Below are 66,419 nucleotides of genomic sequence, written 5' to 3' on the forward strand. Positions count from 1 at the left end.
TAGCAGTAGGTACCTACCTATCTATCAGATAAATAAAGAAAAGTCCGTTTGTAATGTAATCCCAAGAGTTTTTAATCAAATTTTGTCGAGTGTCCAATGACAGTTTAAACTTTCCTCCCGGACAAAACTTGACCTTCTATGATTGGATTTTGATTGGCGGTCAAGCTTTAGATCCTGGCTACACAGAAGTTGCAGCGGTGGGATCGAGAGGTGGGAATAATCATCATCATCATCATCATCTCAGCCATAGAACGTCCACTGCTGAACATAGGCCTCCCCCAATGCTTTCCATGTTACCCGGTTGGTAGCGACGACATCATAAAGGTAGCAGGAAAGCGCTGGACTCAGGGAATAGTCCCGTTATGAAAATTCTTTGGTAAGTAGGGCCCAAAAGATAAGGAGACATGTAAAGTGCCCCATAAGGGCTACCTTTTCTTTTTTTATTGTTCACTATATTTTGACGTTCATAAGTGCCACTTGTGGTCTAAACTGAATAAATATTTTTGATTTTCATTTTGATATTATCTTCTGTCTTTCACTTCTTGTAAGCACCAGTCAAACGTTGTGTCAAAGTGGTGGTAGAACAAGATGTACCTACTAGGGCTTGCAATATCGGATAGTTTTCAACTCCGGAACTGATTTCCGATATTGGGCACTCAACTCCGGAATTCCGGTTCTAGTTCCGGAGTTGGTTAAAAAATGAAAGCGCCTCCCGACAAACACGTACACGTATGTGGCCTCCACTTTAGAACCTTGCCCCATCGGCCGTCAGTTCTACGTAGGTACTATGTGCCCTGCCCATCGCCACTTTAGCTTGGTAATCCGACGATCACTAAATGTCAGGCAACTTTAGTTCGTTTATGAATCTCCTCATTTCTGGTTCGATCTCGAAAAGAAACACCGAGCATAGCACTCTCCATACCATGGTGTGCAACTTTGAGCTTATTATAAGGCTTTATAGTAAGAGGCCACGTTTCCGAACCGTGTGTCATCACTACTGGTAACACACACTGATTGTAGACTTTCGTCTTTAGGCACTGAAATGTTTTGGTCGAAAATATGTTATGTAGTTTCCCGAACGCTGCCCATGCAGAGGAATCGCAGAGGAATCGCCCTCGTGTTCAGCCAGGCTCAAAGACCTTCTCATAGTCTAAGAACGCCAAGCATATAGGCAAGTTAGACTCTTCGGTCTTCTGTATAACCTGCCGTAGCGTATAGATGCGGTATATGGTAGTGTAAACGTTTCGATAACTGGCTTCCTCGAGAGACTATAAGTCATCGAACCTACGCGCGAGACTATTCGTGATGGCTCTCAAAAACAGCTTGTAGACATGACTCAGAGTCAGAACCCAGATGGGTCTGTAATTCTTTTTTGCGGCTCACTCACTACGTTCAGCCATTTGCAAATCTAATAAGATGACAATGTTACTGTTCTAAAAAAACTTAGCAAGGGATGTCAATATCAAAGATAGTTTTTTACCGAGTTACTTACGCATATTTAAAGTGGCGCACGTGGTTGTGACACAAAAACTGCTCACACAATGTTTGGTGTTCAAAATCAAAAATGGTAATTATTATTGATATTAATTTTTAACAGTCTGACATAACATGTATTAATCTTGCATTTAATTACTGTAATATTTATCAAAATAACATAATATCTCTTCAGAAAAAAATATTGTATGTCCAAATCCGGGAATCTCACACTACACGGTCCGTGACATTTTGGACTTGTAACTTTTTTTAAATATTCTTCTAATAGTTTTATGATAAAAATGATATTGGGCCTAGTTAATAGAGGTATTTTACTAAGTAAATTAATATACAGTGCACTGATTTTTTTTAAAAACATATGCTATTCTTACATCTCACACAAAAATGCGTAAGAATAAGAATGGCCCATAAGTTACGAGTATAATCATACTAGTATCGTAAGTCATAGTCATCACCTACGCTAGACTTTTAGTTAAGGCAGCATGGTCTAAATTCTAAATGCATTGCACAAGTCGCGCCTTTCGAGCTAGTACCGGAGCACCTACTTTCACTATTTTGCATAGTTCTCTATGTAGAGATTACTGGACTAAACACCAATTAAGTACGACAAAGTATACTCGTATATCCTACTTCTTAAAAGCACCTGTGGCAGCTGTGAAAAGCGTAAAGTTTCCTGTGACATTTTTCACAATTTCAGATTTTAATTTAGGTATGGGTCCATTACATGAGGCTACATACATGTAGGTAGGTGTACCAAAGATCTGGTATAGGTCGCGGAAGTAGGTACTTGGATGCGCCTAGCACCACTTCACTTAATTTCTAATGCCGTCTTCAACACCCTAAACCTAACACTACACACAGTGTCGTGGTGGAAACCCTTGGGAGAGGCCTTTGTCCAGCAATGGACGTCATTTGGCTGAAACGAACGAACGAAAATGTATAATTCAGCGCTCTTTCTGTTATTTTACAATTTGCCAAATACAAATTCCACATATTAAGTTAATCCTAAAATCTAAAACAATGATGAAAAGTTGAATTACAACAACGCATTTCAAACAGGTTACGTTATCCTTATGGTATGTTATACTTTTGTTATTTTGTAGTACCTATCCACTTGCTTGGTTTTCCCCCTTGTCAGTGAGTTTATCTGGCCATTTGTAAAAAGCCATTAGGTACTACCTACCTCTCCTTTAAATCAATGTTTACGCTTTTCAATAACTTATCACTCTTGATAAAATTAGTTTGGGTTTTCACGTTTTTCAGAAAAATGCTTTATGATAATTTAATACTTACATAGGTACATTACATGCTGACAACGCCACTCTTGTAGCAGAGTTTTGGGCTGACACTATGTAGGTTTGTTGTCGACACGATAAGAAGAAGAAGAAGACCCGTACTTACTTTTAAATATGTACATACATACTACGAGCAAATTATAGTATTTTATACATATTATAGATACTTATTTTCTTCTTGTAGTGTCAGCCCAAAGCTCCGCTACAAGAGTGGCGTTGTCAGTAGCATTAATTAATTTTGTTTATAGCTTTATTGCACACAAGAAAATTACAGTACAAAAGGCGAACTTAATGCCGTATTTATGGCACTCTCTACCAGTTAACCATTGTTATAACTCCAATTTCGGTTTCGCCAATACAATAAAACTGTTGGCTAACAAATACTGTCCTAATTAATTTTGCAATGGTGTGGAGAGAAAGGTTCCTGTTAATCAAACTCAAAAATAATTGCGTTTGTGATTACAGAACGTTCTTGCAACATAAAATAATATTGTCAATCATTTTAAGGTCTACCTAGAGCACAATTTCTCGTTCGCACTTTAAAATCAGCTGAAGATTAAGTATGGCTCGGTTGCACCAGCTTAATTTTCAAACAACATACAAAAACACCGGTTATCGTTAAAGGTACGGTCAAAATTAGGAGTTTGTCAAAGTTAAAGTAATTTGGTGCTACCCAGCCCTAGTTTTTTGCTCAATGACATCGTTAAAGACATACACCAGCATCTTTTGAATCAGCAAAAAATGTCTTACAAGGAAACAGGAAACAGGTATGGCGTCGTTTGCCTCATTTTTTGCCTATTCATCTGAACATGTCATCGCCAGAATTACAACCTATTACAGGTCTACCGCTTAATTCAGCCAGTGCCTGAGGTGTTGGTAAAATTCATAAAATTCATTTATTTTTGCAAATAGGCTTTTAAAAAGCGCTTTTACACGTCCCAATATTAACCCTGCCACTGCTTCGGGACAATAAATGGGCCAGTGCTGAGAAGAAGCAGCGCAAGAAATTCAGTCACTATTGTAATTTCGAACTCCTCCTATGTTCTTCTGATTAATTTCGTTGCGGGTCCAATGACAGTTTAACTTTCCCCCGGGACAAACTTGATCTTCATTGGTTGGGTTTTTGTGGCGGTCAAGCTGTAGATCCGGGCTGCACAGGAGTTGCAGTGGTGGGAACGAGAGGTGGGAATAGTCATGAAGTGCCAGAGGTGTGGGAGCGGCACGGGAGGGGAGATTTTGACAGGTTATGACGTGACAGGAAGGCGCTGGACGAAGGACCAACCGCGCAACATGGAAAGCATTGGGGAGGCCTATGTTCAGCAGTGGACGTCCTATGGCTGAGATGATGATGATGATGACGTTTTGATTTGACGTCCCGTGCCCCTCCCATACCTCAGACATTGACTGACGCTTATGCGTTAGATCTATTTATTACACATGTCTGAATCAAAACGCTACAAACATAATGACCTGAATTACTTTGATTGTTGGTTTAGACTGTGGTTAGAAACTCGAGTTATTTTAAACGAAGTGGTTATTTTAAACTTTGCCATTGTTAAAGTTCATATATACGAAAATCTTTTGCAACAATTTTTTAGTCTGTCTGTAGATATTGCATGCCTGAGTCTAAGTGCAGTTTTAGGCTATTAAAATAATTTTAAAATTAATTTTGATGAATTTTGGTGAAGAGCATATTCTTCTTCTATCAAATATTAATCTTCTTGTCTATGGCGGCTTTTGTCCAGAAATGGACTGCCATTAGCTGAAATAATAATGATGAGTTTAACACGTTGAGTGCGAAACCAGGTCTATAGACCTTGTGTACGTCTCGCTTACCGTGCGGCTAAGAAAATTATAGTCTTCCTTGTCGTGCGAAAGGCATAACTTCAATTGGGTCCGGTGTAGGAAAGTGATGAATATATATCTATGATGTATTCTTAAAATAGAATCCAATGATGTACCTACCTTAATACCAGGTTTTTAGACCTGGTACCGCACGGAAGTAATAAAATGTCTTCACAATGCGAAACCAGGTCGAAGCACCTTGTACCCTGCGCACCTGGTACCGCACCTCACGCTAGCTTCGTGCAGCCAGTGTTGCCTCGCATTCGTAAGAAACGCACATGTCGACATGGCGTCAAGAGAAACAAACAAAATCAAAACTGCAAATTGATTATAATTTAATTTGCTACACGATTTATTGCTAATTTAAATAATGTTTTTCGTGACAAACATTTGAAGTTGTAACTAAATGTTATTAAATAATATGTTTTCTTTAAATATAGCTTATTTAAGTATTTATGCACGTATGTCTTATTTGTAAAATATTTAGACTAAATTATTAAAACATCTTTGTTTGTTACTTTTTTTAAGGACTCAATGTTATTTTCTGCCAGTCAACTATTGATTGAGCGGTCACTTCCAGAAAACTCACTTGTTGTTTCATGCAACTGCATCAATAATAATAAAAATAATTTACATACCAATGGGCGTCGGACTCACTTCTGATATGTTAGATTCGTACACATACTCACTCACAAATTGGATATTAAATACAAATAGTCTGAAACCAACTTATTCACCAATACCATAATTTGCTAAATCAAGCCATCAATCATAGGTACACAACACACTTTCGAAAGCTCTCGGCTTTACTCGCTCGCGGCCCACGTTCGAATGCCACAAGGAATATCTTTTTGTTATCCCGTACGACTCCCCGCGTTCCTCAGGTGTAATTTGATAGCCAAATCAGCGTTAATCCTTTCGTTGCTAACAAGTGTGATGCTTTTATGATGGTCTAAGTACCTACTACTTATATATTTTTGTTGCCAAATAATCACTTATTAGTACAATATCTGTCGTACCTAGAGTACTAATAAGGAAGAAAGAAACATTAATTTACTTCTAATTGGCACTCTCAATATGCGTGTTAAAATAGTGATGAAATTCGTAGATTACTTTCATAGTCTTAAAACCAGTTTATTCTATCTAATATCACTAACAATCAACGTAAGTAATTAATTAATTGTTAATAAACACGCTGAAAAAAATATACAAGCCAATTTAATACGACAATGTCTAAAGGCTGATTTACACGTGTAACTAAATTTTAACTTAATTTTAAGTGTATGTAAAAACGTATTTATGTAGTCAACAAGCTCTTGTTTATTATGAAACTGCTAGTCAAAACGTGTCAAGTTAGTGACAAGCCCACCAACTTACCCAAAAAATTCAGTTATAATTTAATTAAATAAAATAAAATTTGACTAAACATAATATTAAAAATGATTACTAGAGGTAAGAAAAATTCATTTAAACTAAAATAGTATTCTCGGCATTCGGCTTATCTCTCCTCATAACAGCTTGTCTTTCGACAAAGGCCTCCTCTAAGGATAAAATTTCCATTTGTTTCTGTCCTTTGCTGTAGGTACGTAACCATTCTGGCCCAGCTACTTGCTTCAAATCGTCTTCCCATCGCTTTGGTTGTCTTCCTCTACTTCTTCTGATTTCTTTAGGGTACCATTCCGTAATTATTTAAAAAGTTAAATTTAAATACTACGTATAAATCAGCCTTTAGGTTCATAGATTAGTTCCGTCATCTTACTATGCCCTTGTGATAAAACAGTGTAGTGTCACATTAATTGGGATCAGAAATCAGTTCCGTAAACCATAAGGAAGGACAGTCGACGCCTAAACAATCGAACACAGGAACAAGAAAGAAATTCTATAGGAGAGGTCAGTAAATTACAATGTTCCGGTAATGTCAGGAGTTTTTATCAGAACTTGATTGATTCAGCGGGGATTTAATGATGTAGAATAGTAGTATGACTTTGACTTTGCTATGTGACTCTCCCACATGATTTAGTAAACGCCGCTTTTCAATGATCAGAGTGTGTGCCAGAGCCTTTAGTACATTTCTACAGTAAATTCCATTCATCATCATCATCATCATTTCAGCCATAGGACGTCCACTGCTGAACATAGGCCTCCCAATCCTGTTGATCGATTGGTAGCGGCCTGCGTCCAGCGCTTCCCTGCTACCTAACGATTAAATTCCATTCAACATTGTATTATAGGAAGTCCTAAGTGACCTATGTGATTTGTTACACTTACAAAGACCACGATTGTGTCCTAGTTAGGCTTAGATCTGATCTATCATATATCTCTAAAGGTTTGTATCTGCTTTAAAGCTGTATTAAATCCTTGTGTACCTACTTCCTATTTCCTTCAGATGATTGAGAGATTGTTTGCAACGTCCTTACTCTTAACGTACTGTGTCTGTAAAAGCGACACATTAATCAACTACATACTCAATTAATTACATACACACCATTGTATGTAGTAAGTACAATTAATTATACGTATACTTATACCTACATCCTACATTAATAATTATATCGAACTTAATAACTTCACTCACGGCTTTTTCCGCGTAGAGTTCGGAAAAATCAAAACACGTCCCGAAATCATAATGGGATAGTAAAATTAATACATTAGTATAATATGTAGAATAGAGTATGATGCAAGAGTGCCAAAACTAAATGAAACCTGTTTTGAGACAAATAAATACTTTCTATTCTATTCTTCTATTCTAAAACTTTTTAGTTGAACCAGTTTAGATTTAGGAAGAAACATGGCCTTTGAAAAATGTAGGAAGGAGTAATAGTTATGATTGATGTCGTAATCGCTTCGCCGTAGCACCGTAGCAATAAATACAATATTATGTTCCTGGTTTTATCTCGGAAATCATGGTCTTGGTCAAATCGGAATCAATCAAAAGGTCACTCATGAACCCGTTTGTAGAGACAGTACCGTCAAACTAAGATGTATCATGAAATCCTAAATAACATTCCATCTTTTCTATTCCAGGTCGAAACACATCCAACACCTGCTCCACGCCGACGCCAGTGGCCAACCACGACACAGCCTACCGCCCGCCATCCAGTGGACGCAACCAGAAGACCTACCCCAAATCGGCTCTAAAACACTCCTACATCCCCAAAATGGAGCCCTTCCCGGTTTCACCCCCCACCATAACGCTACAGAACGTCGAAATCCCCGTGCCTATGGCTCCAACAAAACTCAACGATGTCTATGCTTCTCCAAAAAGTCCCCGGCTACCACTTGTCTGTGGGCCCAATTTCAACGTAGCGCCGCGCGGTTGGGGCGAAATGAAGGAGTACTACAGACCAGTGACACTAGATGGTGTTGGCAACTCGCCGCTCCCGTACACAGATTATTAAACTATTTTAGGTAGAGTTAGTTGGTGCTCGGTGGTTTCAGGCATGTAAGAAAAAGAATCTAAAAGAAAAACTTTTTTAGGGTGTGTCTACACCGGGCGCATAAGCTCGTGAGGCACACTTGACATCTCAGGTGTAGGGTAAGTAGGATGTCGTCTTTTTGCATGACGAGGACGACATAAGTTGAAGATATAAGTAGTAATGTAGAGTTTTGACGAAATTCGATATTGGCTCTACCAAACTCCATTGAGCTAAGAGCGTGTCTAATAAATGTAACAACCACCACCAATATTGATGATGAATGATGATACAGGAGCCATTTTAATGAAAGCCTGAGCCCTTTTACTTTTAGCTAAGAGTCAAGTTTTGACTCTTCAGCAGTTACAGCTGAAAAGATGATGATGATGATAGAGCCTGAACAACACTTATTAAAAATGTCGACAAAACAGCCGGGCACTATTTTACACATTAAGGTCAATATTAAGATAATTAATTAAGTTTTTATACAGAGCTTAATAATGTGGAGTATATTAGTCAGTAAGAATTATTAATATTACATCATCTGTTGAAATTATTAATTAAAACGCACAAAAAAAGTTTATACGGTAGGTAAAGTTGTTCTAATCTTTTGGTGGAGATATTTTATAACGTTTCAGTAGAGAGTTATAGATGACAACGTCCAATCTAATGTTTTATTCCTATAGATTTTAAAGGCCTATGGTGTCCCACTGCTGGGCACAGAAACCGGGTCATCCAACCATCTATTGACCAACCTCCGTGTGGCCTTCCAAATATGACGCCACCTCTTTCTAGCTTAATAAAAATTATAAAAAACTAAGAACTAAAAAATACTTTATTTGTATTAAATATGCTAAGTAAAAGGTACGCTGTATACTTTACTGGAAGTGTATAAACTAGTCATATTTATTTTTAGTTTAATTTAAAGAAATATTTAAATTATTTATCAATTGAATTAATAATTGTTTTTGTTTCGTTTAAAATAATGTAGAATAACTTTGTTGCAAATAGTTACCATAGGAAAACTTTAATAATAAAAATGTGTATTTAATTTTGATAAGAACTTATCGTAAGACGTAGTTTTTTTATTAAATTCTAACTCTACGAGAAAAAAAACAGCCAGTTGAGAGAGACAACATAAAAATAAATATTTTAGTGAATATTAATTTTACATTAAAAATACATGTTTAACGGTAATGCCATTTATAAACTGATAGGTTCATTAAAAGTTATAAATTGCTTTTGGTGAATGAAAGGGAATAATTTTAATTGAATTATTTAATAAAATCTGTGTTTTCTACTGATTATAAAAAACTAAAGAAAATGTTTCCTAAAAAACTTAGTGAAAGGATAGTTCTCTTATTTATTCGATGTGATCTTGATATTTTGTACGTGGGATGAAATAAACAATGTGAAAATGATTTTTTTGTGTTTAATTTGTAGCGGGTATTAAATGTAATATTAATAATACTCGTAGGGAACCTAGGTATGGGCTATCAATGATAAAAATCCGAAGCGATTACAGAAAAACTGTCAAGATTTGATTCTTTGTCTGGATGGAGAGGCTGTAGAGTTTCAGGATGTGTTTCAAGTATCGATGTCCCGTCTCCCTGTATTACGGAAATTAAAACATTCGCGAGCGCAGCCGCGGCAAAAAGCTAGTCATAAGTTAACATGATCTTGAAGCATGCAATTGATATTATTATTTAATAAGCGAGAATAGATAATATTGGGTATGTTTGATCAATTTGAAATGAGACAATGAGGTAGAATCAACATAACGCTGTAATTACATCACTGAAATTAGGATTCAGTCGGAGAATTTTATTGTAAAACTTAAATGATTCGTTTACTTTATTTCAGAGTCTACCAACTTATTTCAATTTGAATATTGGTAAAGGTTAATCCAATAGGTAAAGTTTTTTTTGTGATTTTAATGTTTCACTAACAGACCCGAATTTTTCGACACCAGGGATGCCTTTTCTCTGAAATTAAAAATTGATTGTATTATCAGACGATAGCGAATCTCTTTTTTTTTCATACCTAGGTAGGTAGATCCTAGACGAAATTCTAACGGTTCCCGGCACAATCTGAATTTCAACCACGTGCCTACAATATTAAGTACGGAACACACCATAGCAACACTGACTCACTATGTGCTCACTACTTCCTAGTTATGCTTGCTTGGACCACATGAGCACATGTTGCCGACCCCAGTGTGCCCTCAGCTGAGCGTCGATTCGCACGCCGCATGCGGAAAAAAACAACGCGTTCGAATTTCAAAATTCAATTTTTGAATTGGAATTTAATTTTATCTGTGGTTTTATGAATAAAAATAAAAAAGTTTACTTTTTTCTGCATTTCTGGCAGTTTTAAAAAGCTTTCATTACAATTAAAAGAAAACAAGTGAGTGTGAGATTGAAGTTATCAAGGAGGAACAATGCGTTTGGTTTTTTATTCGCCGTAAAAAATATCGCCGAGCCAATTTATTGCACGTGAAAGCGGTGAGTGTGGATTTTGATTACTTTTGTAAATCTTTTTAGTTAAGTTATTTATTTCTTCGTTTCTATTTCTGTAATTATTTTAAGACGAGCAAATCAACTGTCTGTGATGAAATGATTTCTTGTTGGAGATGGTTTACGAGTAATTTCAACTTTAAAAATAACTGTGAAAATAATGTAAACAACTGCGTTAAGAATCACGTATCTAGGCTACGTGGAACGTGTTTGTGTCGTCTATTTTTTTATCAAAAACAAAACTCCTAAGATTATCTACTCTTGTTTAATATAAAAAGCATCTTTATTAAATTATAGCTTAATAACCAGTAATCATCATCAGAAATTCTGAAAATATTAAAGTGTGAAAAAGTATGGCAATGAAAAAAGTACAAAAATACATAACTACCTTTTCAAATTCGGGGTCTTCCGAGCATCGAGTGTCGAGGTAGGGAAGGGAAAAACCTGATTTAGGTATTAAACCTATCAACGTATTGGACCATACACGAATTTATTTACAAAACATACAAATGTAACATGGCACAGTGATAAGAATTCGCTTTGCACAATTTAACTTACGTCATCGCAACTATGTTGATATATTATTTATACTAAATAATGGAAATCAGAACATGTTACACACGTCACGTCTAATCTTTTTCCTGTGATGCAAAATTCGGCACGTGTGCGGATGGTCCGCGTAATAGGAACATGTATGAAATAATGAAATGCGGGCAACAGATCCGCACGCGTGACGAAATCCGCAATACGGGAAAAAGGCACGAATGTCAGTCAGTTGGAATCTCGAGTTGTTGGAGCTCAAAGGTTCAGGAAGTAGCGTAAATATAGGATGGAAGGGCCAGGGGTGGCAAAATGCCACGGGCCCCGTACTGGAGGGGGTCCCGTCTTAAGTCCCTATTAATTGCCCCTGAAAAACAACCAAGGGCCCCATGCACAGAATTTGCCACGGGCCTCGGATCATCGGATGGTATAGTTACTCTACTGGGCTCAGGGTTCGAATTCCAGATTGGTTAAAAAAATGAGCTCAGCATCCAGATGGTTTGAATCAATTTTTAGTGCAGAAATAACTAGGATTCCACTTCCAGCTAAGCTAAATAATAATAATAAAATAAATATGTTACTTGAGTTACACAGGAGTGGATTCATCTCAATAGTCCAGCGGAACGGGTATTGAACTGGTGACCCTTGAATCGGTAGTCCGACACTGGCACCATTGGACTATTGTCACCTTTGTGGGTTATGTTACATGTCCAAGGTCTTTCTGAGACAGAGATAATAAACATTGTTAAATTAACAGTACCCTGATAATCTTGGAGTGTATAAATTTCTGTCCACGGCTTTAACCGTGTAGATTTCAGTTTAAAACATCGTTTGGTTCGATACCGATGTAATAAGCTATAACATTGTAAGTTGTCATCCAAATCCGTTCAGTAGTTTTTACATGAAGGAAGAAAAAACAAACATCCATCCAAACTTTCGCGTTTATACTTTATTAGCACAATATTAGTGTATGATGTAGAGACGCGGCTGTAGTTTCGGTAGAGACCGATAATAGACTCGCAATCAGTCAGTCTGTGTGTCCAGCTGCTAACTGATATAACTCTAGACTACATTGAAACTATCTAGTTACATTTAAGTTTAATCTGATATATGATATTTGTAGCGACTAAGTATTATTCGATTATTACACGATGCAAGCGCGTAAATACATAGTAAATTGTGCCAGGTCTGTCACTGATACTATGTAATTTAGCTAATGTAGGTTTAGTTACGTCTATGGAATAAAACATTATTGAAAATTCGTAAAAATAATATGTAGACTTTTATAGAGCACTTTTACACGTCTCTACATAGTAGGTACATTAGATACTAACTACTGCTCCGGGACAATACTATGGGCTAGTGTTGAGATTATGTACCTAGTGTTTGTGAGTATTGTTATTAGATGTCTTAATAAACTGGAAGTATAAAAACCCAACACATTCTATATTAGTTGATCTAACATGCAATGGGACGAACCCATAAACTTTTTATTGCAGTAGATGCCTCTGATTGTCTGATTGAAACAACACGGTAATTTACTATGCCTGTATGTATGTACCTACGTACATTACAATCAATTGACTCCATAAGGAAAATCTTTATTGCTCTGCCAATTCAGAACATATCCATAAAAAATGCCAAGTGCGAGTGTTGTGACTTACTTAGTGTGAGAAACAAAGAGAGAAATAAAAGTTACAAATGTAGAATAAGAAATTAGAGAAGACAACTGTCTATCTGTTATGGTTCATGAAATAATCTGCTAACAGCTGAAACATATAGAGTAAAATACGGGTCAACTAATCAAATTACTTTTAAGTAATTGGGCCCAATTTACCAAAATAACCTTCTTACATAGACTGATAACATTCCCAAAGCAATTTAACTGACGTGGTTTGTTCAATCAGTTAAGTAAGCGGTTAGGTATTGCGATAGCTTCCGACCCTCGAATTGATCACACATGCAATATAGATTACCTAATAACTAGCAGTAGGTACCTATATATCAGATAAATAAAGAAAAGTCCGTTTGTAATTTAATCCCAAGAGTTTTTAGTAAAATTTTGTCGCGGTTCCATGACAGTTTAATTTCCTCCGGGACAAAACTTCATCTTCACTGGTTGGGTTTTTATTGGCTGTCAAGCTGTAGATCCTGGCTACACAGGAGTTGCAGCGGTGGGAACGAGAGGTAGGAATAGTCCCGTTATGAAAATTCTATCTTCTGTAGTTCACTTCTTGTAAGCACCAGTCAAACGTTGTGTCAAAGTGGTGGTAGAGAAAGATGTATTTTGACACGTAATGTGTGCTCTAAAAAGGACCTGCCTACAGACTAATAAAGAATTTGAATTTAAATAGGTAGGTATAGTATATATTTTATCATGTTATCTAAGTAGGTACGCCAGACGTTAAGTTATTTAAATAGTCATACATATTACTCGTAATTCATAGTCATCACCTACGCTAGACTTTTAGTTAAGGCAGCATGGTCTAAATGCATTGCACAACTCGCGCCTTTCGTGCTACTACCGGAGCACCTACTTTCACTATTTTGCATAGTTCTCTATGCAAAGATTACTAGACTAAACACTAATTAAGTACGACAAAGTATACTCGTATATCCTACTTCTTTAGCACCTGTGGCAGCTGTGAAAAGCGTAAAGTTTCCTGTGACATTTTTCACAATTTCAGATTTTAATTTAGGTATGGGTCCATTACATGAGGCTACATGTATGTAGGTCTACCGACGATCTGGTAAAGGTCGCGGGAAGTACCTGGATGCGGACAGCACAGGACCGGTCGTGGTGGAAATCCTTGGGAGAGGCCTTTGTCCAGCAATGGACGTCATTTGGCTGAAACGAACTAACGAACATGTATGATTTTCAGTTATTTTACAATTTGACAAATCCAAATTCCAGAATTTTAGTTAGGTAATCCTAAAATCTAAAACAATGATTAAAAGTTTAAAACAACGCATTTCAAACAGGTTACGTTATCCTTAATGGTATGTTATACTTTTGTTATTTTGTAGTACCTATCCACTTACTTGGATTTCCCCCTTGTCAATCAGTTTATCTGACCACTTATAAAATGCTATTACTACCTACCTCTCCTTTAAATCAATGTGTATGCTTTTAAATAACTTATCACTCTTGATAAAATTAGTGCGGGTTTTCACGTTTTTCAGAAAAATGCTTCATGATAATTTAATACTTACATAGGTAGTACATACCTACATGTTGACAACTCCACTTTTGTAGCGGAGTTTTGGGCTAACACTATGTAGGTTTGTTGTCGACACGATAAGAAGAAGAAGACCCGTACTTACTTTTAAATATGTACATACTACGAGCAAATTATATTATTTTATACATACTATAGATACTTATTTTCTTCTTGTAGTGTCAGCCCAAAGCTCCGCTACAAGAGTGGTGTTGTCAGTAGCATTAATTAATTTTGTTTATAGCTTTATTGCACACAAGAAAATTACAGTACAAAAGGTGAACTTAATGCCGTATTTATGGCACTCTCTACCAGTTAACCATTGTTATAACTCCAATTTCGGTTTCGCCAATACAATAAAACTGTTGGCTAACAAATACTGTCCTAATTAATTTTGCAATGGTGTGGAGAGAAAGGTTCCTGTTAATCAAAGTCAAAAATAATTGCGTTTGTGATTACAGAACGTTCTTGCAACATATAATAATATTATTGTCAATCATTAAGGTACAATTGTACACTGTACAGCTCCATTCTAGTTCGCACTTTAAAATCAGCAGTATGTTTCAGTCGTACCTACTGAAGATTATCTAAAAGAAGATATATGACACTCGTATCGTAAACAAGATCTAAGATGCACTTAGTAAAGATATCTAGTTTTTGCTCAATGACAACTTTAAAGACATACTGCTTCTTTTTAATCAGCAAAAAATGTCGACACGTTCTTACAAGGAAACAGGAACTATGGCGTCGTCGTTTGCCTCATTTTTTTGCCTATTCATCACATGTCATCGCCAGAATTACAACCTATTACAAGTCTACCGTTTAACTCAGTCAGTACCTGAGGTGTTAGTAAAATTCATAAAATTCATTTATTTTTGCAAATAGGCTTTTAAAAAGCGCTTTTACACGTCCCAATATTAACCCTACCACTGCTTCGGGACAATAAATGGGCCAGTGCTGAGAAGAAGCAGCGCAAGAAACTCAGTCACTATTGTAATTTCGAACTCCTCCTATGTTCTTCTGATTAATTTCGTTGCGGGTCCAATGACAGTTTAACTTTGCCCCGGGACAAACTTGACCTTCAGTGGTTTGTTTTTTGTGGCGGTCAAGCTGTAGATCCTGGCTACACAGGAGTTGCAGTGGTGGGAACGAGAGGTGGGAATAGTCCCGAAGTGCCTGAGGTGTGGAAGCGGCACGGAAGGGGAGATTTTGACAGGTTATGACGTGACAGGAAGGCGCTGGACGAAGGACCAACCGCGCAACATGTAAAGCATTGGGGGAGGCCTATGTTCAGCAGTGAACGTCCTATGGCTGAGATGATGATGATGATGACGTGACAACAGAGCATACAAATCTGAAGTCTCGCTGACATTTGACGTCCCGTGTCCCTCCCATAGGTAGGTACCTCAGATATTGACTGACGCTTATGCGTTAGATCTATTTATTACACATGTCTGAATCAAAACGCTACAAACATAATGACCTGAATTACTTTGATTGTTGGTTTAGACTGTGGTTAGAAACTCGAGTTATTTTAAACGAAGTGGTTATTTTAAACTTTGCCATTGTTAAAGTTCATATATACGAAAATCTTTTGCAACAATTTTTTAGTCTGTCTGTAGGTATTGCATGCCTGAGTCTAAGTGCAGTTTTAAGCTATTAAAATAATTTTAAAATTAATTTTGATGAATTTTGGTGAAGAGCATATTCTTCTTCTATCAAATATTAATCTTCTTGTCTATGGCGGCTTTTGTCCAGAAATGGACTGCCATTAGCTGAAATAATAATGATGAGTTTAATCGAGCTATTACATAAGTAAAACGACAAGTAAATTGTGTGTAAACACAAAATTGCCCCCTCATTTTCCTCTAACATGTAGTGATGTAGTAAGATAAGAGCACGATTATGTAATCAGTGCTGTAAAGGAAGCATATTTTATTATTTATAGAAAATATGCATGACTCATGGTGGTCTGTGGCTATTTTCTATAATATAGAAAATCAACCCTTCTTCTTCTTGTCGTGTCGACAACAAACCCAGCGTCGGCCCAAAACCCTGACCAAAACAAAGTGATTTCTTTTGCTGCGCTGCTACCCTAAGGATTGACGGGTCCGTGGCCGAGTCCCCCAGTTTTCGACGCACCCGTGGTCGACGCCCCCGGTCAGTTAAATTCGATTTGAAGCAATTTTTAATCAAATGTACAGTCAGGCACAAAAAAGTTTATAAACGAATAAATATTTATTAGGCCAGTAGAATTAAACACAAAAATGAATCTAATGAAATGAAAATAATTCCTACAAAAGTTTTTTGTTTCTTACTACTGCTGGTTTTGGGTTAAAATTTTGCTCCCAGATTGCATAAATAGCGTCAAAAATGCATAGTTTAGTATAATAATTAGCTTGTGAAACTTTTTTCGTTGACTGTACTTAGTGCAAAAGCCGAAAAAAATATGATATTAAATTTATTTAAATCGGGGGCGTCCACCACGGGTGCGTCAAATACTGGGGGACTCGGCCACGGACCCGGATTGACAATGACTTTTCAGAAATTAATAAGACTAATGCCCGTTTTACCATCAATCCCTAATTTTTAAGTGACCCCTATGAAAACAAAATTCCTGTTATGTGTTACCATAGAGGTCACTTAAAAATTAGGGATTGGTGGTGAAAGCGGGCATAAGTATCGTATTTTTTGTTTCAAGAAAAGTAGAGTTTATCGTTCATCATCACTCATAAATATTGGTTGTTATAGATCCTTTTCTAGCCTATGTAAAAAGGAAAACCGCAATAGGTTAACGCTGTGTGAGAAACCTGTCCATTGGATAGAGAAAGCTCGAGTTACATAGATTGGAAATTNATTAACATGAAGCCAAAAATAAAATTAATATATCTTAAATATTACAAGGTCTTTAAGCCTTGTGCCGCCACAATGTAAGTTTTAATACCAGGTTTATTGACCTTGTACCGAAGGAATGGAAAGTATTAAAAAGTTACTGCCGCAGCAAAGGTGTTAATCGAGCTATTACATAAGTAAAACGACAAGTAAATTGTGTGTAAACACAAAATTGCCCCCTCATTTTCCTCTAACATGTAGTGATGTAGTAAGATAAGAGCACGATTATGTAATCAGTGCTGTAAAGGAAGCATATTTTATTATTTATAGAAAATATGCATGACTCATGGTGGTCTGTGGCTATTTTCTATAATATAGAAAATCAACCCTTCTTCTTCTTGTCGTGTCGACAACAAACCCAGCGTCGGCCCAAAACCCTGACCAAAACAAAGTGATTTCTTTCGCTGCGCTGCTACCCTAAGGATTGACAATGACTTTTCAGAAATTAATAAGACTAATGCCCGTTTTACCATCAATCCCTAATTTTTAAGTGACCCCTATGAAAACAAAATTCCTGTTATGTGTTACCATAGAGGTCACTTAAAAATTAGGGATTGGTGGTGAAAGCGGGCATAAGTATCGTATTTTTTGTTTCATGAAAAGTAGAGTTTATCGTTCATCATCACTCATAAATATTGGTTGTTATAGATCCTTTTCTAGCCTATGTAAAAAGGAAAACCGCAATAGGTTAACGCTGTGTGAGAAACCTGTCCATTGGATAGAGAAAGCTCGAGTTACATAGATTGGAAATTCTGACGTAGAAATAGCAACCTTGACCTGCTAAACTCATTTAAAATGACAAATTAATGACGTTGGCTACTTAAACAACATTAATTATGCGAATGTCTTCTAGACTGTAACAGGTAAAAGTGTAGTCGAGTACTTCTCTCGCTAAACCTAGGCGCTAACCACCGACTTTTAGACTAGCGCTTTCACATTTAGACGATTTAGCAGCGCGTCAAACGCGCGACAGACGCGCTGCCAAAAATTTCATACTATGTGACAACGGAACAGCAGATGCATGCTTTCACATTATAAAAACGCCGCTGCCGAGCTGCAGTCGCGCTACTAACGCCCTAATGTGAAAGCGCTCTTAGTTGGCCGATAGTTTGGTCGGGCTGTTGATCAGTATGAACATATACATGTTCATCCATACGGAAGTGTGCACATTACATGGATTTGGTATCGGCCGATTCTTTATACAAATTAGAATCGGGCCCAACTATCGGCCAACTAAAAGTCGATGGTCTGCGCCTAGACTAAGGGCTATATTTCACTGGGACACCATGGCGGCGCAACCAGTCGCCGGCTACCAACCAAATGTATAGAGCTTTGCGCAACCAAACAGTCACCAGGTGAGTAACTCTCTATAGAGCTGCATACATTTTGTTGGTAGCCGGCGACTGGTTGCGCCGCCATGGTGTCCCGGTGAAATATAGCCCTAAAGCTTGCCTTCCACAACGTAACCGTAATAGTTTGTTTTATCTTTTCAGGCGGTGAGGAATGCGATGAAACTACACTTTCAGTGAAGGCAGCTTATAAATCAGCATCCAAGATGGCGGAGGGGGTTCATAAACAGAGGGTGCCTCCTTTCCTGAAACAGGTACCTACTTATTTAATAATAGTAATAAATGTTGTAATCCTAAAAGGATGCCATGTATTGTTTCTCTCGATCCTTTCCAATACGTATGCATCCATCCATCCATCTAGAATGCAGCAAACCAGTTTGTTTGCTCCAAGAGTAAAATTTTATGAGCTAACACTGTTTTGTTGTTGTAAAAAATATTGCTTAACAGTGTCCTAAAATTAGCACGCTGAAATACCGGTGGTAGATGGGCCTTAGAAGCATGGAACTATATGAATGAACCGTGTTGGACAACTATTGCATATTGCATTCTAAAGCACAGATATCCGTAACCGTAACCGAAACTTTCGGATATCCGAAATAAAAAAATATCCGTAACCGTAACCGAAACCGGTATAATATTATACCTATATCCGTAACCGTATCCATAACCGAAACTACATATCCATAACGTCCCTAGTCTTAAGCCCATCTACCTCCGATGTCAGGTCAGGTGTGACGTGCTCATTTTGGGACCTCCTGTATATCTAAACTAACACATCTTCCCCCAGCTGCTGGCAGTAAGCGGCATAGTGCTGTACATGATCGGCACCGGCGCCAATATCGCGTACCCTGGAGTGCTGCTGGTGCAGTTGCGGGAACCAGGCTCGACTGTCCAGCTCACGCCCGAACATGAGTCGTGGATAGGTTTGTACTTGCTTTTTTAACTGTCAGACGACCTATTGAAACTGCTAGAACAGTCATTTCCCATTTTATAGTTCATGAGGAGTAAAAATATTACGCCCACTCTTCCCGTGGGCCGTGGATGCGGTAGGTAATCGATTGAGGAAGAAATATCCATTTGGATCATGTAAATAAGAGAGTCGTGTTCCTGCAGTAGAGATCAAATGTCATCATCAAATTAGTCCTTTGATTCGAAAAAAAAAAAATAAGTTACCTGGATTTTTTTCTTGAAAAGCTTTTTTCAGAAAGAGCACATCGCAAAATAAAATTATTCAGAACTCCTGAAAGACTCCAGGCAAGACTACCCATGATCTTTGATTACCTAAAGTCAAATATGGCTAATTATGTTATATCAGTTCCAAATATAGCTTTAATAACGTTTTCGGGGTGGGAAACTAATAATTTTCTGCAAATTATAATGTTTCAATCCGATCTCAAATTACCATAGACATGCGTCAGTTGTTTTGTAAGCCTACTTTGAGTGTCATAATTTGATATCGGGACTAGTTTTTTCCTGCAGCTATGCATTTTGATAACAATCTTTAAGTCAGTGCACCGACAGTTTAGTTTCCTAAGCTCTTGTTGGCCTAAATACAATATCATCATCATTTCAGTCACAGGACGTCTACTGCTGAACATAGGCCTCCCCCAATGATTTCCATAAAATATTGACCGGTTGGTAGAGGCTTGCATCCAGCGTGCCTTCTTGCTACCTTTGTCGTCGATCCACCTTGTAGTAATTTCAGCAAGGTATTTAGTAGGAATGTTTAAGTTTTGGTATAAAAGCTTGCAAAATTCATACAGATAAACAAAAAAAGAATGTTTGTCTATGTGGATCGTGAATACTTATAGCCAAAATTTATAGCCTGCCACTTTGATTTATTTGTATTTAAATATCAAGATATCGCAGAAATATTGCTTTGCGTAATAAATGAGTGTACCTACCTATTTACCGAACACTTCTACTATAATGTCAAGGTCGAAGATGCTAATGCGAGTCACAATGAATGTCAAATACATTAAAGAGGTAAAAAAAACAATCGTTTGTTTGTCGGTTGTCGGAGGTGATTTATCAGTTTATCTCCTAGACTGATTGATTGCACCAGGTAGTTCTTCTTATACGGTATATTCCCGCATGGCAAACACCGATAATGACATACACCGATATAATCTAGGTTTCAAGTAATATAATGGTTGTAGTTTTTAAAGTTGCACAGCGTGCTATAGAAAGGGCTATGCTCGGTGTTTCTTTACGAGATCAAATCAGAAATGAGGGGATCCGTAAACGAACTGAAGTCACTGACATAGCCCGACGGATTAGCAAGCTGAAGTGGCAATGGGCAGGGCATATAGTACGCAGAACTGACGGCCGATGGGGCAGCAAGGTTCTGGAGTGGAGGCCACGTACCGGAAAACACTGCGTGACACGTCCACTCACAAGGTGGACCGACGACCTGATAAAGGTAGCAGGAAGGCGAAGGTGGTAGTCATTGGGGCTTATGTTCAGGAATGGACGTCCTGTGGCTGAATTGATGATGATGATGATGTAGTTTTTACTTAAACCTACATAAACGCGCGAAGGACGCTACAAAGACTGGAAAGAAAGACAATACGCAATTCTTCCCTCTATTCTCTCTAGATCTCTCTTTACTTAATTAGCAGCAGTCATGTACTGGCGTGTCTTTGTTTAGTAAGTAGTGAACCTGTGGCTGAAATGATGAGAGGACTTTTACTTCTTCAGTCCCAACACAGGTACTGAGGATGTTTTAAAAGGAATTTGCAATAATCAATCATCAGCATCAATTTTATGTTCAAGCTAAATCTAAGGGATTATTCCCACCTCCCGTTCCCACCGCTGCAACTCCTGTGTAGCCAAGATCTACAGCTTGACCGCCAATAAAAACCTTAGCTTCGAATTCCTCCTATAAGAACTGATTAATTTCGTTGCGGGTGCAATGACAGTTTTACTTTCCCCGGGACAAACTTGACCTTTACTGGTGGGGTTCAAGCTCAATCTGCATACTGCTTCTTCCAGCTTCCATCCTGGGCCTGGCGCTCATCAGCGGCATCGTGGTAGCTCCGTTCAGCCTGCAGCGCCTCGGTCGTCGCCTCACCAACCAGCTCAGCTGTCTCCCAGCGCTGGGTGGCTGGGCGCTGATGATATCAGCTAAGGGACCTACTGCGCTGCTCATCAGTAGGTCTTTGCAGGTAATATAGTGGAACTTTCACCTCCTATCTGCTTTAACCAAGCACTGGACAGCAACGCTGTTCTGCTATTCGCGCTCTCACCAGCTCTGTAGCTGCCTTAATCAGTTCTTCTGCCTCCCAGCGCTCGGGGGCTGATGATCATTAATCATTAATCATTTATTTATTGCTTCATAAGTGTACATAGGTGGTGATCTTAAACTTAGTCTCAACTTATGACCCTGTAAGGGTGTTGCAAATCTTGTATCGTAGGTACATTACTAAATATTCTACAATAGTTAGTAATAATTATTAATATCGATAAATTATAAAATTAATTAGTTTACATAATTTTACATTACAATTAAAATACAATAATGTTACAATGTTACAATAATGATATCAGTAGATCGCTGCAGGTAATATCTCCTTCAGCCAGCAGCGTTTTGTTCTGTAAGCTCCTTTTAAGTAAGTACTCCCACATTTACTGGGTGCTGGTTCTCGAGTATCTCATCCAAAGGACCCAGCTGTACCTACTGCTCATCTTTGCAAGTAATTTTCATCCAATGTCCTGCTACATATCTGTCATTAGGCTCACCAACCAGCTCAGCTGTCTTCCAGCATTGGGCGGCTGGTCGCTGATGATATCAGTTAAAGGACCTGCTGCGCTGCTCATCAGTAGGTCTTTACAGGTAAATATAGATTTTACAATTGCTCGCACCCTTTCAATCAGCTTCTTGTTCTGATATATTTCTGTCGTAATCTTTCCAACCAGCTCAGCTGCCATTTTCAATCCAGCAGAGTTTTGTTTTTGTCAGCTACTTTTAAGTAGGTAAGTACTCCCACGTTTACTGGGTGCTGGTTCTCGAGTATCTCATCCAAAGGACCCAGCTGTACTGCTCATCTTTGCAGGTAATTTTCATCCAATGTTCTGCTACATATCTTTCATTAGGCTCACCAACCAGCTCAGCTGTCTTCCAGCATTGTGCGGCTGGGCGCTGATGATATCAGTTAAAGGACCTGCTGCGCTGCTCATCAGTAGATCGCTACAGGTAATTTGGAAGAAAATATTGCATCAACCAGCTCAGTTACCTCCCAGCATTAGGGAGCTGGGCGCTGAACAACTCTATCGATGCCTTTAAGCGCTGGGGGCTGGACGTTGATGATTTCAGCTAAAGGACCTACGTACGTTTCATGAGTAGGTCTTTACTGCAGGTAATTTACTAAAATAACTGACTCCTTCAATCCAGCAGAGTTTTGTCACATCTCTGTCTGTTCATATTCTTAATGTTTACATATTATCAATTTAGAATTTAAATAAACTGTGATCAGTCTATGTGTACAGGTGTACATAATAGTTAATTATTACACACTCTGCCTCTTTACATAATACCTATTAGGTGCACATACGACATCATTAAATAGCGCAACTAAATGCTTTGTTTGTTTGCTCAGTAATAAAATAGCATAACAATCAGTTAAATTAACTGTTGCTCTGTACCTAATATCCGAGATAATAGCTAGTAACTAGTTACTTGTGGTTTTGTTTCGTTTACTTTAATACTACACGGGAATTTATTTTTTAAAAAACAAGGTTGTTTTGTTGATGCTGTAGTAATGACCAAAAACTTTTATAAGAAACCAGGTTAAGTTTTTTTCGTCGCGACATCGTGATTTCAATTCATTATTATTCAATGGAAATCAGTGATAAATATTTATAGAAGTCTGCGTATAAATTTAACAAGGCGTAGGTATTTCCATCAATTTGTTGTTTCTCGTTTTGATTGATAAATCAAGCAGGTCAATAAGTTCAATCACCAATTGCTTTTATGTTTGTGGCTGGACTCTGGAATCTAGATCTAGTTTAAATTACGATTGATAGAGTCAGTATAGTACCTAGTCTAATAACGAACAATGATTTATTAATTCTAATTTAATACAGTGTAGATGGTTTTTTTTTGTTCCAAAAAAGGGATTTTTTGTCTTTAATGTAGCTCTGAAGATTTGGGAAAGGCTCTTTTACAGTCCCGTATTAATAGACATTGGTTTATCTTATAAACTTACAAAAATCAGCCTTAACAACTCATTCTCTACAAGTTTACAACTCAGTTATAAGTGTTGAAACTTCATAGGTCACGGTTCTTTCCTAATGGTTTCAAAACTAGCAGTTAACATCATAGGGCATTGACGTGATGTTTTCAAGGCCTTAAAGGTTATTAATTTGTTACCAAATGTACCAAATACCTACTTAAATATCTGCTGAGAAACTCGACGCTTCGCTTTCCGGTAGGACATCCACCCACAAAGTGGACCGACGACCTCATAAAGGTAGCGGAAGGCGCTGGATGCAGGCCTCTACCAACTGGCCATTATTGAAATCATTGAAATCTTTGGGGGAGGCCTATGTTTAGCAGTGGACATCCTGTGGCTGAAATGATGATGACGAAATGATGAAGCTCTATGATTTAATTTATAGTTTTTAATATAGCGGCTGCCCGCGACTTATCTATTTATTTATTTGGTTCACCAATACATTGTACGCGTGGATCCCGTTATACCCTTTTAGAAGTTGAATTTTGCAAAATCCCGTCTTAGTGAGCACCTACGTTCTAAAAGGAACCTTCATTTGAGACTCTAGCACTTGTAGTTTCTGAGATTTCGTGATGAGTGAGTCAGTCAATCAGTGACCTTTCGCTTTTATAGATATAGTTTAATTACACAGGTTCAGTGCTCTCTAACAAAGTTAACTTCATGGCCGGTAATCTTCGTAACGTAAACCTCCAACATGTGACGTCAAAGCGCAAAAGCCGGATTGGCAAACCGGCTTGGCATCGCAAGCGCACGCTGTGACCGTAGTGCTTCCAGACAGAGAATGTTTATTTGATTCACACATACGTCATACTATTCATTGTACCTAATACCTAAATGTTTCTTTCTTTCCTAGTATGTTTTGTTAGGATTACATATTCTCTTATGTGAACAGATTAAACTTACATAGTTCTTTCTTGCGAATTAATTATTGAATTAATTCTTGAGTTAAAATCAAGTTTGGCGGGTCGATTCATTCTTTAATACAGGGTGATAGATTCCAGTGCTAGATCAGACAAATGACATTTACCTGAACCAGAAGCGCACCATCATACCTCATGCAAACATATCACATTAACTCCCAATTAAAATGAGGCCTGTTCTCATTTCCAGGGCTTCGCCATGGGCCTGCAGGCAGCATCGGCCCCCGTGTCCATCGCCGAGTACTCAGCGCCGAAGCACCGCGGCGCCTTCCTGGCCACCATTGCCTTCTCCTTTGCCACTGGCATGCTGGTGGCACACACCTTCGGCACCTTCCTCTACTGGAGGACCGCTGGCCTCGCCTGTGGCAGCTTCTACGCCCTCTCTCTGATACTCATCTCTCTCAGCCCAGAAACACCGCCATATCTAGCGTCAAGGGGACTCTACGCCGAATGCCGCAAGTCCTTCCGATGGTTGCGAGGATATGACTACGCTTCAGAAAAAGAACTAGAAGTCTTGCTAAACAGCCAGAAGACGCAGAATGTAGTCACCACTAAAGTCTCCAAATGGAGGTATTACAATAACATTGTGAGAAAACCTGAGTTTTTTAAGCCGACTGTAATAATGATGTTCATGTTTGTCCTTTTCCAAATATCAGGCATGACTGTAGTTCCGTCGTATACAGTGCCTATGATGCAAGAGGTGTCTGGAGGCAGCATCGAGGCTAACACAAGCATGCTGATGGTAGATGTAGTCAGATTCGCTACCGCTGTTCTGGCGTGCGTTGTCGTCAATAAAATGAACAGAAGAACTNCCGCCGCCCGCACTTTTAAAATTCAATATCTTGGAAACTAATTGACGTATCGAAATAATTCTTTCACGTGTATTTTTTATTTTTAACAGAGAATACAGAAAGCTAAAAAACAAAATTAGTGAACATTCTTCATTGTAAAGTTTCATATTTCTACCTCTTCACTGATCTTTGATTACCTAAAGCCAAATATGGCTAATTATGTTATATCAGTTCCAAATATAAGTAGCTTTAATAACGTTGTCGGGGTGGGAAACTAATAATTTTCTGCGCAAATTATAATGTTTCATTCAATCCAATCTCAAATTACCATAGACATGCGTCAGTTGTTTTGTAAGCCTACTTTGAGTGTATAATAATTTGATATCGTATAGTTGTTAGTTTTTTCCCGCAGCTAGCTATGCATTTTGATAACAATCTTTAAGTCAGTGCATTGGCAGTTGTTTCCTAAGCTCTTGTTGGCCTAAACGCAATTTCAGCAATTCATAGTCATAGTCATCATCATTTCAGCCACAGGACGTCTACTGCTGAACATAGGCCGCCCCCATGGCCGCCCCCAATAATTTCCATATTGACCGGTTGGTAGAGGCTTGCATCCAGCGTGCCTTCTTGCTACCTTTAAGAGGTCGTCGATCCACCTTGTAGTAATTTCAGCAAGGTATTTAGTAGGAATGTTTAAGTTTTGGTATAAAAGCTTGCAAAACTCATACAGATAAACGAAAAAAGAATGTTTGTCTATGTGGATCGTAAATACATATAGCCAAAATTTATAGCCTGCTACTTTGATTTATTTGTATAAATATCAAGATATCGCAGAAATATTGCATTGCGTAATAAATGAGTGTATTTATCGAACACTTCTACTATAATGTCAAGGTCGAAGATGCTTGCGCCTCACAATGAATGTCAAATACATTAAAGTGGTAAAAAAAAACAATCGTTTGTTTGTCGGAGGTGATTAATCAGTTTATCACCTAGACTGATTGATTGCACCAGGTAGTTCTAATTCCCGCATGGCAAACACCGATAATGACATAGGTACACCGATATAATGTAGGTTTCAAGTAATATAATGGTTGTAGTTTTTAAAGTTGCACAGCGTGCTATAGAAAGGGCAATGCTCGGTGTTTCTTTACGAGATCAAATCAGAAATGAGGAGATCCGTAAACGAACTGAAGTCACTGACATAGCCCGACGGATTAGCAAGCTGAAGTGGCAATGGGCAGGGCACATAGTACGCAGAACTGACGGCCGATGGGGCAGCAAGGTTCTGGAGTGAAGGCCACGTACCGGAAAACACAGCGTGACACGTCCACCCACAAGACAAGGTGGACCGACGACCTGATAAAGGTAGCAGGAAGGCGAAGGTGGAAGTCATTGGAGGCCTATGTTCAGCAATGGACGTCCTGTGGCTGAATTGATGATGATGGTGTAGTTTTTACTTAAACCTACATAAACGCACGAAGGACGCTACAAAGACTGGAAAGAAAGACTTACGTCACTCTTCCCTCTAGATCTCTCTATACTTAATTAGCAACTGTCTTTTCCATGGGGTGTCTTTTTTTAGCAGTGGTCCGGTGGCTGAAATTATAATGATGAGAGGACTTTGCTTCCTACAGACACAACTTTACTAGTACCTGAGGAAGTCTCAAAAGGAAATTGTAATAATCAATCAATAATCATCATCAGCATCAATTTTATGTTCAAGCTCAATCTACGGAACTATTCCCACCTCTCGTTCCCACCACTGCAACTCCTGTGTAGCCAGGATCTACAGCTTGACCGCCAATAAAAACCTTAGCTTCGAATTCCTCTGAAGAACTGATTAATTAAAATTCCTCCTATGTTTATGAAATTTCGTTGCGGGTCCAATGACAACTTAATTTTCCCCCGGGAAAAACTTGACCTTCAATGGTTGGGTTCAAGCTCAATCTGCATACTGCTTCTTCCAGCCTCAATCCTGGGCCTGGCACTCATCAGCGGCATCGTGGTAGCTCCATTCAGCCTACAACGTCTTGGTCGTCGGCTCACCAACCAGCTCAGCTGTCTCCCAGCGCTGGGCGGCTGGGCGCTGATGATCTCCGCCAAGGGACCTGCTGCGCTGCTCATCAGTAGGTCTTTACAGGTAAATATAGGTTTTAGAATTGCTCGCACCCTTTCAATCAGGTTCTTGTTCTGCTATATTTCTGTCGTAATCTTTCCAACCAGCACAGCTGCCATTAGAGGGCTAGGCGCTGATGACATCAGCTAAGAAACCTGTCTCGTTGCTCATTAGTAGGTCTTTGCAGGTAATCTTTCTTCCATCCAGCAATGACAGTCTGTAGTCAACTTACCAGCTCAACTGCAGTCTCAGTATGAGAGGCTGGGAGTTGATGATATCAGCTAAGGGATCAGCTGCGCTGCTCATCAGTAGATCTCTGCAGGTAATTTATCTTCAATCCAGCAGAGTTTTGTTTCTGTCAGCTACTTTTAAGTAAGTTACTTTCACATTTACTGGGTGCTGGTTCTCGAGTCCAAAGGCCTCTCAGCTGTACTGCTCATCTTTGCAGGTAATTTTCATCCAATGTTCTGCTACATATCTGTCATTAGGCTCACCAACCAGCTCAGCTGTCTCCCAGCATTAGGCGGCTGGGCTCTGATGATATCAGCTAAAGGACCTGCTGCTTATCAGTAGATCGCTGCAGAGATAATTTACTGAAATAACTGACTCCTTCCATCCAGAAGTGTTTTGTCACATCTCTGTTCTACAGGATGTTAGGTAAATGGGTATATGAGCCGACACTAGCCCATGTTAACATGGTCATATAAATGGTATGGTGAAGTCAGAAAATTGATATCTTCATTTTAATTATTTTAATTTTCATACAAATCGGAATTTATAAAAATTATTTTGTATGAAAATTAAAAAAAATAAATGATGATATCAAATTTCTGACTTTACCATACCATTTATATGCCCATGTTAACATGGGCTAGTGTCGGCTCATATACCCATTTACCTAACACTCTGTATTTACATTTGAACAATTTAGAATTTAAATAAACTGTGATCAGTCTAATGTGTAACCAGGTGTACATAATACTTAGTTAATTATTACACACTCAGCCTCTTTACATAATACCTATTAGGTGCACATACGACATCATTAAATAGCGCAACTAAATGCTTTGTTTGTTTGCTCAGTAATAAAATAGCATAACAATCAGTTAAATTAACTGTTGCTCTGTACCTAATATCCGTGATAATAGCTCCATACTTAAAACATCCAGTAACTAGTTATTTGTGGTTTTGTTTCGTATTTACACAGAAAATTTAAAACACTAGGTTGTTTTGTTGATGCTGTGCAAAAACTTTTATAAGAAATCAAGTTAAATATTTTTCTTCGCGACATCGTGATTTCAATTCAGTATTATTCAATGGAAATCAGTGATAAATATTTATAGAAGTCTGCGTATAAATTTAACAAGGCGTAGGTATTTACACCAATTTGTTGTTTCTCGTTTTGATTGATAAATCAAGCAGGTCAATAAGTTCAATCACCAATTGCTTTTATGTTTGCGTCTGGACTCTGGAATCTAGATCTAGTTTAAATTATGATTGATAGAGTCAGTATAGTACCTAGTCTAATAACGAACAATGATTTATTAATTCTAATTTAATAAAGTGTAGATGTTTTTTTTTGTTCCAAAAAAGTGATTTTTTGTCTTTAATGTAGCTCTGAAGATTTGGGAAAGGCTCTTTTACAGTGAGTTGAGACATTGGTTTATCTTATAAACTTACAAATCAGCCTTAACAACTCATTCTCTACAAGTTTAAATAATACAACTCAATTATAAGTGTTGAAACTTCATAGGTCACGGTTCTTTCCTAATGGTTTCAAAACTAGCAGAACATCATAGGGCATTGACATGATGATTTCAAGGTCTAATAGATTATTTGTTACCAAATGTTATACTTAAATATCTGCTGAGAAGCTCGACGCTTCGCTTTCCGGTAGGACATCCACCCACAAAGTGGACCGACGACCTCATAAAGGTAGCGAAAGGCGCTGGATGCAGGCCTCTACCAACTGGCCATTATTGAAATCATTGAAATCATTGGGGGAGGCCTATGTTTAGCAGTGGACATCCTGTGGCTGAAATGATGACGACGATGATGAAGCTCTATGATTTAATTTATAGTTTTTATATAGCGGCCGCCCGCGACTTCGTACGCGTGGATCCCGTTATACCCTTTTAGGAGTTGAATTTTGCAAAATCCCGTCCTAATGAGCACCTACGTTCTAAAAGGAACCTTCATTTGAGACTCCTAGCACTTGTAGTTTCTGAGATTTCGTGATGAGTGAGTCAGTCAATCAGTGACCTTTCGCTTTTATAGATATAGTTTAATTACACAGGTTCAGTGCTCTAGCAAAGTTAACTTCATGGCCGGTAATCTTCGTAAGGTAAACCCGCAACATATGACGTCAAAGCGCAAAGGCCGGATCGGCAAACCGGCTCGGCCGGCATCGCGAGCGCACGCTGTGACCGTAGCTTAGTGCTCCCAGACAGGACCTGTTTATTTGATTCACACACAGACTACTATAATACTACTAGTACTAGTCAGGATGTGCTAAAAAGATACTTATGAGATACGAATGTTAGTCTTATCGTTGTCATTATTAACGTGGACACTGCTTACGGAGTTGAAGTTATTTTAGGTAAACGACACACCTCCACGCTTTATTCTGAACATTTTGTCTTAAACGAGTAGTACATACCTAGATCTTTGGATTGTAAATGTATAGTTAGGATACTCGAGACTCTACAATCGTAACCACATTGGTATTTTAACTGAACTTTTTTTTCGCTCCATAATATATTTTTTTCTAGACAAATTTTAATCCGTCGCGAACTTTACTTTGTTTCGACGGCTAGTAGCGATAATCATAAGTGACTATAATTTTCCAATCCTTATGTGGTCTGTTCTCATTTCCAGGGCTTCGCCATGGGCCTGCAGGCGGCGTCGGCGCCCGTATCCATCGCCGAGTACTCAGCGCCGAAGCACCGCGGCGCCTTCCTGGCCACCATTGCCTTCTCCTTTGCCACTGGCATGCTGGTGGCACATACCTTCGGCACCTTCCTCTACTGGAGGACCGCTGGCCTCGCCTGTGGCAGTTTCTACGCCCTCTCTCTGATACTCATCTCTCTCAGCCCAGAAACACCTCCCTATCTAGCATCAAGAGGACTCTACGCTGAATGCCGCAAGTCCTTCCGATGGTTGCGAGGATATGACTACGCTTCAGAAAAAGAACTAGAAGTCTTGCTAAACAGCCAGAAGACGCAGAATGTAGTCACCACTAAAGTCTCCAAATGGAAGTATTACAATAACATTGTGAGAAAACCTGAGTTTTATAAGCCGACTGTGATAATGATGTTCATGTTTGTCCTGTTCCAAATATCAGGTATGACTGTAGTTCCGTCGTATACAGTGCCCATGATGCAGGAGGTATCAGGCGGCAGCATCGAGGCTAACACCAGCATGCTGATGGTAGATGTAGTCAGATTCGCTACCGCTGTTCTGGCGTGCGTTGTCGTCAATAAAATGAACAGAAGAACTGTACTCTTCTTGGGCATCATCATCAGCGTCATATCTCTATTCTTAGCAGCTATCCTACTCTTTCTACGAGATTTGGGGCATATCTCAGAAAAATATAAGTGGATCCCCGTCATTCCCACTTTAACATACATCTTTGGGAAGACGCTGGGCATTTTGCCAATTCCCTGGGCCATCGCTGGAGAGATCTTCCCGTTGGCTTACAGGAGTTTGGGCAGTGGAATATCTGGAATGTTCCTGTCGATTATGTTCTTTGTTGTGGTAAAGACTGCTCCGAGTTCGTTCCAAAATATTGGTGTGAACGGAACGTTTTGCGTTTATGGCATTTGTATCACCATTTGTGGGGGGTTTCTGTACTTCTTGCTTCCAGAAACTAAAGGAAAGACGTTGTATGAGATCGAATGTCACTTCAAAGGCATCAGCAGTGAACTGAAGAGAGAGAATACTTGTGAGCAGGAGAGAATGCTGGAACTGGGGAAGGTGGAAGGTGGTTGAATGAACAGATGGATCCCCAAGGAACTGCTTTCAGCTCGAAGAGCTGGCCCCGTATGTAAGGAGGAATGAAGACTAGATCAGATGGATGCTTTTGTAATAGTAAGTTACTAGTACAATAAAAAATCGCGAAAATGAGATAACTTTTATTTTCTAATAATATAATATCACAAATGATAATAATCTATACCTACTAACATTAGGTACATTTAATGCTAAAGTAACTTAGTCTGTCGGCTACATTTTCGAGTCTTTCTATACATATAAAATGCTTATTATTATTTTATTCTTCTTAAAAGCTTTCAAATGGCAGTGAGCAGTCGGTGACCACACACCCCAATTATTACAATAATGTTTAATAAAATTCCTAATTTCCCTATCACTTCAATTGATAATTATCACAGAACTGTTCCTGCGCATAGTCTCCTTACTTTCTTCTGCAAGCGGCTCCGCAGCCTTCTTGTCTGCTGCCGTCAACCCACGGAACCCATCCTCAATCGCCTGCAGGGTTTTATCCTTCGTCTCGGGCAACGAAAAGTAGAGAAACACCAAACAGACCACCATCACACAACCATACAGCAAGTACGTCAAAGGTAGTCCCACATTCACGACCAAAATCGGAAAACTCTTCACAGCTATGAAGTAGTTCAAAGACCATAGCGTTGAGCTAATTCCTCCAGCTAACCCTCGATACGCCAGAGGAAATATCTCTCCAGCCAACGCAAAAGGCAATATCGAACACCCAACTGCCATAGTGACGTAGACAGCCAAAATCAGGATGGGAAGCCATTGCCCCTCTAGTGCTGGTGGCAGTATTCCACTTTGCTTTGCTTGAACAAACGCTCCCTTTGCATAGTAGCACAAAATAACCGCTGCTCCACTTCCGATTAACATAGTCCGCCTATTCAACTTCCTCATCAAGAAAACAGCTATCAAACTGCAAATAATTCTGTTGACATCCATAGCCATTAGAAGGAATTTTGCGTTTGCATCGGGACCAACTAGTTGCTTTATGATGTCTAATGCATACGAGTTGATGACGTTGGTGCCAGAAAATTGGAAAGTAATATACACAAACATCATAATTAAAATGGGTTTGTAGAATTCAGGCTTCCTAAAGGTCTCGTTTACGTATCTCAAGAACCTTCTTATTCGGGTATTAATAATNAATGCGTGATGTGCACGTCTGCACTCGTCGAAAGTCCAAACTATAAGTATTGAAAGGCAAGTCCTGCCCAATGACACTTGATTTCCTGATCACACTCTGTGCTGTTATCATCCTTTCTAACTCTGCGTCTTCTTCTTCACTTTTGCCTCGGAGCCAGTAGAAAACCTTTGTGGCTTCATCGTTCCGTCCTTTGGAGATCAACCAAGCCGGTGATTCTGGAGACAGCACAATTATTATAAGACTTGAAAAGGGTACGATTAACATGGCCAGAGCGCTATGTTGCCAGGTCAAATATCCTCCGACCGTATGACAGATGAAGTTTCCTATGGCAAATGAAAGAGAGAGACACGAGATTAGTGCTCCTCTATTCGCAGGATCGGTCATTTCGGCAACTATAACTGACCCTAGAGGCGCGTGCATCCCCATGGAAACTCCTTGGAGAAACCTGGCAAACACGAGAGCTGTGACGCTGTTGGCGAGGACTATGATGATCCATCCAATGATGATCGGGATAGTGGTGAGGATGTGGGATTTCTTCCGGCCTAACCTCGCTGCGATGAGCGTCATAATCAGGTTTCCCACGATCAGAGCGATGCCCACGATGGATGCTGAAAAATAGAACAAGAAACATTTTCAGAGAAGAACATGTAGTAATTCTGGCTTTAGTTTTGTCTAATTTTGTCTGAACAAGACGTTAAAGTGATAAATACGACTTCATAATAACAGGAAGGCGATGGATGCAGCCGCTACCAACCGGTCAATATGGAAATCATTGGGGGAGGCCTATGTTCAGCAGTAGACGTCCTGGGCCTGAAATTATGACGATAATGAGTGACTAAGATGATATTATTTTATTATTGTAATTCGTGCAACAATTTTCTTTTCTGGTCTGACAAGTAAGTACCTACTTAATTATTGGCTCTAAGCATAATTATGTACTTTAAATGGACGATTCAAGACTTACCAATAGAAGATTCATCCGCCAAAGTAGTTTTGATATGTGAGTCCGGTTGCCGAAGCCCTGGGATGAGGAAGGCAGAGAAGCCCACCACAGCGCCATGCCCGAGCACGTTCAGGCTTACACCAGCCGTCACGAAACACTGAAATGTATTTAAATACTCATAAATATTACTAACTATACCTACTTAAAATGAACTACTGCCAAAACTTCTAAAAATAATAAATGTTACAAGCTTTTTACAGTTATTTTTATATCTCCTTCCGAGGATTTCCAAGAAAATCTATTTGATTGAAAGGTCGATCTAATGTATCTAGTGTTATTTTAACTTTGGTTCAGACTATTTATTAGTAACTACTTAGGACGCCAAAGTGCAAAAGTTGTTAAGTGTCACTTTTAATGATTCAGCAATGATTAGATGTTATCAACACTTACTTACTTGTCTTAAGAATGGTACTATTGATTTCTTTTTGACTTCATCCATCGGGCCTGAGACTACCACCACTCACACTAATAATAGAAGAGATCTAAGTGACTTTACACCAGCACTTAACAACCATAATAAAACGCGTAAAATCAAGGAAGAAATTCGACGCGTTTTGATAACGATTGATTAGATTGCAATATGTCAATATCATGTGATAATATAATTCATACTATGTAACACTTTATCTAAAGGTTAATCAAAAGATTTGTAGGTATATTTTATTTAATCTTTCTTTCAGATGTCGCCTACGCAAGAAAAATTTTCAATGCAGTAATTTCACTTTCACTACGTTTCAATAACTAAACTCTAAGTTGGTGTAATTGAGGATTTAACTAATAAGATGGTTTTCGAGTAATAATTTTGTAATAAACAATACAATGATAAGATAACAATAAACTTGGTAAAATAGAACCCAGTTAGAAGTGCATTAGTGAGCATTAGTCTTGGATTAATAAATAGTCTGCAGTACAGACAGACGATCATAAAGATATTATATCTTTTATAGCAGATCAGCGCCTTTTGTGAAAATGATTTAACAATGTCACATGAGTGAATGTCCTGCGTTGCGATGTGTTGACGCAAGTCAGCTTGCGGACCTAAATGACCCAATTAATGGGACTATTCCACCTCTCCACCTCTCGTTCCCACCGCTGCAACTCCTGTGTAGCCAGGATCTACCGCCAATAACCCAACTAGTGAAGGTCAAGTTTGTCCCGGGGGAAAGTTAAACTGTCATTGGACCCGCAACGAAAGGATTCAATTGATGGCAGTTAGAGTAGTAGCGCAGTAAACTTGCAAAAGTAGCATGCGCGTACTAGGTTCGATTCTCGGACCTATTTCCTAAAATCCATATCTCAAGAAGCTGGCTAGACGTAAGCAGCGGAAGATCCAGCTCCTTGTCCCTCGTAGGGAAATTAAGCCCCGGTTTCCAGGGAAACGAAGAGGAGATGTATTTGAAACCAATAAGATTTTCGATCTGAAGCTGAGCGGAAAGGTACTGTGGAAAAAAATAAAAAAAATATTATGGCGTTTAAATAATTGTAACAAGAAGGTAATCTTTGACTTGATTTTATGAACTACTTGCTTTTAATAGAAGTTCGACAGTTCTAGATGCCCCACAATGGGTCCTCTAAGCCCCTTGATTATGCCCTTCGAAACAAGGAAATTAAAACGTGAAAATGAGTGGTGAACTGGCGATGCTTAGGCGCAGCTGTCACCCTTTAAAATCCTTGAAAGGGACCTGTGCAGAAAACACCAGAATTCATAAAAGTTTACTGAAATAATAAATATCCTTAGACATTTTACACTGCGCTTCTAGTCCCAAACTAAGCAAAGCTTGTACTATGGGTACTAGACAACGGATATAAACATACTTAAATACTTTTTTTTTGTAAATACATACTTATCATACATAGAAAGCACCCAGTCCAATACAAACAAATATGTTCATGCACACAAATGTTTGTACTGTGCGGGAATCGAACCCGCTACCTTCGGAATAGTAGCCCGTTTCGAACCACTACACCAAACGGCCGACGTGTGTGTGTGAAATGATACTAAATACTTAGCATCAGGCGCTGCTGTAGACAAACTAGTGTAAAAATGCCTTTCTGAGAACCTCAGAATACGGAACAAACCAGAAACCGTCAACGGGCGTAAATGTGTATTCATATAAAGTACTCCAAATCGCACTACTTTGACTTTAGAGCAATCAGTCAATGGCCGGCGCGCGCATTGTTTACATATCCGTCAGATTGACACTTTATAATTAAATTATGCCGTCTTGTGCCGTTCCAACATGTAAGAATGCTACTGGAANAATAAATACAGAGCCTCCTCATTGAGATTGAGACATTTCAATTTGAGATTTCACTTGACATTGATTGCAATCTGACATGGAGTTTTCAAACACTTGTAAAAATAAAAAGTAATTAAATCAAAAGCAGTAAGTATCTAGTATTGATATTAACTTCGAAGCAAATGACTCCCAAAATAACGTTCTATCCCTTTTACACGTTTGTCATGAATTATAATATTAAGGAATTGTTAAGCAAAATTTCAAGTAGATTGAACCAAAGAATCACTTTGTCCCATACAAACTTTGCCCCCTTTTTTCACCCCCTTCATTTCATGACCCCATTTAGGAAAATCGGATGCCTACGTCATACAAAGAACACACCTTCCAACTTTCAGGTCTCTACGATATCCGTCAGTCATTTAGGAAAAAGCATTTTTATTAGTTGTCCAATACTCTATCGTTCCAGGTATGTCATTGACAGGAGGGCGCTACTATCTTAATGGGTTATTTATTAGTCCCAACTTTATGCCACTTGACATTTCAGAATCGTTTCACTTTAGATACCTAAGCGATTAGATATTCGGAGTCTTTTAATGAAATCAAGTTCTAAAATAACTTGAGGTGTTGTACCCGATCAAGCTTTTCATTGCAAGACAGAATAGTTTTATTATTAGTTTCTTCTTTAAGTCTTGATTTGTCAGAGTAGGTAAAGGCTCCATGAGAGCAAAATTTAGCTTTATACTAATTTTTTCTTCTTGAAGTATTTGACGCCTTGTAATCTCTCGTTAATATAGGTCCACACAAATAAAGAATGTTTGACTTCGACTTTAATAATTATGCTCTTACATAATTATAAATAAAATAGCTTTCGGCCCGCCGCTTCGCCCGCGTAGAATTTTTCGGTTTTTCTATAACCTATTACACTCAGATATAATGTGGCTTTCTATTGGTGAAAGATTTTTTAAAATCGGTTCAGTAGATCCCGAGATTACCCCTTACAATTTAACAAACAAACAAACTTTACCTCTTTATAAATTAGATAAAGATAGGTAATTTGAAACCCAATTTTGTTTTATTCTTTTTTTTATTTGAAATATTTCACAATCCAAACTAATGTTTCCTGTAAGTAGATGCTAAATAGTAAATATTAGTTTGGATTGTGAAATATCCTATCCTATCCTACTTAATATTATAAAGGCGAAAGTTTGGATGTCTGGATGTCTGAATGTCTGGATGTTTGTTACTCTTTCACGCAAAAACTACTGGATTTTGTTGAAACTTTACAGTATTATTGTTTATAACCCAGATTAACATATAGGCTAACTTATGACGATATGTGACAAATAAATTGTTAATCCTTTTTTTTAATTTATCTCCTTTTACATGCGGCTCACGCTTGATCGTATTTTTACTTTTTATTTTTTATTATTTATTTGTATCAGTGTGCTCTTCTAGAGAGTGTAAGACGATTGTATGTAGGTACTATTAAAATGTAATTTTAACTCATTGGTTTNAATTTTATATAATTTATATTAATAGTAATTTAGAATGTTTACTTTCAAAATTCATCAGATTTAATGCGAAAAGAACATATTTAGTTTTTAACCCTCGGTAACATTTGTCATGGAATGACCCAAGAGTAAATAATATTAATCTCAGAATAAATCGTCAGTTTTGACATATTTCCCATACTGAAACTGTCAATGTGCCGTTTATACCAGCCCCCCTAGACAAAACGCACTTTTTGGTCGAATCGAAAATCAATTCCGTCAGAACTCCATACAAAAAAGGGGGCTTTTCGACTGGTTTGCGATTATAATTTGCACTTTGTCTAGACCCACAGGGTTTATTCTCGGGTTTAACTGCTTTCTACGTAAAGATAGTACTGTTCGTCGAATTTCTTCGAATTCGTGATTCAAGAAGACTTGTGCCCGTTTTCACCATCAATCCCAATTCACAACAACATTCCTGTTATGTGTTACCATAGGGGTCGCTTAAAAATTAAGGATTGATGGTGAAAACGGGCATTAAACTCGAATATACAAATACCAAATGATAATGACACAAAAAACAATTCGGAAATGTGTATTAATTGAGATTAATTTACAATAATTTAATAAAAGTCTTAAAATTAAGTAGATAATGCTAATCTGTAGAATCTTGCACTTTAGAANCAACTATGCCCAATAAAAATCTTAGCCTTTCATTTTACTGATTAGTACCTCAAAAATGAAAAATGAAAACCTCATTTTCGCCATTTTCTCTGCTACCCGGCCTTAAACTAAAACTGAAAATGTTTAACGCGCCACAGCCAAAACTGCTGAAAATAATAAATGTTACAAGCTTTTTACAGTTACTTTAATATCTCCTTCCGAGGATTTCCAAGAAAATCTATTATCAAATAGATTATTATTTTCAGCAGTTTTGGCTGTGGCGCGTTAACTTTCAATAATGAAAGTTCGATCTATGTATCTAGTGCCATTTTTACTTTGGTTTAATCTATTTATTAATACCCCCAAAGTGCCAAAGTTATGGCAGGTACATAAGTTACGTATCTTAGTGGATATTAACCGATTCACTTTTTATTGTTTCAGTAAAAAAGATTAAATATTATCAACACTTACTTACTTGTCTTAAGAATGGTACTATTGATTTCTTTTTGACTTCATCCATCGGGCCTGAGACTACCACCACTCAAACTAATATTGTTAATAGAAGAGATCTAACAGACTTTACACCAGCACTTAACAACCATAATAAAACGCGTAAAATCAAGGAAGAAATTCGACGCGTTTTGATAACGATTGATTAGATTGCAATATGTCAATATCATGTGATAATATAATTCATACTATGTAACACTTTATCTAAAGGTTAATCAAAAGATTTGTAGGTATATTTTATTTAATCTTTCTTTTAGATGTCGCCTACGAAAGAAACATTTTCAATGCAGTAATTTCACTTTCACTACGTTTCAATAACTAAACTCTAAGTTGGTGTAATTGAGGATTTAACTAATAAGATGGTTTTCGAGTAATAATTTTGTAATAAACAATACAATGATAAGATAACAATAAACTTGGTAAAATAGAACCCAGTTAGAAGTGCATTAGTGAGCATTAGTCTTGGATTAATAAATAGTCTGCAGTACAGCAGACAGACGGTCATAAAGATATACCTTTTATTGCAGATCAGTTTGTTGCCTTCAGTCGAAAATGATTTAACAATGTCATCATGACTAACTAAATGTACTGCGTTGCGATGTGTTGATGCAAATCGCCTCGCGGACATAAATGACCCAAAACGGGACTATTCCACCTCTCGTGCCCACCGCTGCAACTCCTGTGTAGCCAGGATCTACAGCTTGACCGCCAATAACCCAACCAGTGAAGGTCAAGTTTGTCCCGGGGGAAAGTTAAACTGTCATTGGACCCGCAACGAAAGGAATCAATTGATGGCAGTTAGAGTAGTAGCGCAGTAAACTTGCAAACGTAGCATGCGCGTACTAGGTTCGATTCTCGGAAATATTTCCTAAAATCCATACCTATCTCAAGAAGTTGGCTAGACGCAAGCAGCAGAAGATCCAGCTCCTTGTCCCTCGTAGGGAAATTAAGCCCCGGTTTCCAGGGAAACGAAGAGGAGATGTATTTGAAACCAATCAGATTTTCGATCTGAAGCTGAGCGGAAAGGTACTGTGGAAAAAAATAAAAAAAATATTATGGCGTTTAAATAATTGTAACAAGAAGGTAATCTTTGACTTGATTTTATGAACTACTTGCTTTTAATAGAAGTTCGACAGTTCTGGATGCCCCACAATGGGTCCTCTAAGCCCCTTGATTATGCCCTCCGAAACAAGGAAATTAAAACGTGAAAATGAGTGGTGAACTGGCGATGCTCAGGCGCAGCTGTCACCCTTTAAAATCCTTGAAAGGGACCAGAGTCCCGATTACGGTAACTTTTAACGTTTCCAATCCAGACACGCTTCTCAATTCTGCGATACGATTGGTCGTTCAACAGCGTACGTCAGCTGTTTTGACCAATCGTATCGCAGAATCGATGAAGCGTGTCTGGATTGTAGACGTTAAAAGTTACCGTAATCGGGGCTCTGTGCAGAAAACAGCAGACTTCATAAAAGTTTACTGAAATGTGTGAAATGATACTAAATAGTAACTAAATAGCATCAGGCGCTGCTGTAGACAAACTAGTGTTCAATTTTTTATTCTCAAAAAAGCATTTTACTCTCTAATCTGTGGCAGGCAGTAAGTCCTACTGCCGTAAGGATTGACGTCCTTTTTAAGAGAAGAAGAATGTGGATACAAGCCGATGACGTCATTATATGAATACATAATAAAAAAAAATTAATGATAATAATATCTTTTTTATTTTGTGAAAATGATATTGTAGAAAATTGTCTATTAAGTTTTTTAATGAAATAAATGAATAATAATTTTACTGTCCAATTAATAGTTGATTACAGAATAGTACTGTCAACTCAATTGATAAACCTTTTATTAGGCTTCATTTCTTTCAGAACAATTACATATAATAATTGCAGCTGATTGAAAACTACTCGTAATTGAGTTTTTAGGACTTTAATAATGTGTATATGGTTATGATTTCGAATTATTGGAAAATATAAGTACTCAATTTGACCTGAGTAATTTGACAGCCCGATCACAGCGCCACTGCGGCTAACGAGGAAATCTTAGTACCGGGACCGCGCTTGAGCACATTTGCTTTGCTGCGTTAAAAAATTGTGTATTTGGTGACATAGTGTGTAATGAGGCCACAAGTTATTGTGAAATTGTGTGTGAATTTTTACTCAAGATGGAATTATGCGGCGTGGAGCCCTAGAACCTTTAAGCGACTGTTGGCGAAGACCCATATTAATATCTTCCTACCGTCGGCGCAGGCGCAGCGGCAATAAAGCAGGTAAGTACCCACTTGTTAATTTCAATGTTTACTATTATTGTGCCTGAACTACATTAGAGACTTATTTTACTAAGGGTGGCTTCGACCAAACAAGAGTAGGTAAATAATATTTGTCTCAGAATAAATCGTCAGTTTTGACATATTTCCCATACTGAAACTGTCAATGTGTCATTTAAACCAGCCCCCCTAGACAAAACGCACTTTTTGATCGAATCGAAAATCGAATCCGTCAAAACTCCATACAAAAAAGGGGCTTTTCGACCACTTTTCGACTGGTTTGCGATTATAATTTGCACTTTGTCTAGACCCACTGGGTTTATTCTCGGATAAAAATTTGGTCGAATCGGGCCTAAGTGAGAGTAAAGTGTTATCAAAGTTTAACACGTGATTCACGTAAATGATAAAATTAATTTTTATTATTGATAGTTGTGTAGGTATAATGATAATGAAGACTGCTTTCTACGTATAGATAGTACTGTTCGTCTAATTTCTTCGAATTCGTGATTCAAGAAGACTTGTGCCCGTTTTCACCATCAATCCCTAATTTTTAAGTGACCCCTATGAACAATTCACAACAACATTCCTGTTAATGTGTTACCATGGGGGTCGCTTAAAAATTAAGGATTGATGGTGAAAACGGGCATTAAACTCGAATATACAAATACCAAATGATAATGACACAAAAAACAATTCGGAAATGTGTATTAATTGAGATTAATTTACAATAATTTAATAAAAGTCTTAAAATTAAGTAGATAATGCTAATCTGTAGAATCTTGCTTGCTTAATCTTTAGAACTGGATAGCACAATCTTATAGATTACTTATTACAATAACTAGTCGGCAAATAAACACGCAAGCTACTTATCACATTTAGTTAGATTAATATCACATTTTAATCTGGAACTTAATTACCTATTTAAAATATAAGGGGCCAGCCAGACAAACTAATTCATTCTCCAATAAAGCTATTTTGCAACCTTTATTTTGAAATTCAATAATTTCCTTACGACTTTACTCAACAAGAAGTCATTCATGACTCTTTTCCCACTTCTTTATTCAAGCTACGAGTACTAGCTTGGCCCTAAATTAGGTATTAATTATACCTAAGAAATTTTTTGATTAATCTCTTTCTAATCAAGATCGGTATCTAAATACAGTTTCATTTAATATAGGAGAGGTAATACGGATTAGTCCATTGACGTAATGCAATTTTGAGGAACTTTTTCTTGTGATATAAAGTAGGTAAGTACTACCAGTACTACACTCAACTGATTCATTATTTACAACATTAAAGAATATCGATAAAATAACAAGCATAAACATACTTTTGACGAATAAAAGCACATTCACAATCTTTCATAACAACACAGCTTTAAATTCGCCTCCAAATTACACGCACTTCGTTCGTTCAAATTGTCACAAGTTACCAAAAATTTAGTACAGAATATGTGAACTACATCTACGCATCATCTCCGCGCCTTCTTTAGGCTTCAGAGGTTGAATAGACCTACGGTCTCGAGGGTCCATGCCTCGGAAGGTGTCCTCGATGTCCTGGAGAGTCCTGTCTTTGGTCTCCGGCAGCAAGAAGAAGATAAACACCAAGCAGATCAATACAACGCAAGCGTACAACACGTACGTTAATGGCAGACCAATGGCTGCTGTCAAAACTGGGAAACACTTGACAGCAATGAAGAAGTTCAGCGACAAAGGCAGCACGCTGATTCCACCAGCCAAGCCTCGGTATTCCAATGGGAAAATCTCCCCTGATATTGCGAACGGCACCGAAGATATACCAAGTGTCAGCGATGCCATGTAAATGCCTAACAGCAATATAGGGAACCACTGCCCTTCCAACGATGGAGGCAACTTCCCGCTGTGTTTAGCGTAAACATACGCCCCTTTCGAAAGGTACGCCAGAATACACACTGTCCCGCTGCAGAATAGCACCGTTCGCCTCTTGAAAGCCCTCATCAGGAACACGACGATGATGTTGCACACCAACCGCTCGATGTCCATCGCCACCATCAATCTTTCCGAATTCGCTTCAGGTCCAACCACTTGCGTGATGATGTCCAACGCGTACGAGCTGATGACGTTGATGCCAGAGAACTGGAACATCACGTACAAGAACAACATGATCAGAATGGGCTTGAAGAACTCTGGTTTTCTGAATGACTGACCTACGTATCTGAAGAAACGTACGATATGGACCCTGATCGGTAATTTTTGTCCTGCGACACTGGATTTCCTCGCCATTTTTTGTGCAGCGATCATGCTTTCCAACTCGTCATTTTGGTCGTCACCCCGACCGCGAAGCCAGTAGAAAATTTCCTCAGCTTCTTCATAACGACCTTGTGAAATCAGCCATGGTGGTGACTCCGGGGCGAATATGATCAGGAGAAGACTGAAGAAGGTTATGAAGGACGACACCAGCGCGACTTGCTGCCAACTCAAGTATGTTCCGATGGTGTGACCAAACAGTACTCCAATGGTAAGTGATAGGGAGACGCAAGTGAGGAAAGCTCCTCTTTTTTTCGGGTCGGTCATTTCGGCTACGATTATGGATCCTAGAGGTCCAAGCATTCCCATGGAGACTCCTTGGAGGAATCTACCGACAATGAGTTCTGTGACGCTGTCGGCCAGGACGGTGATGAACCAGCCAATCAGGACAGGAAAGATGGTGAGCAAGTGTGCAGTTTTTCGGCCCACCATGTTCAGCAGTGGGGTGATGATAATGTTCCCCGCGATGAGAGCGATGCCCACGATTGATGCTGAAAAGAATTAGTAGGTCATTAGAATAGAATTAATTTAATATTTAAAAAATCCTTCATTTTGTAAACGTGCCGATTCATAACAAGATCAAAGAACAAAATAGATTTATCTTATCAATTCAAGGAATCCGGTGGCAAATTGAGTATGATGGATTAGCGTGATATTAATAATCAAACTCCTTGGCAACAAACTTGGAAAATAATCTCATCGCGTGGAGATTGTCCTCACATAGTTGGATTATCAAGTTTAGATGACGTAGACTTTAAAAGGTTGGCGAAAAAAACAATTTTATCTGTGTACATTCATTGTCTAAGCTTGCTCTTTACCTTCACACACCTCTTTGACAAGATTGTTTGATTCATCAGGGCTAATCTATATGACTCTAAGCCGTCATCGTCATTTGCTTTACAGTATTTGTATTTAGTTGATAGTCAATGTTTTACGATCTATGGTGAAGCGAGATTGCCCATACGATGCCTGTTGCGGGCGAATGGTAAGGTTTGTTGTTTATCTCTAATGAGGTAACCACAAAAGTTCTCGAGTGGCGACCACGGGCTGGAAGACGTAGCGTGGGCGGCCTCCTACTAGGTGGACCGACGATCTGGTAAAGGTCGCGGGAAGAGCCTGGATGCGGGTAGCGCAGGACCGTTCATTGTGGAAAACCTTAGGGAGGCCTTTGTCCAGCTGTGGACGTCATTTGGCTGAAACGAATGAACTAATGAACGAGGTAACCAGGACAAACTAAGATCGACATTAAGCTGTAGATCCTGGCTACACAGGAGTTGCAGAGGTTCCCAGAGATAGGGATAGTCCTGTAGTGGGATAACTTACCGATATATGACTCCTCAGCAGGAGTGGCGTGTATGTGGGACTCCGGCCTTCTGAGACTCGGGATGAGGATGGCGGAGAATCCGATGACGGCTCCATGTCCGATGATGTTCAGCGACACGCAGGCTGTCACGAAACACTGGAATCAGAGTCAAATGAACGTAAAATAGGAAATCTTTGGAAACAGCTTTTACAGGGTTAAAAAACCTACTGGTTTCACATTTTAGGGGTAGGTCAGAGGAAGCTACCTTCAATAGCAGTTCGATTCACCCATTCTGGGACGACCTGTATATATTTCTTTTACTTCTGATTAGAATTTAACACGTGTATTGATGCGATCTATGACACGAGCTGGCTTAGAAGATAAGGCTATTCATTAGTAAAATGCATATCCTTTTAGGATTTTGTTGACAGTTATACCTACCTACTTTGGACATTGAAATTGCTCGCAGTAGTGTTAAAAACCCTAATGATAAGAGTCTCGATTACAAACACAGGGGATTAGAGACCAAACCGCTGCATTTAGGGATTTCAATAAGTCTAGCACGTTATTAATGGGATTAAACAATAAATGATGATTTTAACGCGGCATTGTTAAACGATTATCTTTACAATGATTGTAGTCTGAAATGAAATGTCGCAAAAAATTTCATCATCATCTTATCTTGTCATATAGTCTCCATTGCAGGATCATGATCCTCTTCAATTTACCAGAGGCAAATGGAGGATTTGGACCTCTAGTCCTACAGGACTGGGAGTACACTCCCCGTCCCCACTCCACTCTGACCAAACTGGTTGGGGAGGCTATCCACGGGATGAGGGGATACCGGAACTAAAACCGCTAAAACTTGATTTCTAAATAACGGCTGTATCGATTCAATCACGCCTTTCTAGAGACGTAATTTTAAAATTCAAGCATTTTTTTCTTCTACCTTAGAAGGAATAAGAAAATAATACAGAAATAGGAATCAGAATTGTTTTCATCGTACTCATACCGGAGTGATGACGAATGTTGTGAATCATTCAAATTAGGTTATTTCCATCATTCCCAAATAATCGAAAGAATCTAAACGTTTCGTATTGCAGCTGTTGCCATATCACCAGCGATACAGTATCGTTTGTAGATGCTCAATCGCATGTATCACTGTATCACCAATGTGTATCACTGCCGCTATCATGATACACGGCGGATGTATCACGCCAGTTATTGCTATTGTATCGTATTCGTTGCTAATGTAGCACGGTTTGTGAAAACTGATATTTGACTAGTCGACGCCTTTAACTAATAAATTCAAGGCACAAGTTCTTTTAAAAACCATCTGAAGGACAGACAAAATTAGTGTTCAAATTGCCGTAAAATTCGTTTATGTTCGATTGAAATAGCGAACCATGTGACGGCGACATACTTACTCGTAGGTATTGCGATATATATCATAGATCCCCTTTGCCAGCTAGCAGTGTTTACTGTGTGGCTAGTAAAAAAGTAGTACTTGAACTTAACTACTGGCCTTAAAGACTGGCCAAAAGACTGAAACTGAAGTGACTGAAATCTGTGAGTTGTGACATTAGAGTAGTTAACTAACGCCCGTAGTCACAAACATTACTATGAGGTCTCACAGTGCGCGTGCACGCACAGGGTGACACATTATCCAATCACAGAACTCTATTCAACGCTGTGCGTTCGATATGCTGCTTCACTTATCCAAGCATCGTTTATGAATACGGGCGTGAGTTATAACAACCCTTAGGTTGTTAAATAACTCACGCCTGTACAAGTTAGATACAAACTAGCAATTTTAACACGTGTTTCAATCAGTCGGCAATTTAATAAACGTCAATATGTCTATCAATAAGTTTCAATGGCGCTCATAATCTAAAGCACGTTATTATAGTAATATAGAGATAACTATGTTATTCCAGCACCTATTTAGGCGATAAAATCTTGGCTCATGAATAGGTTGTGATCATTATCAGATAAATGTATGTTACCTATATGGCTGACAAGGCTTCAGGTTATTAATTCATTGAAAGCACTAGATTTATAGGGTTAATGATGTTTTTTCAGACCTTGAGGCAGTCTAGATTCTAGCTCATTTCCGGTTGTACTAAGTAGTAACTGTAGGAGGTTCCAACTAGGTCTAAAATGGGAATATTACGACTTCTGGTTCACTGCAACTCCTGTGCAACCAAAATTTTGAGCTTATGAAACCCCACCTCAGTGAATGTTCATTCGACTGAAGGCAGGATAAATTATGTAGATCTGACGAGGGTATCTGACCATTTTCTGGTCACAAACTGGTTATTTTCTTAAGTTCTATGGCGACTCTACATCGTTCCTATCATCCTTACAACCCGTATTTGAAATTTTGAATTTGAATACGAATCAATACTTATGCCTAGTTATGCCTGCTTCGTTAAGGAGGTACGTAACCAACTTCTTGACTTACATGGAAATTCGACAATTCTTAGTTACAAAATCTGAAGTTTGCGCAGCACTTAGGAATATCGTGAACAAAAGAACGGTTAATATCTTTAAGTAGGTACGAGTAATTATACATAAGCACTTATTTCAATTTATTGAACTAGTTCTTCTAAGTTCTAATCCAATGCCATTCAATGACCTATGAAGTGAAGTGATAGTAACTCAAGAGCGTGTGCAATTTCTCTAATTGGCTACTTCAAGAATCAAGACAAGATAAATCTAGATAAAAATGAATTGATTTATTTTCTAATCGTGCGCATGGAATCATCCTCAAAGAATAATTTATAATGGATTAAAAAAAGATTGATTCTACTGTACAAAAGCAAAAACTTTCCCCAAAAGGTGGAAGTTCAATCTTCCACAAAAAAATTAGTAACTTTTTCATATAAATTATCATCAGTAATCAGTCAATTAGTAAGGTGACTGACAAGTTTCTTTCGCCACTTCTCAGCAACAGCCGATAAGGTTTCCCAAAGTGCTCTGAAAAGGGCCTAGGTACTTAGTTGATACTAATGATTTGAATTTAAAACAGAATTCTCAAAAAACACCAACTTCTAATCATCCCATCATGATTTTTCCCACGCAAAATAATTTGAGCTCCAAAATCAACCCTTTCCTTCGTCTTTCGATGATTTTCTTTTGTAGTTACTGACTTACTTATTTATATTTTGTCTATTACAAAATAGTTTTGTAGAGTCATGGTGCGAGTGTGATTTCCAACTTGTGACGTATAGTCGTCATGATAACCCTCAAATATTGGAGATGTAACCTTCCCCTATTTATAGAGCCCTCAAATGTATTTTTTTGTGGTGAAGTTACCTAAATGAACATTCGTTTTGCCTCCATTTCGCGTTTATACTCGCGTCTATTAAAATCTCTATTTGTAGGTATTATTTTAACATGGACACTCTTATCACCTTCTAAGTTATCACCTATTGTTGTCATTTCTTTTAATCCAAAGCTGTCAATGATTTCATGAAATATCAATCTATTGCCTTTAGATTACAGAACCTTTGTTATAAATGCCGCAGTACATAACTACCTAGTTAATTTTCAAGTTGGGTAATGAATAAAGAACATTAACTTTAAACTAAATGTATTTTCGCTCGTTTAAAGATTACGGTTTTCATTTACATCAAAAACAAAGAGTAGTGTTACACCAATCAGTTAATAATTACTTTTAATAATGAGCTATCATAACGTGACTCTGCCATACATTTTTTATGGTAAAAGGGCCTTTCACTAGTTCACAAACGAAATTATAATGTGAACTTTATCAATTACCTATTGGGTAAGTACCAATTGCACTTGGTAGGAATGGTAAAACCCTACCTAGTTCGATCAATCGATATTTAATTAAAAATGTATAAACTTTATAAAATAAGAATTGAATTTCTATAAAGATAATCTTCATTGATTTAGACAATTTAAACATTATATTAAAAGTAAGAAAAGTCTTACTAAGTTTATGAATTCTAGCAATATTGCACATTTTCAACGTAAAATTAATGATTTCCAACAAACTTTCTACTACTTTCTTTAATGTAATAAAGAAGATTTTGCTTCTGTAATAATATAAAAAAAAACAAACTTACTTGTCTCAGAAAAGGCACAAACGAATTGTTTTTTTGCACTTCGCCCATTTTCAGCTCATGGCACGCATGCGCTCTGGCGACTGGACTACTATTGTGCTATAGTATAATCTCAAGGTATTGAGATAATACCAGATTAGATATTCTATCTTATATCGAATGAACAGACGATTCGCCGTCGATTGATTAAGTAGTGCATGCCGATTGGAGAAGTCTTGAATGAGGGTCGTGTAGTGTGTGCCAAGTTCGAATCCCGCTGGGATCAAATTTTGATATGAGATCTTTATTAAAAAACTAGCGGCCGCCCGCGACTTCGTACGCGTGGATCTCGTTTTNTTTAAGCAAACTACAAATAGGCAGTAAAAAAAAACTATTATTAAATTTGCAAAAAAAAATCGTTTAATGTTGGAAAAGAATTTTAAATGGTACCCACATTCATTCACCTAATAAAAAGGAAAATTTTCAGGCTTAAACTCTAGCTAGACCGCTAAAGTTAAAAGTTTACGAGCAAACTCATCTGCACATGAATTTTGCTTTGTTATTGCTGCTGGGCTTCACTAAATTATAACATTAACTCCTCTCTTGCTTAATCTTTTAATGTTTGTGTGTCTAGTTGTCAAATAAATATTTTCTTCTTTCTTTTTTTTCTTGCCCTTGCAAGAGAGCCATCATCTACGCTACATTATAGGATCCTTATACAAAAAATATTGTCTCTCTAGAAACTTTGAAACCAGATTGGAGCTCAAACTGATTAACTTATATTTTAACCGACTTCAACAAAAGGGGGTTCTCAATTCGCTTTTTTTCCATTTTTCAGCAACACCATTTTCGCTCAACCACTAACGCCATCTATCGTAATATTAGAAAATGTTTTACTAAACGCACGCTCTGAGGCCTCTGAGATGCTGAAAGCCACGGCTGAAAACTGAAATATTTTTTTAATTCAGTCATGAATGGATCCAAATGTGTGCAAAAATAGAAAATACTATGTAATCAAAGATAATAATAAAAAATCTTGTCCGATCCCAAACGGGTGATTCTGCCTGTTTTTTGTATTTGACAGAAAATTATTTTTGTTTTTGGAAGTGAATCTTTTTTTTAAATCATAAAAACTAAACTCATAAAACTCATTTATTTCTGCAAATAGACCTTAAAAAAAGCACTTTTACACGGCCCAGTATTAACCCTACCACTGCTTCAGGACAATAAATGGGGCAGTGCAAGAAACATCGTTGATTGAAACAAACGATTTTGAGAACATTGAGTTTAAGACTTTATTTATCATGTTGTAAATTATTAAAGATTTGACATTCGAATTTTGTCACACACAATTTACTCGTAGTAGGTACACAACCGATACGAATCACGATGAACGGCAAGATCCAAGATTCTAATTTTAGCGAGACCATAATAGTAAACTCACGAACTTATGCATCACGGTATTTCTGTCCGCCAGACTAAATTAGGACTCGTGTCTTTAGATCTAGATTTTAGACAACAAATATGATGCATTATTTATGTTGTCATCGCGTATTTTAGTCGCAAACATTATGTTGTTCAAGGATTTGAACAATCGTCGGACATAAATTGTGATTTTTATTATTTCTAACAATAGGTATGGGTGGGTATTATGTCATACTGTCTGTAGTAAAATGTACTAATGAATCATGTGTCTTTTTCATTAATTATGTAATTGTTTTTTTGTCTGTACATAATTAGGTGAGGGGAGGTAAGTGTTACTGCCAAGTTTGAGTTAGAAGGTGTAAGAGTAGGCGCACACCGTTGATTTTTAGTTGGCCGATAGTTGTTGTGCCCGATTTTAAATTGTATGAAGAATCGGCCAAATCGAATCGGCGTAGTGTGCGCACTCCCATACATGCCCATACTGATCAACTGCCCGACTAAACTATCGGCCGACGAAAAATCAACGGTGTGCGCCTACTTTAAATGAGGTTTTATGTGTTCCTATGTGTATGACTGAGTTTTCAAGATATTTTTGATATTATTTATTTTAACTAACATGTGTTGTGTATTGTGCCTACCTAACTACTTTCTATGATGGGTTTAAGTTTTCTTAGGGATGCTAGGGAATATTCAATGAAACATAGAAATAATTAGTATTATCATTTATTTAACGTCCAAATAGATGATCACCTGTTGCAAACTCAATAAATATCAGTCTTATAAATTAATATCACATTAAACAACAAACTTAAGAACTTGAATGGAATTAAAGGAACCTAAATGTTTGGTGTCTCTTTAGTCGACTTCCTCCACGGTGGGCCCGTCGTTCCTGGGCTGCTGGTAGCCGCCGGGCATGCCGCCGGGCATCCCGCCGGGCGCGCCCTGGCCGCCGCCATGCATTTTGCTCATGATGGGCGAGCACACGCGCTGGACTTCCTTCAGCTTGTGGTCGTACTCCTCCTGCTCAGCCAAGGTGTTGTTGTCCAGCCAGCGCAGGGCCTCATCGCATTCATTCCTGGCTGTGCTCTTATCCTGCTCGCTCAGCTTCTCTCCCGCATCATCCAGGGCTTGTCGCACGCTGAACACGTATGACTCCAGCTGGTTTCGAGCTGCCACACGCTGTCTTTGCTTCTCATCCTCCTCCTTATACCTCTCCGCCTCTGACAGCATGCGGTCGATCTCAGCCTGCGACAGCCTTCCTTTGTCGTTCTTGATCACGATGTTCTTGCTGCGGCCTGTGCTGTTCTCCTTGGCTGACACGTTCAGGATGCCGTTGGCGTCCATATCGAAGGTGACGTCGATCTTGGGCACGCCGCGCGGCGCCGGTGGGATGCCCGTCAGGTCGAACGTACCTAGCAAGTTGTTGTCCTTCGTCATCGCACGCTCGCCTTCGTACACCTGGATGGTGACGGCCGGCTGGTTGTCTGAATACGTGGTGAAGGTCTGCGACTGCTTGCATGGGATCTTCGAGTTGCGTTCGATGATCTTCGTCATGACGCCGCCGGCGGTCTCGATACCGAGTGACAGGGGGGCCACATCCACTAGTAAGACGTCCTGGATCTTCGAGTCAGTGGAGCCAGTCAGGATAGCGGCTTGAACGGCAGCTCCGTAGGCGACTGCCTCGTCAGGGTTGATGGATAGGTTCAGCTTCTTGCCGCAGAAGAAGTTCTGAAGCAAGCTTTGCACTTTCGGGATGCGGGTGGAGCCGCCGACGAGGACGACATCGTGGATTTGGCTCTTGTCAAGTTTCGCGTCCTTCAGCGCCTTCTCCACCGGGTCGAGGGTGCCGCGGAACAGGTCTGCGTTGAGCTCCTCGAAGCGGGCGCGAGAAACGCGCGTGTAGAAATCGATGCCTTCATACAGCGCGTCGATCTCGATGGTGGCTTCCGTGCTAGACGACAGCGTACGCTTGGCGCGCTCGGCGGCGGTGCGGAGGCGGCGCAAAGCGCGTGGGTTCATGCGTAAATCTTTCTTGTATTTGCGCTTGAACTCATCCGCAAGATGATTCACCAATCTGTTGTCGAAGTCCTCACCTCCAAGATGTGTGTCGCCGGCAGTCGATTTCACTTCGAACAGGGAGCCTTCGTCGATCGTGAGGACTGAAACATCGAAGGTTCCGCCTCCGAGGTCGAAGATGAGCACGTTCCTTTCGCCTTTGAGGTTCTTGTCGAGGCCGTAGGCGAGCGCGGCGGCCGTGGGCTCGTTGATGATGCGCAGTACATTCAGGCCGGCAATGGCTCCCGCGTCCTTGGTGGCCTGGCGCTGGGAGTCATTGAAGTAGGCCGGCACAGTGATGACGGCGTCGCGCACGCTGGTCCCGAGGTAGGCTTCGGCTGTTTCCTTCATCTTCGTGAGTACCATGCTGCTGATTTCTTCAGGCGCGAACCTCTTAGTTTCACCTTTGAACTCCACCTGGATCTTAGGTTTGCTGCAGTCGTTGATCACCTTGAAGGGCCAGTGTTTCATGTCTGCCTGGATCTTGGGGTCGTCGAATTTGCGTCCAATCAGCCTTTTCGCGTCGAACACCGTGTTGCTGGGGTTGAGAGCGACCTGGTTCTTCGCCGCATCGCCGATGAGCCGCTCCGTGTCCGTGAATGCGACGTAGGATGGTGTCGTGCGGTTGCCTTGATCGTTAGCGATGATTTCCACGTTTCCATGTTGCCAAACTCCGACGCAGGAATAGGTGGTTCCAAGATCAATTCCAATAGCTGGCATTTTGACTTCTTGATAATACTTCGCACTAGTAATACTTGTTTGATAATTCACTTGTTAAAATAGCTTCGGTTTGCACCGAACTCTTCTCTTCGTCTGTTTACTTTCGCGTTTCAAATGTATCTGGCTTCCCGCCGCGAGCCGGCCGCTTATATATCCCAGCGAATAGGGTTCTAGAAGCTTCTCCAAACCGCTCGAGCGAGCCAATCAGAACGCGCTAAATATCGAACATTCTGGAACAGTAGCGCGCCGACCAATGGCAACGCGACCTTCTGGAAAGGAGACAGACAATAAAAATATTGGGGTAGGGTGGCCGACAAGAGAAAAGTTACCCTATTTTAGGGAAACTTGGTGCATCTACTATACATTTGACAATTTTTTTTAAATGTTATTGTATTTTTATTTTTTAATAAATACACTCAGGAGCAAAAGTAATAGAATAGAATCACACTATCTATTCGGTTCGATCGGAACAATACTCATATAAGAACTGAATTATTATTAAATGTGTTTAATTAAATAAAAAAAAATATTAATGAAGATTTATAAAAAATAATAAATAAATAGGTACCTTTTTAAAGGTTAATTATTATAATCACTAAAATAAATAAATTAATAAAATTTAGTTCCATAATACGGAGAACTAATAGGTGTTTATTTTGTGATACACTGATTCGTTTCAGTTGTATTTATATTGATTAAAAAAATATTGGAATTATTTTTAAAAAACCATAAAAACTTAATAATTATGGAGAAAAATAAATGTAATATAAATTTAAATAAGACATTTGCTAGAACATCTTCAGTGTAAAATTACAACGACGTTTGGTGTTGGTGAGGTATTTTAGACTAACCCAAAACACAAAGATGTGTTTTTTGGGGTAATTCTAAAATCTACAGCTGGTATCCCGCAGAAATGGGAGAATCCTCTAGAAAGCACCGCATCGACGCACACAGTACGCGTGCGCGAGCGAGACGGCAATAAACTAGTCATTGTTTTGACGTAACAGATGTTTGCCGCAGGGTTGAGTCAATGTCACTCGAGAAATTTCTACCCTTAAGATTTCTCGGGGCTTATCGAAAATGTTACAGTTCCTTTTGCATCTCTGAACTGAATTGTCAAAAATAATTTTATGGCGCGAAGATGTATCTTTTTTGGCGGGAAATCTGACGCATCAAGGTTTGAAATAAAAAAAAATATGCGTAGGTGGTGGGCGCGGAAATTTTGATGACCTTATTATTTTGTTGTTGGTTGACTAAGGTTGTTGATGGCAGATCAATGAACTGGTGACTAACGTTATGATTTATTTGAATAAATTAAAGTAGAAGCTGTCTGTGAATGTCCAATAATCTTGAAGATTGCATCAGTTTTTTAGTGAAAGCTACACTATTATCTCTAACTTTGAAAGTTCCTTTACCACAAGTAATTAAAATAATTGGATTGGGGTTAGAAGGAAAATGCAACATTTAAATTCAATAGTTTATTATTAAAATACAAATTTCTTTTTACAAATCTTGCTTACAGTTACAGTTTATTTAAGAACTTAAGTAGGTAGGTTACTTATTTAATTTTAACTAATAATTTTAATTCAGATTTCGAGATATTAAATATTATCCACTTTTGATTAGTCCATGTTACAAAATCTCATTTTTATTTTTAGGTTCTATGTAAAAATAAACTTGTTTACACTTCGGTCAGCGTGAATAAAATTTCCTGGTCGTTATTTTTATTTTTAGATCCAAAAAATCCAAAGTAGTTTAGAAACAGGTATTTGTTGGGAATAACCCTACTTAAATTTTCAAAACCGCCGTACATAATTAAATTAAAGTAAATAAAGCAATGAAACTATGAACCTATGACAAATAAGCAGTGAAAATATTTTTTTAACTAATTTACAGCTAACTAAGTAGGTAGGTACTCTTTAAGAGTTAACTAGTGTTTTTAAAGATTTTCCAGAATTCATATTTCCAAAATTGCTAGGACATCTAGTAAACAAACAAAAACAAACATTCTACAAGTGTTGGTGGAACATTCGAGGGGTGGGAGTAGAAATTTCCAGACTGTTCGGGAACGAGGGATGGCGGGGGCGGTGGAGTTATTGATTACCCCGTCTGCTTCATCTGGCGGTGCATCCAGACAGTACGAAACTATGTACTTTCTTAATTTCAAATTCAGTAGTAAATTAAGTACTAAGTACATTAAAACTGGTCGCCTTTTGGATACATTCGTATTCTCTATTGTTTAGTTTCTAGCTTAATTTTGATATTTTGTAACTTACAATAATAAACTTCTTAACAGTTTCAGACCTACTTGCATACTTTAATGCATTATTATAAGTTTAGGATAAGCAAGTAGACAGCCAGCATTCAAAGAGACAAATGATGCCCACCATGCTTCCTATAAAAACACATAAAATAGGTATTTTTACTTTATAGACCACGCCACCGTTGTCATGTGATAATGGTATGCCTTTGTCATAGTTAGTTAGTTTTAGTACTTTTTAGTTAATGTTTGGCTAACCAAAATGATTGAAATCATCGAACATGCGAGATCGAACCCGCGACCTTTGGCATTTTAAATCAAATGGTGCGCAACCTCAGATCATAGAAGAGCGGGTGTAGTAGGTCACGTCGATTTATGACAAATCAATTTTAAGTATGTATAATATTACATATCTTTAAATAAAAATAACTAAAATGATGAAAGGAGAAACGTAAAAAAATATTGTTATTGTTACATGGAAGTTTCGCGACACTCACCTTAACGACTTGTTTACGCAAACATACGATCAACAAACATTGCGCAGATTTTACTGTCAGTGAGTAGGTACCGAAATATCTAGATTTTTCGCCTTGCATCGCGGGCGGGGCTGTATCGATTCTGACTTTATCTAGGTCGTGTCGCACGCCCTAGAATATTCTCGAACTGCACAAAATGGCCGCTCAGGGGTAGTTTATGGTATTATTAACAATACATCTGCTCTCACGGGCTACAGTTTAACAGTATCTTGGTCCTTTGTAAGCGTTGTGAGAAAAAATGGGGTTCTATTATTCCGGGCATTCTGGCAGGTAATACGAAGGGCTAAGATTTTAGAATAATAAATGTTCCCAGACTGACAAAACACATCTTATTGCCGTTTCTTTAACAAACCAGTTTATTTGGTACGTCTATTTGGATAAGTACTGCGGTTACCTTAGGTAGGTACTTAGGTAAGAAGTTTAAGTATGAATTAGTAAGGTGAGTAACTTTTATTATTAATGAAGGAACAAGATTAAGAATACCACTTAAATGTGGTCTGTCTCGCTCGAAAAGTTATAGTAGGTACCTACTTAACAGACAAATTAATTCATCATCATCTCAGCCATAGGACGTCCACGGCTGAACATAGGCCTCGCCCAATCCACTCACCCACAACGCTAGGTGGACCGACGACATCGTAAAAGTAGCAGGAAGGCGCTGGAGTGCTGGACGTAGGCCGCTACCAACCGGGAAACATGGAAAGCATTGGGGAAGACAAATTAATTGCCAGATGGTAATGAGGGTTTTCGCGATTAAAAAATCCGCCAGATGGCAATACGTAGACGCAAGTTTCAAATGCTGCATGATTGGTTATTTTTGACATGACATTGACAGATATGTCAAAATCCACCAATCACGCAGCAGTCAGACCTTACATCCACGTCCCGCCATCTGGCGGATTTTTCAATCGCGAAAACCCTAATTGAATTCAAGATGGGCACCTGGCTGTGCATGAGAATGACAACAGCTCAACAGCTGCACCGCCCGATGTGCAATGATGCTATTCCAATGCGCTTGCTCGAGAATTTTCTATCGATTTCATTCAGTAGCCAGTCTGACAAGCTTGCCAAGGTGTCAATGCACTAAACTTTCTAGTCTTCGTAATTTGAGTAAAACTATCTACATATACAAAGCAAAGTAAGGTAATAATAAAATCACCGATAAACTTAAGGAATGGTAGTTTTTTTTTTTACTAAATACCTAAGTACTTACCTAGGTTACGTATTGAGAAAACAGAAATATTTATCGACAAATCCTAAACCTACTGAAAATCTGCTAACAGTATGGTATGGTAACGCCTGATACTACTATTTCTAAGCCATGTTGTAAATATTCGTAGATAAGTAGTGATATTACAATAGGCACCGTTATTCTGAATTAAGTCACACGAATATCATGATTTTAGAGCCCCTCCCTCACCTTTTTAATTTTTACACAACGAGGAAAGCTCTTGGCCTGTATCTCACTGACCTGATGATAAATGATGATCAGGCCGAAGGTGGAAGCGAGCTTGTCACATTTTGTCACGAAAATTGGAACCCCTCCCACCCCTTGTCACAGTTCGTCAACCCCCTCCTCCCCCTTAACGTGCAATTTAATAATAATGTGTACTACACTTGTCTGTCTGGTTGAGAATGCTTTAGTTCATTAAGTTCGCCTTATGTCCAAATTTATTTGGATTAATCACTAAAAGAGGCAACCGCTAGGGGCCTTTAGACATTACTCTCCTAGTCTAGGGCTTTAGTTTTGATTGTTTGATGCCCATTTTAATTTTAATTTAATTTTGTTTGAAATATTTTTACTAACCATTTATTATTTAAGCACAAATTGTTACTAACCCATATGGATACTGTTTATCTGAAATAAATGATATTATTATTATTATTTAGTAATTTATAACAACTTTAGCCAAATATCAAGCTGTCTTGTCTGGAAATATCGCCTTAGTGAATTAGTGATGAGACCACCTAGTATTTCTCTCTCGTTTTGTACTTATGAAGTGTGTAGTGTGTAAAAAAGTGTTTTGGTAGTGTATAATTTATTATGAGCAGTTACTTTTAAATTGTATAACATTAAATCAAATTAAAATTGCAACATTCAGGAATATAATTTAAATGTGAAACCTAGTTATCATTGTAATTTTATTTCGAATTGTATTGTGGCTGTGCCAAATAAATAAAATAAACAGTCTGATCCTGTATTATAATAGTAGTGTGTCTGTAGTGTCTCAGTGTTTGTACACTCTGTGTGCCTGCCTAATTCATAACTATGAACAGAGAATAACAGGGAAATATAAACAACGAAATAATTTGATAAGGTTACCATTTATTTCAATAATAATAATAATGGAATTTGAACTAAATCAGTCTTTGGCTGTACACCAGTGTACGCACAAAACGTTTCTGCGACACATTCACCATACACATGGGTTTAAATAGGCGGATAAAAGATTTAATCGACCTCCTCCATACGCGACGCGTCGTCGGCGTCGCCTTCAAGAGGGGGCACGTCTCCAGCGCTGGACTCCTCGACCTGGATGGGCTCGTCCTCATCGATGCCAAGACCCAGCTTGATCATCCTGTAGATGCGGGAAGCGTGCACCTGAGGCTCGTCAAGGGTGAAACCAGACGACAGCAGGGCAGTCTCGTACAGCAGGATAACGAGATCCTTGACAGCCTTGTCGTTCTTGTCAGCCTCGGCCTTCTGCCTCAGCGTCTCCACAATTGAGTGGTCGGGGTTGATTTCTAAGTGCTTCTTGGCTGCCATGTAACCCATGGTGGACGTGTCACGCAGAGCCTGGGCCTTCATGATACGCTCCATGTTGGCTGACCAACCGTATTGGGCTGTGACGATACAGCACGGAGATTCGACTAGACGGTTTGAGACGACAACCTTCTCAACTTTGTTGTCTAAGATGTTCTTCATGACCTTGCACAGGCCCTCGAACTTGACTTTGTCCTCCTCACGCTTCTTTTTTTCCTCCTCATCCTCAGGCAACTCCAAGCCTTCCTTGGTGACGGACACCAGCGTCTTGCCATCGTACTCCCTCATTTGCTGGACTACGTACTCATCGATGGGCTCGGTCATGTAGACCACTTCATAGCCACGCTTCTTGACTCGCTCAACGAATGAAGAGTTGGCAACCTGGTCACGGTTCTCCCCGGTGATGTAGTAAATGTGTTTCTGGTTCTCCTTCATGCGAGACACGTACTCTTTGAGGGAGCACGCCTCATCACCAGAGGCTGATGTGTGGTAACGGAGCAAGTCTGCCAACTTGGACCTGTTCTGGGAGTCCTCGTGGATGCCCAACTTCAGGTTCTTGCTGAACTGCTCGTAGTACTTCTTGTAGTTTTCTTTGTCCTCGGCCAACTCCTCGAACAGTTCCAGGCATTTCTTGACAAGGTTCTTCCTGATTACTTTGAGGATCTTGTTCTGTTGGAGCATCTCACGGGAGATGTTGAGGGGCAGGTCCTCGCTGTCGACCACGCCCTTGATGAAGTTCAGGTACTCTGGGATGAGATCCTCGCAGTTGTCCATGATGAAGACTCTGCGGACGTACAGTTTGATGTTGTTCTTGCGCTTCTTATTCTCGAAGAGGTCGAAAGGCGCGCGGCGGGGCACGAACAAAAGCGCGCGGAATTCAAGCTGACCCTCAACAGAGAAGTGCTTGACGGCCAAATGGTCCTCCCAGTCGTTGGTCAGCGACTTGTAGAAGTCGCCGTACTCCTCCTGGGTGATGTCATCGGCATTCCTCGTCCAGATGGGCTTGGTCTTGTTCAGCTCCTCATCTTCAGTGTATTTCTCCTTGATAGTCTTCTTTTTTTTCTTGTCTTTCTTGTCCTCCTCGTCGTCCTCTCCTACGTCCTCAATCTTGGGCTTGTCATCCTCCTTGTCGTCCTCTTTCTTCTCTTCTTCAGCCTCGTCATCAGACAACTCCTTTTCCCGCTCTTTTTCAACCACAAGCTTGATGGGGTAACCGATGAACTGCGAGTGCTTCTTCACGATCTCCTTGATCTTGTGCTCCTCCAAGTACTCCGACAGGTCCTCCTTGATGTGAAGAACGATCTTGGTACCGCGGCCGAGGGGCTCGCCGTGGTCGGGCCGGATGGTGAAGGAACCTCCAGCGGCCGACTCCCACATGTACTGCTCGTCGTCATTGTGCTTCGAGTGGACCGTCACGCGGTCGGCGACCAGGTAGCACGAGTAGAAACCCACACCGAACTGACCGATCATGCTGATGTCGGCGCCAGCCTGCAGCGCCTCCATGAAAGCCTTTGTGCCGGACTTCGCGATCGTACCCAAGTTGTTCACGAGATCGGCCTTTGTCATGCCGATACCGGTGTCGATGATCGTCAGCGTGCCCTCGCTCTTGTTTGGCACGATCTTGATGTACAGCTCCTTGCCGCTGTCCAACTTTGAAGGATCAGTGAGTGACTCATACCGGATCTTGTCCAAAGCGTCTGAAGAGTTTGAAATCACCTCCCGAAGGAAGATCTCTTTGTTCGAGTAGAATGTGTTGATGATCAGTGACATGAGCTGGGCGATTTCCGCCTGGAAGGCGAAGGTTTCCACCTCGCCCTGTGTCTGCATCTCTTCCGGCATCTTGGTAGTTTTACTTTTCACTCAAAAACAGCAACTTCACTTATAGTTTTGTAAGAACACGTGTGATATTCACACAGCGACTCGCGTTTGACTTGTCTCTTGATAATTTCACAAATAACGCCGCCGCTAGCTGTCAGTTTGCTTTTATACTCTCGGCCGACAGCGACATCTATGAACGAATGGAAATTTCTAGATTTGGCGCGCTTCAAGCCAGGGGTCAATACGCGTTGGTATATTAAGTACATTATTAAAGTTCAAAATGTAACGGCTCTTATAAAACTACTAGAGTCAATCAAAATTGCAAATTCTTCATTTAGTAGATGATTTTATCTAAACAAATAATTTCAATATGTTCTTATTTCACTTTAATTACGAACACTTTTACGAAAGGTAAGCAGACTAATATTATAAAGAGGAAAGATTTGTATTTTTGTATGTTTGTATTAAATAAGCTCTGAAACTACTGGACCGATTTAAAAAAAAAACAATTCTTATAATTAGTTACAATCATTTTTTGTTTCCTGATGAACAAAGGTAGGTACCTACTTTATTTGATTCGCTGGATAGGGACGTATAATAATAAAACCTGGTAAAATTTAGTTTATTTTAACAGCAACAAAAAACGTCCAGGTCTTGGCTGCAGCAGGGTGTAAATAAGGCTTCTAAAGTTACTAACCCAAGTAGGTACATGAAATAAACCAAATTAAAGTAGCGATAATTTTATTTGTAATAATGGTTTCATCAGGTTTGCACATATTACAGTCTTTTATAGTCATTAAACAATGTTTAATTTTAACTCTTAATTACCTAATTATAATCAATAAAGTTAGGAATCTGTATGAAAACTTAGATCAATGTGCAAAAAAAGTCATTTTTTTAAATGGATTTAGGGTTAGTACGAACGAAGTTCGCCAGGCCACCTAAAATTAAACAAAACTGAAAGAAAATAATTATTTTATTTGGTTCAAAAGTTCAAAACATAAAATTATACAAAGTGCTCTTTTTTATTTCCTGGCACTCTAGGATGTTAATAAGATCACTTCAAAGAATCAAATTTAATGGCATTAGCATTAATTACCTACGCGGGATAGTCAAAAAAAAAAAATTAATTACCTACTATTTTTCATTTGGACATAATAAAATTCTTTTTCATGCAAAATAATTCGATAACCATGTAAAAACCTTCATGTAAAAAATATCATTATCACATTATTTATACTTAAAATAATGAATGATTTTCATAACTTTTCAATAAAAATTATGTAGAGGTACAAAAAGACTAGATCACTAGGTGATAATTTTGGAAAAACTATTAAGAATGATATCTTTAAAAATACATATGCGTTTAGGAACACAATCATGTTTGTTATTATGAAATTTCTAAAAAATTTTATTCAAAGAATGTACCCTTAAAATTTCCGAAAATCAAAAGGAACACATTGTACGATTATACAATTTGGAAGTACATGTACATTTATTCGCGTTACATTTATCACAAAGGTTAGGTACTTCATAAATAAATAATAATAATTATTATTTATCTTAAAAATTTACCAAAGGTTTGTGAGCCCTCTTGCAAATGACGTCATCTCTCCACTAATCACAAGATGGCGCTACTATCGATTGGACGATTTCTGTAGAAATGTTCTGGAACATTCGAGAACTTTCGAGAACAATTTAATATTACAGTATTTCTCAATATAATACTGGTTTAAAATGTTAACTATAGGTTTTGAAATTCAATAATATGAAAAATGGTGCTTATAAAATTATACTTTTTATTCAGAAAACAGTGAAATTTACGATTCTTAAAATTTCTTCTAGAACATTCCAGGCATATCCGGTTGCTAGTTCGTCTAGTCGCCGCCGTGTTCACTAGTAACTTCCGTCCGAAGAATCAATGATATTTCCTGTGATACCAGGATATAAAATTGTTATGAATTGTGTAAGAAACTATAAAGTCACTACCTACTTCATATTTTGATAAATAGTGTTGTTTGTTTTAATGGTAATGCAATGAAACATGACGTATTTTTTATTTATTTATGATTTTTTATTTTGACATTTACTTTTTTAGGGTTGGGGACTAATTAATTTATTATCTTACTCGACAATGAAATTGATTAAAATATTATAATAATAATAATATAGCAAAAATAATTCCATTTAAAACATGGATTATAATGAAATGTGTGTGTATAAAACATAGTGATATTTCTAATCCCAAGACAAGTAAAAAAAAGTATTAGGTTTATTTTTAATGCTGTTTTACAAGTATAATTAATATTATAGTGTTTTCTAGCGCAATATAATTTCGGTAAATTTGTTATAAATGTGATAGTTTGTGAGAATGTTGATTTGTTACTCTTTCATGTACAACAAAAGTTACAGAATATAGGTATTTTGTTAAAAGGATAACATAAAAAAAATGAAATACGCTTTAATTTATCAAAGATTCTCCCTTTTACCTACGGTTTCACACGCATGAAGTTATTACATATTTCAGAACTAGCTTTCCGCCGGCGGCTTCGCCCGCGTGGAATTTTGTCTGTCATAGAAAAACTTTATCGCGCGCGTCCCTGTTTCAAAAACCGGGATAAAAACTATCCTATGTTCTTTCCCGGGACTCAAACTATCTCTATGCCAAATTTCATCAAAATCGGTTGCGAGGTTTAAGCGGGAAAGCGTAACAGACAGACAGACAGACAGACAGAGTTACTTTCGCATTTATAATATTAGTTGGGATGATTGACTTAGTACCTACTTGTCTGTAATTGTTTCGGTCGAATGACGAATATTAAATTTTGTACACTTTGTAAACTGTAATATTTCATGCGCAAGGTATAGCAACATTATTTTGTTCTAGAGTTGTCCAAAGTATGTACCTACCTAACTACTGGCGATAGTACCGGCCGGTATTGATTTATTATTAATAATTATTTTATTTACGTTTATTTTTGATGCAACAATGCTATGCAATTTTATATGATGTTTTAAGTAACCTAATTACGCTTTCTCTATCAAATAAAAAGATTGAAATCATTAAAAAATAAGCACCATTTTCTAGAAATATTACTAACGCTAGCAGGGTTATTAATTAGTCATCATCATCTTTCCTCATTTTTATTAAGTTTTAATCATGATTAGTATTTTACTCTTAGTTTTGGTGGTAGGTTTTAAATAGTTATAATAAGTTAGGTAGCTATTTAATCGATGATTAGGGATTTAGGGTCTTAAATATTCGGACTTACATAATAATAAAACAGAATCAATAAATAAACAAAAAGCTTTTTTTCATTAAAAATATTTTATATTTTGCAAATTCTTGTGGCATCTGAGTGTGTGGGCAAAATTCTTCCATCTTGCTCCACTTTTGACTGTCCTGGGCTATTTCTAGGCTCTAGCCCAGGAACGTTATTGATTCTGATAACGTTAATTAATTATAATTTAACTATTAAAGTCCCTCTCTGTTAGAAGTTCTCCATTTAACAATTAAGTAAGATATAAAAGTAAGATAGGCCTACTTAAATTAGGTCCTAGTTTTCTATTTTTAGTGGACACAAATTATAGAATAAAGAAAAGAAGGGCCATATCTAAATAGACACTAATCCACCAAAACTGCAACATTGTCTATTTTTAAAATTTTCTTTTGTCCTAAAGTAAGAACCTACAAGGAGAAGCGTTGTTTCGGGATTTTTCTAGAATTTTTAGGTTAAAATAAAACGTGCCAGTGTTCAAGTAGTGGCGGGAAATAATGTATAAAAAATGATAATTTGATCACCACGNTGTACATTATTGTAGTTCAAAATGTAACGGCTCTTATAAAACTATGAGGGTTAATCAAAATTGCAATTTCTTCACTTAGTAGATGATTTTATCTAAATAAATAATTTCAATACGTTCTTATTTCACTTTAATTACGAACACTTTTACGAAAGGTAAGCAGACTAATATTATAAAGAGGCAAGATTTGTATTTTTGTATTAAATAGGCACTGAAACTACTGGACCGATTTAAAAAAAAAATCAACATTACATATTCTTATAACTAGTTAAAATCATTTTTTTTAATTTTTATTTAATTCGCTGGATAGAATATATTTATTTATACAAAAAAAGTTAAATATCTAAAATTATTATCTATCTGTCCGAAACTGGCCACTATATCCAATGGACGTATAATAAAACCTGGTAAAATTTAGTTTATTTTAACAGCAAAAAAACGTCCAGGTCTTGGCTGCAGCAGGGTGTAAATAAGGCTTCTAAAGTTAAACAATGTTTAATTTTAACCCTGATGAATAAAGGTGATAAATTAATTATAATCAATAAAGTTAGGAATCCGTATGAAAACTTCGATCAATGTGCAAAAGTCTTTTTTTTAATTGATTGGTTAGTACGAACAAAGTTCGCCGGGCCACCTAAAATTAAACAAAACTAAAAGAAAATAATTTATTTTTTCAAAAGTTCAAAACATAAATATTATTATACAAAGTGCTCTTTTTTAATTCCTGGCACTCTAGGATGTTAATAAGATCACTTCAAAGAATCATAAATGGCATTAGCATTAAACTAGTATTATAAATTATCTGTGGCATTAATTAATATTTTTCATTTCGACATAATAAAATTATTTTTCATGCAAAATTCGATAACCATGTAAAAACCTTCATGTAAAAATATCAATATCACATTATTTATTACTTAAAATAATGAATGATTTGCATAACTTTTCAATGAAAATTATGTACAAAAAGACTAGATAACTAGATCACAATTTTGATAAAACTATTAAGAATGATATCTTTGAAAATACATAATGCGTTTAGGAACACAATGTACAATTATACAGTTTGGAAGTACATGTACACTGATTCGCGTTACATTTATCACAAAGGTTAGGTACTTCATAAATAAATAATAATTAGTATTTTAAGACGATGAACATTAAGATAATAAATTTTATAATAATACATTAACTTAAAATTACTTAAAAACTAAAAATTTAAAATTACTAACGATAAAAACTATTTACAAAATAGTATTTATCTTAAAAGTTTACCAAAGGTTTGTGAGCCCTCTTGCAAATGACGTCATCTCTCCACTCAACACAAGATGGCGCTACTATCGATTGGACGATTTCTGTAGAAATGTTCTGGAACATTCGAGAACTTTCGAGAACAATTTAATATTACAGTATTTCTCAATATAATACTGGTTTAAAATCTTAACTATAGGTTTCATAATTCAATAATATGAAAAACGGTGCTTATAAAATTATACTTTTTATTTAGAAAACAGTGAAATTTACGATTCTTAAAATTTCTTCTAGAACATTCCAGGCATATCCGGTTGCTAGTTCGTCTAGTCGCCGCCGTGTTCACTAGTAACTTCCGTCCGAAGAATCAATGATATTTCCTGTGATACCAGGATATAAAATTGTTATGAATTGTGTAAGAAAGTATAAAGTCACTAGTAGTGACTTTATACAAATCAAAGGTAGTGACTCACTACCTACTTGATATTTTGATAAATAGTGTTGTTTGTTTTAATAATGCAATGCAATGAAAAATGACGTATTTTTTATTTATTTACTAATGTTTCTTTTTATTTACATTTTTTTTTGACATTACTTTTTTAGTGTTGGGGACTAATTAATTATCTTACTGGACAATGAAATTGATTAAAATTTAATAATAATAATAGAGCAAGAATAATTCCATTTAAAACATGGATTATAATGATATACGCGTGTATAAATAAAATATAGACATATTTCTAATCGCAAGACAAGTAAAAATAAATAGGGGATATGAGCCGACACTAGCCCATGGTATGGTGAAGTCAGAAAGTTGATAGTAATATCTTCATTTTAATTATTTTAATTTTCATACAAACCAGACTTTAATTTTTTTTTGTATGAAAATAAAAAAAATAAAATGATGATATCAAATTTCTGACTTCACCATACCATTTATATGTTAACATGGGCTAGTGTCAGCTCATATACCCATTTACCTAACACCCTGTAGTGTTTTCTAGCGCAATATAATTTTGGTAAAGTTGTTATAAATGTGATAGTTTGTGAGAATGTTGATTTGTTACTCTTTCATGTACAAAAGTTACAGAATAAAGGTATTTTGTTGAAAGTATAACATCAAAATAAAATACGCTTTAATTTATCAAAGATTCTCCTTTTTACCTACGGTTTCA

At 38.0% G+C, this 66,419-nt stretch overlaps 6 protein-coding genes across 6 annotated transcripts; 2 read left to right on the forward strand and 4 right to left on the reverse strand.

The window, feature by feature from the left end:
* Positions 1-6,073: 6,073 nt before the first annotated feature.
* On the forward strand, positions 6,074-8,612 carry LOC114356244 (uncharacterized). Its single transcript, XM_028309329.1, has 2 exons — positions 6,074-6,086; positions 7,659-8,612. The coding sequence occupies exons 1-2, from the start codon at positions 6,074-6,076 to the stop codon at positions 8,030-8,032; spliced, it is 387 nt and encodes a 128-aa protein (XP_028165130.1). The 3' UTR covers positions 8,033-8,612.
* Positions 8,613-10,275: 1,663 nt separating this feature from the next.
* On the forward strand, positions 10,276-31,713 carry LOC114356239 (facilitated trehalose transporter Tret1). Its single transcript, XM_028309324.1, has 6 exons — positions 10,276-10,551; positions 18,707-18,816; positions 19,350-19,485; positions 21,557-21,729; positions 24,907-25,525; positions 31,123-31,713. Exons 2-6 carry the CDS (start codon positions 18,769-18,771, stop codon positions 31,614-31,616), a joined length of 1,470 nt encoding a protein of 489 aa, XP_028165125.1. The 5' UTR covers positions 10,276-10,551; positions 18,707-18,768; the 3' UTR covers positions 31,617-31,713.
* A 31-nt stretch (positions 31,714-31,744) lies between these two features.
* LOC114356238 (facilitated trehalose transporter Tret1-like) lies at positions 31,745-34,324 on the reverse strand. Its single transcript, XM_028309323.1, has 4 exons — positions 34,179-34,324; positions 33,746-33,881; positions 32,828-33,389; positions 31,745-32,769 (listed from the first exon to the last, which is right to left on the reverse strand). The coding sequence occupies exons 1-4, from the start codon at positions 34,221-34,223 to the stop codon at positions 31,998-32,000; spliced, it is 1,515 nt and encodes a 504-aa protein (XP_028165124.1). The 5' UTR covers positions 34,224-34,324; the 3' UTR covers positions 31,745-31,997.
* A 7,317-nt stretch (positions 34,325-41,641) lies between these two features.
* Positions 41,642-48,774, reverse strand: LOC114356237 (facilitated trehalose transporter Tret1-like). The gene is made up of 3 exons (XM_028309322.1): positions 48,636-48,774; positions 44,562-44,697; positions 41,642-43,729 (listed from the first exon to the last, which is right to left on the reverse strand). Exons 1-3 carry the CDS (start codon positions 48,681-48,683, stop codon positions 42,393-42,395), a joined length of 1,521 nt encoding a protein of 506 aa, XP_028165123.1. The 5' UTR covers positions 48,684-48,774; the 3' UTR covers positions 41,642-42,392.
* Positions 48,775-50,743: 1,969 nt separating this feature from the next.
* Positions 50,744-52,921, reverse strand: LOC114356221 (heat shock protein 68). Its single transcript, XM_028309302.1, has one exon. The coding sequence runs from the start codon at positions 52,809-52,811 to the stop codon at positions 50,892-50,894; it is 1,920 nt and encodes a 639-aa protein (XP_028165103.1). The 5' UTR covers positions 52,812-52,921; the 3' UTR covers positions 50,744-50,891.
* Positions 52,922-57,913: 4,992 nt separating this feature from the next.
* Positions 57,914-60,335, reverse strand: Hsp83 (Heat shock protein 83). Its single transcript, XM_028309301.1, has one exon. The coding sequence runs from the start codon at positions 60,208-60,210 to the stop codon at positions 58,060-58,062; it is 2,151 nt and encodes a 716-aa protein (XP_028165102.1). The 5' UTR covers positions 60,211-60,335; the 3' UTR covers positions 57,914-58,059.
* Positions 60,336-66,419: the final 6,084 nt, after the last annotated feature.

Source organism: Ostrinia furnacalis, unplaced genomic scaffold (genome assembly GCF_004193835.3).
Source record: "Ostrinia furnacalis isolate ACB-3 unplaced genomic scaffold, ASM419383v2 OfSCF2702, whole genome shotgun sequence".
Lineage (NCBI taxonomy): Eukaryota > Metazoa > Arthropoda > Insecta > Lepidoptera > Crambidae > Ostrinia > Ostrinia furnacalis.

Coding starts and splice junctions, on each gene's coding strand:
- LOC114356237 (XM_028309322.1), bottom strand. CDS start 48,683: ATGGGCGAAGTGCAAAAAAACAATTCGTTTGTGCCTTTTCTGAGACAA. Junction 44,698..48,635: donor TTGTGCCTTTTCTGAGACAA/GTAAGTTTGTTT, acceptor CTCTGATTCCAG/TGTTTCGTGACAGCCTGCGT. Junction 43,730..44,561: donor TGCTGAGGAGTCATATATCG/GTAAGTTATCCC, acceptor AATTCTTTTCAG/CATCAATCGTGGGCATCGCT.
- LOC114356238 (XM_028309323.1), bottom strand. CDS start 34,223: ATGGATGAAGTCAAAAAGAAATCAATAGTACCATTCTTAAGACAA. Junction 33,882..34,178: donor TAGTACCATTCTTAAGACAA/GTAAGTAAGTGT, acceptor AATACATTTCAG/TGTTTCGTGACGGCTGGTGT. Junction 33,390..33,745: donor GGCGGATGAATCTTCTATTG/GTAAGTCTTGAA, acceptor TCTATTTTTCAG/CATCCATCGTGGGCATCGCT.
- Hsp83 (XM_028309301.1), bottom strand. CDS start 60,210: ATGCCGGAAGAGATGCAGACACAGGGCGAGGTGGAAACCTTCGCCTTC.
- LOC114356221 (XM_028309302.1), bottom strand. CDS start 52,811: ATGCCAGCTATTGGAATTGATCTTGGAACCACCTATTCCTGCGTCGGA.
- LOC114356239 (XM_028309324.1), top strand. CDS start 18,769: ATGGCGGAGGGGGTTCATAAACAGAGGGTGCCTCCTTTCCTGAAACAG. Junction 18,817..19,349: donor TGCCTCCTTTCCTGAAACAG/GTACCTACTTAT, acceptor ATCTTCCCCCAG/CTGCTGGCAGTAAGCGGCAT. Junction 19,486..21,556: donor CGAACATGAGTCGTGGATAG/GTTTGTACTTGC, acceptor TGCTTCTTCCAG/CTTCCATCCTGGGCCTGGCG.